General features: G+C 37.0%; 1 protein-coding gene across 1 annotated transcript; it reads left to right on the top strand.

Moving 5' to 3' along the window:
• Nucleotides 1-19,756: 19,756 nt before the first annotated feature.
• TRPA1 (transient receptor potential cation channel subfamily A member 1) lies at nt 19,757-50,862 on the top strand. Its single transcript, XM_058832133.1, has 27 exons — nt 19,757-19,941; nt 22,396-22,558; nt 23,617-23,792; nt 25,513-25,620; nt 26,025-26,133; nt 26,465-26,610; nt 27,684-27,820; nt 30,106-30,154; nt 33,143-33,242; nt 34,198-34,298; nt 35,602-35,771; nt 35,857-36,021; nt 36,677-36,791; nt 37,953-38,119; nt 38,964-39,057; nt 39,673-39,732; nt 40,667-40,765; nt 41,561-41,631; nt 41,960-42,107; nt 42,713-42,802; nt 43,028-43,197; nt 45,275-45,404; nt 45,542-45,724; nt 46,644-46,712; nt 47,278-47,388; nt 47,890-47,987; nt 49,745-50,862. Exons 1-27 carry the CDS (start codon nt 19,822-19,824, stop codon nt 49,971-49,973), a joined length of 3,378 nt encoding a protein of 1,125 aa, XP_058688116.1. The 5' UTR covers nt 19,757-19,821; the 3' UTR covers nt 49,974-50,862.
• Nucleotides 50,863-72,089: the final 21,227 nt, after the last annotated feature.

The raw sequence follows: 72,089 nt of genomic DNA, 5'->3' as shown, positions 1-72,089 counted from the left end.
GATGTATCTCTGCTTTTCTATTTTCACTGACAGCAGTATAAATTGTGTCTCTAGGTCTGACAGTTCTTTTATGGATCATTTGGATGAAAATGTTCCATACATGCACTTCACTGCCTGTACACTTAATATGGACATGGCTTTTGCCAAGCTGGAATGCATACATGGATTTGCAAAAAGATAAGAGTGTTCCAAGTGTGAGCCATGCAAGGAGATTTAACAACTAAACAGAAAGCTAGGAGTGTGGCATTTTCTCACTGTATTCCGTCCTCTACAAATGTAAGCTCTCTCTCATTTCCACTCAAATGTGGATGAAGTAGTAGATCTCCTGAAAATGGGCTGTGTCCAAAGTAAAAGAAGCACAGGAACATTTACTGCCTTTCTTATTCCACCATAACCCATTAGTGCATCACACCTGGCAGTAATGTAAGTATTATAGTCCCACTGTATTTAAATAGACATTTAAAGTACAAATATAAGAGAGAAAATATGTGAAGAGATATTTAGAAAAGTGACATCTTTCTCATTTAGAGGCTGACTATTAAACAACAGGTGTTTCCTTGTTTGGTTTTTTGTTGTGTCTTTTTTTTCTTTTGAGATATGTTGAAAACTCCCCCAAATATATTAGGTTGATAAGAAAATAACTGAGGTGTTCTGCTCACTGGACTGAAAGATAATACTGCAGTGAAACACTGTTTTTCCTTCCATGACCATGTGTAAGTTGTTTGACCTCTCTGCCCAGTCTCACAGGCCATCTGTAAAGCCAGCAGGAAGAAAACAGCTCCCTACCTCAGCATGATATTTGAAAAACTCAATGCTTGTAGATTACTTTGAACTAGAGATCAGTCAAGCATGAATACAACTCCCTATCAGGGGTGCAAGATAGCAGCCTTCCACTGCTGCATTGTCTGGTGGAACATTTGTGCTGCTCCCACTCATGCCTATAGCACAGTGATTATTTTCTCTTTCCATCTGATTGACCATTTTCTCTTTGTTTGATCATGACGGATTTTTTTGGTTAAGAAACAGTGACATATCATAAAATTTTTTTGCGTGTCATCACTAAGGGAATGATGCATTCAGCTACTACAGGTAAGTTTTTTTTCCAGTTCCATAAAGATCCTAGGAGTTTTTTTTCTTTTCAGTTTGAAATAGAGAAAAAAGGTAATAATTTTTGTGAACAGGTAGTTCAAGCCCAAGTTAATTTTACAATAGAAAGCTTTTTTTTTTTTTTTTTATTTTGCCCTCTACATTTCCTGTTTATATTTTAATAATTAGAAATTTGGAAAATATGTTTACAATGCAAAATCTGGAAATTTTTTTTTGGAAAATGAAAATAGGATATTTTCCATTTTGAGGTGGGACTACTCTCCACACTTGAATTGATTATTCCTTGTATTTCAACACTGGCATGATATAGATTGAAGGAACTGAAATTCTGAGGTGTGTTTTATTTGCTGAATGAAAACCACAGCACCAAAGAGTTTTTGTCTCACAGCACCTTGATATTTTTGTCTTTTCTGATTCAAACTTTCCCTGTAAGTATTGGCATGAAGTCTCACAATCGTAGAACAAGCAGTTGTGAGACTGAGGTATATCTTTGGAGGGCAGCTGTTAGAAAAACAGTGACCAGAAGTCCTCTGCAGGCTGCTCAAGTACCTGCAGCTACAACAGTAGTGTCTTTCCCATAGAGGAGAGGAAGGTCAGGGTGTGATGGTCTAGAGCTCCTCATACCTATAGAACTCACTGCCAGTCAGTTACCCGAATGGCAGGGCTTTGGCACTGCTAGCAGAGCTGCAAAGATAGCAAGCCAGAGAAACACTCTGGCCTGTGTTAGACACTGTGGAGTGCAGCAAAGCCAGAAAGCTTATCTGTTAGCTGGGTACATCACACCCTGTAACAACAATGTCTGTATCACCAGATGTTCCAGCCAAAGAGAGGGATCCGTGAGCAATCGGAACCCGACCAATCATCCAGGAAATTCTACTGTCTCTCCAAAGATCCTGTCCCAGTACCAGACTGTTTTGTTTTGCTCAACATCATGAATGTACTTCTATATCGCTAGTGCCATGTGTTGAATACCCATGCATTGTTAGCCCAATACATATTTTTATTAATTTTAACTCCTTTTTTAAGCTCAATTTTTCAAATGGCTTCTAGTTCTTCACTTTGTTTATCCTGGGTCATAATACTGAACATCAAAGCATTATTCAGAAGTTTTGTTACTTTTTGCTTTATGCTAGAAAGTCAAATTGGGAGAAAAAAAAAAAGAAAACCAAAATACTTTTTTAGAATATATGGAGAAAAAAGCAGCATTTACGTGATAGTTCTCGTATGACCCCATAAGAAATGCATGCAGGTATTTTCAGCCCAAATCATAAGAGACCAGATGGTTTTGTGATGGTGGGTAAGGGGACAGTTGGTGACCATGGGGAGCTTCAAGATTTCGTAGCCACTGCCACTACAAACATTTTCAGTTGCATTAATACAGCTGTTCATGACAGTTCCCTAAACACACCAGGAGATAGCATAAATACCTGCTCATCCTGGTTGCAAATTATAGTTGGTGTTTTTCCAACCAAAGTTTACATGAGTTCAGACTCAATAATCAGAGTCACAGGATGAATAAGATTGGAAGGGACCACAGAGGGTCACCTGGTCCAACCTCTCTGCTCTTGGATCATCCTAGAGCACAGGACACAGGATTGTATCCAGATGGTTCTTGAATATCTCCAGTGATAGTGCTGGATGGGGACATTCTGTTCTAAATCATAGAACATGCACAAAAGATGAGAAGACATGGTATCCTAGGTTGTATTCAAATTTTCAATTATACAAGATTTAATGTCTGGAGCTACTTCCAAGTTACTGCAGAAAGTATAATGAATGTTATATTTGCCCACATCAATACCTCAGAATCAAGATTTAAATTGCCAGAATTACTTAGTCTAGCTCATGGGAAAAACATGGTAACATTAAACTAAATTCTCAACTACTTTGAAATGCAGAAAAAAACCTGGAGAAAAAGGCACTAAGAATGTGTTTTGAATATGCATTTCAAATGCTTTTTTCCAGACCATACACAAAAATTATTAAGAAAAGTTAATAGCTAAAGTTCTGTGGTTTATTCTTTATTATGTTGACTGAATAATGTATGAGACAAAGACCTAGCTCTACCAAATATTAAAAACCTAAGTCCATTCCTAACTCCATCTCACTTTGAAGCCAGTGTGATGCTGAGTACGAAGTGTCTTCATGGATTTGGGCTTCAAACTTTATATTGCTTTTAAGTCATGAGCTGAATTTTTCAAGGGATGCAAAAAATAATAAAGGTTCCTACAGGTACATTGGCCAGAAAGTGAAGATTAAAGAAAACAATAAGACAGAAATTGTGACAACCAACATGGAGGAAGCTAAGGAGCCCAACACCTGTTTTCAATGGCAATTTCTCTTTCTACCTTTCAGGACCCTGAACCCTAAGGCAGCAGCAGGGACAATGAAGTCTCTCTTATTTTAGGACAAGACTATGTTCAAGACCACCTGATGAATCAAAGTATATCTCATGCCATGGGACCTGATGAGTTGCACCTTGGAGTCTGATGAGTTGCATCCCGGAGTCCTGAGAGAATCGGTCAATGTTACCAAGCCATTCCCAAGGATATTTGAAAAGTCATGTCTGTCAGGCAAAGTCCTCAGTGACTGGGAAAAGGGAAACAAGCCCATTTTTTAAAAGAGTGGAAAGGATGGCCCTGGAAACTACCCACTAGTTAGTGACACCTCAGTGCCTGGTAAGATCATGGAACAGATTCTCCTGTACATGTGAACAAGCATGTGTGATGGGGAACATACATCAGATGAATAAGCCTCTCCAGAGATGCCATGGACTTTAATGAATACTTATATGGATTACATGAATCCCTACAAGAATCCTTTCTCATGGAGGAAGTGACAATTTCTCTCAGGCCAGCATGGCACAGTTAAAAGAGTGGGGAATGAAAATAATGCTTGCAAAATCTTCTGAAAACACTTATTTCTGGTAAATCTGGCTCTCTGTCTATTTGACAGACTTATGTACTCAAGGGAGATAATATTCCTGATTCTAAGAGCTACCAACCAAAAACATTATGTATCCAAGAGTCACAACATACCCTTGGAAGAAGTATGCAGAAAGATCAGCCAGCTGCGGACTTTAAACACAGATGAAAGACATTTACAACTCCCTCAGGGTTAAAGATTCCAGGTCCAGGTGTCTTGGTGGATCTGGGCATATGCCAATGTCACAGCCAGAGAAAATATGGAACAGTCTTAAAAGCCTTCATGGCTTAGACATGCTAATGGCTTGTGTTTGTCACCCTAGGGAGTCACTGGAAGACCAGATGACTGAACTCAAATCCTGTCAATGGCAGGCAGGTGTTCAAACCCAAAAGATACATTTTGCTATCCTGAGTGTTTTTGTTAAAAGTTCTGATATTTGGAAGAGTTTAGGTTTTAATGCACTGTCCAGGATATCCATGGAAAAGTTGGATACTTTTTGCTGGTTTGGGGAAAAGTTGGAGACACAGGACTTTCAGTTTCACCAACCTAAACCAGCCATGGGTATATAATGCCCTGTGCAAAAATGTATTGTGGTTTTAGCTTGAAAACAAAAAAATAACAATTTTAGATAGAAAAAAAATGTTTAGATAGAAAAAATGTTCTAGATAGAAGAAACAGTTTTAGATAGAATAAGCTAGTAAAACCTTGCCTATTTTCCATTTCTATACTGCACACAGTGCACAAACTAGGTAAGGAATTTTCTGTTACTGCTGAGATCTCTAATTAGTGACCTAAAAAAAAAAAATTTATAAAGAAGCCATTATATTTTAAAAATATGTTTTTAGACTATAAACTGAAAATACTGCTATGGCAGAGGCCAGTAAAAATCACTAACCCACAAAGGTGCAGATTAGCTATATTGTCTCTTTACTCCTACTACCTGTTATATGCTACTTTTGACCTGGATTGTAATGCAGGTGAAGTGAGATCTGTGGGTCTGTGCTGTGCATAGGGCCAGGAAGCCATGATTATAACAGCTGGATTCTACCTTTGATGAACAAAGAGCAATTGCTTGTGGAATCTGCTTGCGCTATAATTGAATATTGCCTACAATGGCTGTACTTGAATTGTCTGGTTCCAGGTTCTCCTGTTCTCAAGCACCTACTCTTCAGGAGCCTAACCCAATCAATTCACAATTCAGCATAAATTACTTCATTTAGTCTTGTTTTTTTGGTTTTTTTTTCCCTCACATACTGTGCTACCATTTTCCCTAATGCACAGCAACACCACTGATGTGAAATTTCTCAGTGGAGTCCTTGGCCACAGGCCTTGGTCAGCTGCTGGGCTGTCAAGTCATAGCAACGTTTTAGCTGCGGTTTTCTACTGCCTTCTTCTTAAAAAATTAAATACTTGTCCATCTGGATTGTATATTTGGCTTGTCTAAGATTTTCTTCTACCTTTCTGAAGAACTTTAAGAATAGCCTTTTTTTTCATGGAAGATTTAATCACACAGTTTGGAGCTGATTACTGTCAGATATATACAGCTGTATAATATACTATACATCTTGACCCCATTTTTTAAAGCAACATATGTAGCTAAATATAAATTTGTAAATGCATATGTATAAATATTTTACTCTTGATGCTAAATATTGGAACATTTTAATCTCTGGTCAAAACACATATGCAAATATTTTATTTATTTTTTTTTTAAATGGTGAATATAGTTCACATTATATGGTGAGAATTTCAGTCACCAACTGTGACAGATCCAGCTTTGTTTCTCTCCTGAACAAGTAGCATCCACAAAATTAATGAATTGATTTAATATTGAACAAAATCAAGATGTTTAAGGTGGATTTTGAATGGAAACACTGAGCCCATTAGCTAGGGCAAATAGTATTGAGAGAATTTATTAATTCCACTTGGTTGTGGACCTATTTGTAAGGAACTCTAAGGGACTGTCATGTTATATTGGTCTTTCTAAGTGGATATCCCACAACAATCAAAGTTTTACTCTTGAAACTGGACTGCCTAACAGGTTATTTTCTTCTATAACTGTTATTACTTTCTAATTACATTGTTCTAGTTCCTCTTTTTCCTTCAGTTTGTTGAATCCTGAATCACACCCTATAATGATTATGCTGCTTTCACTAACTAATAAGACATTCCACTGAACTGAGATTCGTTAGCTTTATTGCTTTAAAGTTGATAATTTTTTGTCATCAGTTCAGTGTACGTGGTATAAGCAGACTGATGGTTTTGTGCAATTCCATATCAGGTTTTCTTTTCTGTCATTAGGGAAGTGCAGAAAGAAACTGAAACACTGAACACTTCATCAGCTGGGATTTGCTTCTTGTTGTATTGTTTCCAACAACACAATTTTTAATTTAGACTGAATAGGGAAGTAAACAAAGTCAGTTTACTGTGTTTGTAAGACTATTATTAATATCCAAGCTAATATTTACAGTCCTGACACAATCCATGTAATAAAGTTTCTACTAACATTATAAACATTAAAACAGACCCAATGCAAATATTTAAATCACAAAGATCCTCATCCAGCTTCAGATAGGGTATATGGAGGTGACAGATGCAGACAGTATTTTAAGTCTGATAGGCAGCTTTTGAGAGAGGCAAGGCATGACATAGGTCTGATGGAGGAGTCCTAGAGCCCATTTTTCCATCATCTGATAACTCAGCTATTATGACCCAGTTGAAAGACATGCAGGATTTTCAGACTTTCAGCTTGTATATCTGAGACGCTTTTAGACACAAACATCTTACAAATCTCTCTAACATGTTCTTATTTTTTCAGCAGCTCTCATTTGTATTTTCATTTTTCACCGCAAGACATTCTCTGCTGGAGTGACCAATTATCTTGGTTTAGTTTTAACAATATCTTTTAGGGAAAAAATTCTCTTTCAAAGGGTTTATGACCTTCACTAAACAGAATGAGTCACACTAACAGATGTGGTAGTGCCTGTAACCAGATGTAAACATATTGGTGTCTTGTGACTTCCTGTGCAACACAACTGACTGGCATATGGCTGTCACCCTATTTGTTGCTCTGTTTAAATAATGCAATCACTATGGCCACTCCAAACACACGCCTGGAAATTCAATGCAGTGGGCAAAGCTGAGAAGTAAAGCATTTCAGAGTGTCTAAGACAGTTATAAAGCCAATTTTAGTGGAGTATTTGTGATGCCTTTAGCAGCCTGGTCTATTGGAAGGTGTGCCTGCCCATGGCAGGGGAGTTGGAACTAGATGATCTTTAAGGCCCCTTCCAATCCAAACCATTCTACCATTTACTCATGTGGGGATCCATGAAATGTACTAATAGGAAATAAAGTAAATTGGCTCCTGCAATGGATACAAAAATACTATAAAAGTCTGGATTGCTGGGCTACTTATAAAAACTGATAAGTATATACAAATTAGTTCATTCATTGCCAAAGAGGAAGAGACAGTGCAGAAGCAGTAGGGGCCAAGAATTCTCCTTTTCTTCCCCCTGACCTGCCTCCCTCTCCTTCTAGCCTTCTGCCAGTCTCACTCTCCCCTGGCCTCTCAGCCCTTCCTCCCTCTCTTTCTTTTCTTCCTGTCTTCCCTGATACAAGGTCTGGACTTTCTCTTCTCATTTTATAAATATCTAGTATTATACATATAACCTGAGATGCTCTGTGTACTTATGAAAGACAGAAATTTAACAGTCTACTAATTTTCTGTAATTTGCATGTCATTCCATGGAGTTTCTGATAAAATGAGAGATTTTACAGTTATTTCAGTACCTAAAAATCCAGTGTCATTTCAGTGAAAATGACTATTAGGATGCTCTGTTAACAGGATCTACTATTTTCCAGCAACTAAAGAGTGACCGTTGGCAGAACCTGAAGTTTTGATACATAATTACTAAATAATTACTTACTGTTAATACACGTTTTTACCTTTATAAATCCTCCCATAAAATCTGCAGGTTTTGATGACAGAAAATATAATAGCTAATAATATTTGAAATAGTTAATTAACCTCCTTCTTGGTCCTGAGACAAAGTATAACTGAAGCTTTTCTGAAAGTCTGTTTTCACATCATATTTCATACAGATTAATGTAAACATATATTTTGACATATAAGTTTCTTATATGAAACTAAGCAAATTTGGAAAGAAGACAAATAAACTATGCTGATTGCTACTTTTAATTCCTGAATAAAAATACAGAATCTCTCTGAGGGTAAATATAATATACTCAGGGAAACCATACAAGCTGATTAGATGTAAAAGGAAAAGAAATTTGTAACAGCTTTTTTAGCAATGAATGTAGACTTTTAGAAAAAACCCCTAATTCATTGTCAAGTACTAATAGCTATAGAATTGAACAATGAGTCCTAGTTGCTTTAATCTCTTTTGTTTTAAAATCAAAGATACAGTTTCCATTTCCATTGAGGGCATTCTTTTATGTTTTTCTGGGTTGGTGAAACTGCAAAAATACAGTGGACATGTTTTTATGTACCCAGTATTTGAGAATCCTGTGCTAGGAAAGGAGTGGCTCGATGCCATCCTGCTTTCCCAGGGCAGTTGCAGAGCATGCTAATGTTCTTGGTGCTGAATCAGTTACTCAAACACTGGAACAGCCATTGTATTACTGGAACAATTTTGATGTTCTAATAAATGCCAGAAATCACACTCAAGAAGAAATTAAGGATTTTGAATTTTTATTAAAAGATATCTTCTGGTTTGGCAATAACAGATGGGGTGATTCATAATCATCTGTATTGAAGGAGTTCGGTAAAAATGTTAGAATTCTTTAAAATACATACTAATGCCTTAAATACACTGGATGACATATTTCACACTGTCATCCCATTGAATTCACTTGCATTCATAGTTATTGGAATTTTCCCTAAGTAAAAATAAATATGTATCCAAGAACCAAGGGTGTAACACACTGTTTGCAATGTGACATAAACTATTAGAGTTTAATTAAATGAAGTGATAATTAAATTCTATATTAAAAACCCCCTGTATTTCCATGTAAATCACACATTCATTGAGAAGATAGCACAGTTCAAAAAATAAGCTTGAACTTAATATGGGTTTTATCTTCATATACATTCTACGTAATTTTAGTAATAATTATCTTGCTTCTTGTTTTGAAATCCAGTGCAGTATCTCCAATCCAGAGAGCAGAAATTAAATCATTAGAAGACGAAAAAATTGAAAATAAATGAGCAAATTAGCTAGGGTGTATTAAACTGGATTTATTTAAACAATTTTTCTGATTAAAATCTAATTGTGAACCTTCCAAATTGTTTCACCTTTTACAGTGCTGAGTACCTGATGTACTTTGTCACTGAGCATGACCTGTGTTTTCTCATCTTCAGTTTATAATTAATCTCATTAAAGCAAAACTTGCCTTCAAGAAAGAAAGCATTTGAATAGGATTTTAATACTTTCTTAAATCCTCTCTGCTCTGCCTCACAGCACCACCATATGAAGATATCCTCCTAGCTCCTTTTATCCTGTTATTCACTTTTTTTAATGTTTATAAAGTGAATCTATGAATCTCAGCTCTGTACTCAGTAGATGGCATGTGTAAGATCTTTCCTTTGACTTTACCACTACTAATCTGCTTTTGATGCTGTAATAGTATCTGATAGTTTTGTCTGATATGGTGTACTTTGCTATGTTTTTCTGCTTTTCTCTGTATACATTATCACTAGCTGACACATGACTCATGGAGAACTGCTGGTTCCATACCAACTTCTCCCTTAACTTGTGTCACTTCTGAGACAAGAAAGTAAACTTTTCATGGGTACTCTTCCTAATCCTTTAGTGTCAGTTTTAAAAACTGAATTCTTAAAAGTGGGTAAAAAATATTTAAGCACCTAATACCATTCATTTGAGCAGGGCTTATTTGTAATGTAGCACTTACTGGCTTTTAAATTTGAAAGCATGCTTTTGATATTCATATGACAAAGTATATATAACATGTTGCAGTATTTATTTCTAGCTGTATGCAGCCTAGGTACTCCTCTAGCTGATCCTGGAGGTTTGTATCCTGGAGGTTTTCCTTCATCATGTTATACTGTCTCTTCCTTGCTTTTTGCTTCAGAGTGGTATCTAGGAATTAGGGGCTTAAATATCCTTGAAGCATGGGTCCCAGTAGTTCTCAGCCCTCATACTTGATTTGTAAATCCCTGTTTCCAGAGGTATATTAGAACAACTAAGAATTAGACCATCAATTTGACCATCAGGAAAACAGAGAGGCAGTCTAGGGAGACAGCTCTGAAACACTCCTAATCTGAGTAGTCAAAAGCATGACTAAACTCTCAGGACAACAGAAATGGTGCAATGAGTTCATTAGTCCCATTAAATGTTCAGAAATTGTCCTAACATTCACTTGGAATTCTTGAACATGCTGCTACTTGCATAACTGCCTGTTTTAAAACTCACAGAAGATAAACCCTGCCAATAACCTGCCAATTTGGAAACTGTAGGAACAAACAGGAGCAGGTCTCAAGAGGCTATTGGAATTTTTGGAAAGAAAATGAATGGTTTGGATTGCTGAGTCGGACAAAATCATGGTTGTAAAGGGCTATTTTGTCCTTTTCCAAGTAAATCAGAATATAGAGAGAGCATGATGGAAGGAATGATAGCTTTAAACAGAAGACGGTGTTGACCAAGAGGAAATTATCATCCCTAAATCACGAATAAATTTAATTTGGGAATTACAGAAACATCCCCAACTATGAAAGCAGTATGATATTAAAGAAAAATAGAGGCAAGAAAATTAACAGGTTTCAAGGTGGAAACTGTTCCCCTGGTGAATGATATGGTGGGAATAATTGGGCTGTCAGATGACTGAATTTAGTGAAAATCCCTTTTTAAAACATTATTAACTTTGAAGTTTGCTCCAAGAAAATTTCATGGTGACATGATTTTTTTATTTTGAGAAAATTAGGTTTTCTAGCTGACAACCCACAAAATTCCAGCCATGTCCACATTAATAAAAAAATTCATTGTAATATCTAGTTATCTGCTGTAACAACAGCCCATGAACACAAAGTATTTCATGCTTCAAGCACTGTACAACAGCACTGGAAAACAACTCAAACTGCACTAGTAAGTTCACAAAGTCTGTCAAGACTATTCTTTCTTGGTTTCATGTTTTTAAAGATAATCATGTGGTGCTGTAAAGCTTCAACTGGCACTTTAGACTATTTTTATGTTCATATCTACTTTCTATTTATTGAAATAGAGACTTCATCTCCAAAGAGACAGATAAATAGAATTACATAGTGATGCTAGACATCTTTTTCAGGGAAAGATGTCCACGTTGCTTGACTGTTGAAAAGTTAGGAAGCTTCATCTGTCTCCTCAAGTCACTAAGCAATCTGGTCAAAGCCAGTACTAGCATGACTGAGTGAGAATGCTTGGTGGGTTTCAGCAGGCTGGGCAAAGATGAGCTGCAGAATGAAAAGCCCCAGTCATCCTTTCCCAATATCAATATAAAAGACTTTTCTAAATTTCTTCATCTAAAAATAAATTTAAATAAATCTTTTTTTAAATTTAGAATAAGTATTTTATTCTAAAGGTTTTGTTACCATCCAGTTTCTATGTTATCAAAATTATAGAAAAGCTTGAAAATGTCACTCTCTGAACCACAAGTCAATCCCTTCTTTGAGAATCAGCAAGGCTTAAGGATTCTGAAAGAATATGAAATTGCACAGAACTTAAATTTGTGATAGAGCTTGAAGTAGATGAGCTGTTTTCCCCAGACTGCATGATTATGTATTCTAGTATATGTGATAAGACAATGTAATTGATAGGTGGTAGTACAAGGAAATTTTGTTCTTTATCAAAATGCTGACCACTGTAACTATTCCAGCTTCAGGGAACTGTGTAATCTTGTTTTCAGTCTAATGCAGATGGGGCCAAGGAGTCTTCTGAGAATTAGTTCAAATGAACTGAGCAATAATGTGGCACTTTAAAAATAAAGTGCAGAAGACAAAGCAAGATTTATATTTCAATGAGAAAGCATATGCAATTCTTACACTGTTCCATATTACATTAGGAATCGATCACAGTCCACTACTTTTATATGGTAATTCTAATTTTTGAAACATTTATTAGTAAAGTGAATTTCATAAGTTGGCAGTTTTCCTCTTCAGTGATGTTTTGATTTTCCATTAAAGGCAATTAGTTCACTGCAAATAGGTAAACAAGTACCCTCCTGTGACTACCTGACAAACTGAAACTAAGATATTGCATTAGAAAAAAAGTCCTTGTATGGAAGGTGCATTTACAGCCAGAATTGAAATGGGGTTGGATTAGAGGTATTAAAAAAGAGAGCTTCAAGGATCCCTTGACGAGTACCGATGCTCCTCCCACACTGAGCACTGCATACCTACCTCTTTTAAATCAGCATCTCCTCACACCAAGTGAGCCGCCAGATGACACAGCTGGTGGCTTCACCTGCCACAAGAACTAACTGATATAAACATCAGACAAGGATTCAAACAGTCATAACTTTGTGTTCTTTATATATGTGTTGCTTCAGAGAGAAACCATCTGCAAACTTCTTGAATGGTAAGCGTAATATAGTTTTCGCTCAAATTCTGTCACTCAAATTTTTGTTGGGCCTATTTTTCTTTTGCTTTTAGGGAGTTTTTTTTTTGTTAAAAACAACATAGATTTTTTTGAATTTGTATTGAAATGTAAATTTGGCATAATTTCAGCTAATTGGAAAAATGTATATACATATTTTAGCTGATTTTCATATAAAATCTACATTTTACAAGCAGGAAAATGCAAGTAAAATACAAATAATATTACATCCTTTTATGTTCAGCATAGACTTTACATTTCTTTTTATTTGTAAAAGTTTTTCACAATCTCTTTTTCTTTTTGGCCATAAGACATAGTTTATTTTCCCCAGTATATTCATATGAAAAATACGTTCTAAGTATTTCACCTACCTTAGTGGTAGATATTAACTGTATTTCCAGGTGATGCTTGTAAAAAATGAAATATTTAATTAAATATGCTTTAAATAGAATAAAACCGACTATTACTGATGAGAGTCTGCTCATAGTTTCATATCTAATAAATATGAAATATAAAATATATTTCAAGCAAATACCCATATCTACTCCATCTAATAAGCCTACATAACTTAATCTTAGGCAGTAAGACACAATCTCTGACTGATTTTGACTTGGGTACCATCCTTCAGTTAGGACAGGAATGGCCAGGGTTTGTGGAATTCGAGACAATTCGTTGAGAATTCAACAAGTCTTAAAGAAGAGATAAAATACTCAGTACTGTACTTATAGTAGTTTCATTATTTTTGCCTATTTCTTCTTTCCTGAATTATATTTGTTTGAACTGACTAATTTAAAACAAGACCACATATTTTCAAATTTTTTTTAAGTTCAGGTATGTGAGCATCATTTTAAAATGTAACCATTTTCAATATAATGTTTTCTTTCATTATAAAATAATAGATATGTATGTATAGCTTATTTGCACTATACAGTGTACCTTTCTAATAAAGTTAATTTTTGAGAAGTCTTTTTTTCTAACCTGATAGAAATATAGTTTAATATACTAAAATTCATCCTTCATGATTTCAGTGCAATTGTACCGGCAATTCATTGAGGAGAAATAAAAGTGGTACAGAAAACTTGCAAAACACATTATTGAATTTGAAAGAAGTGAAGACCTGAGGTATAATCTGACAATGGATATAGAAATTGCATTCTAGTTTGAAGAAAATAAATATATACATATATTTTGTTGCAGTTATAGCAGTCTGAGCTGATCCATGGAAAGCATTTACTGAAGAGTTCCAGTGTTGCTGGTTTCTGTAAAATGGATTAAAATCATTATTCCCAGTTACTTAAACAAGAGAGTCAGGTTAACCATTGGAAAGTTAGGCTCCATATCTCTCTTTAGATACCAGAAACCATGGAATTGTTTTCAGAAAATGTGTGTCCCTAAGAAAGTCAGAGAGTTAAGTGAATCCTCTTCATTTATAAAAGAGAAACTACAGTCAACAGAAGTTAAGAGGAAGACAGAAATTGGATGGATAATATGTACAGAAAGAAAGTAATGTCAGGGGAAGAGAAGAAAGAGGATTAAGCAGACTTTAAATAAAAAGAGAGAAGCCAAAGGAGAACAGAAAAGAGAGATAGCAGGAAGGCTACAGAAATGGTCATAAAAATGAGTTTGAAATGCCAACATGAAGATATTGGAGATCATGTGCACTGTTGCTTTAATAATGCTACTTTTCCATGTTTGAGGTTGTCACTCTTCATTTTCCATTTTTGCAAACTGGTGGCAGTGGAAATGTCCATTATCCAACACCAGTTCCCAACAACTATATGCATAAAAAGGTTTGAGTGCACAGGTTTAGCAGTGAAATGTACACCGCACTCTGAGGAAATATATGACAAAATGGGGGAGTTCCAAGCCAGTGAGCTTAAAATGTATGGCATGTTTTCACTAGAAAATGTATGCTTGAAGAAGAAGTCTGACAGAAGATAAACAATGCAGTTTATATAACTGTGATAAGAAGTTATTCCTACTTATCTTGTCCTTCTGCTACTGCATATGGTAAAGACAAGTACACCCCCATGCAGAGCTATGAATTACTAGGACACATTCTGGCAGGTTGTTCTTCATAGAGTCATTTTTAAGAACTCCCACCTTTAAAGACATTTATCAATAACAGCTCAATATCAGTAACCACCAAAGACTTTATCTTTACAAAAGCAAATGTAATCTAAGGCTCTTTTCAGAGACAAAGAGAGAGAGTAGAAGTTGTATGATTAAGATGTCTTTGTAGAGGACAGATTTGGCTGGATAGGATGTTTACAGGAGAAAAGGATTTCCAAAAGGACAAACGAATGAATGAAGACACCATTACAATGAGGATGCTGTCTTCCTTGACAGGCAGGAAATATACTAAGGAGGAAAGTTCTCCGGATGCATATCAGGACAGCAGTGGTGATGTAGATCACACAGCTACCATGTAGCACTAAGAAATGTTTCTGAGTGTATTACTGGTTATCAAGAAAGTGTTTGAATTAGATTGCAGGTGGGATTTGAGCTTCCGAAATGTAGGGCTGTCTTTCCCCAAACAAACTCTTGTCTAACTCTTACATGTATAAATATCCTGAGGTACCTGTGTCTGATCTAGTTGAAGCATTCTGCTCATTGCAGAAGGGTTGGACTAGATGTCTTTAAAAGTCTCTTCCAACACAAACAAATAGTTCTAAATATTTTATTATCAAGATTCCCCCTTTTTTTTCAGATATGGTACAACTGAAGGTCTATCTTCACAATCTCCAAAACCAAAATAAGTTCAGTCAAAATAAGCAGTGTAAAACATATATTCCATGCCTCAGTCTCATTGGACTGAGCAATCAGAAAGTTTCTGAAGCCTGATCATTCAGCTTTTCCCAAATTTCATGGTTAGGTCATGCCCAGGATGTAGTCCCCCATTCCACAGATGGTTTCTGGGTCTGGTCAGTTGTAACTAAATATAAAAACACAAAACCAGTGCTGAAGACAGGAACAAGAGAGTTTTTCAGTGTGATAGAGAATCAAACATCAGCACTGTGACCCAGACAGCCTCTGTCTGTAAATTGGCACTTTTCCAATCATAGGGGGAGTGAGCATCACTACCAGAAAGCAAGCTGCCATTTGGTGACCGTGATTGTTTTTATTATGAAGTAGAGAGAATGTTTTAATCTCTATAGTTTGAGGGAGGCATATGATGCCTGCCATGTAAGAGGCCCTTCATTTGTTCAAAAGGTAGTTTGCATCTAGTGAACCATCTCCTGATGGCTCAGCTCCCAGCTTCACAGGAATTACTGTCTGAAATGGGTACCTAAGTCACCCCTTACCTATACACACTCCACTCTGCCAACCCCCACCAGGGACAAGGGCTTACATATACTTTTGCTAACCCTAAACTTCTAGACCCAGCATAATGTTTTTGTCTAGGAGCTAATTTGAAGCCAATAGTTGCTTCAATTAATGAGCTGGGCTGCACTGCATACCTTAGGAAGTATCCTTACAAGAATGTTCTCATGGAGAGACACCTGCTTATTACAACAGATATTAACCATAAAATTGATTTATACTTCCTTGGAAATCATAGATTTACTCTGCAGGCATCTACTTAAATTTCTTCTAGTCCAAAACAGTAAGAGTAGGACTCAAAATCTGTAAGATAGTATTTCATATCATATTTTATCATTAGAGAAAAAAAGGCTCTGGAGTGTAATAAATTATTGTAAAGAATTATTTATTGTTTTCCATATAGTCTTTTTTTTTCTTTTTTTTTACAATTAGGCATATAACAAACATGTCAATAACTTAAATCATTCAGCTGAGCATAGCAGCATTTTTCTTACTACAGCAAAACCTTAAGAACAAAGAATGCAATGAAAAATCCATTAGACACAAGTGCAAATTATTAGTCAAATTGACCTTGCTTGTTTGATAATGACTAGCATTTTTTTCTCCATGGTAAGTACATTTCTGAAAATTAGTAGGAGACTGCATTCTTGCTTGTTTAGGCAGTAACTCAGATTAACTTCTGAATGTCCATAATCAAAATCTAAAGTAGCATCATGACTTCATTTGGCTTACTGAATTAAGCTGATTTACAAAATCCTAATGATCATTTTACACATCACAATTTATACAATACTGATGCCAAATAAATCACTTCCAAAGCAAAAAAAAAACATACAGTACCTTCTTTTCATCACTGCCACTTGCTTGAATTCATGGTTCCTGGGTCTGAAAAATTAACAAAATTGCAGTACTGTGTTACTCAGTCTCCAGTATTCTAATGGTACATATTTACTGTATACACAATTTAATTATTAAACAATCATACTTTTAATGAAATGTTGTGGTATGGTTACCCTTAGTGAATTTTGCTTGTACTAATGGATCCACTTCTTCCATTAGCAAGATCATGTTTGAACTAAAATGGTATAAATGTATTTTAATCCACTCTAGGGAAAAGCTGTACAAAAGGTTACTCTTCAACTACTTCTGTGAATTAGTTCCTTATGTCAAATTACTATGCAGAAATAAAAGCTGTGGTCAGCCCACTTAAAATTCCATTTGAATCCTACTGGGAATGGAAAACCTTTGTACTATTTTTCATACTCTGAACATTCTTTTGAACATTTACTAGAAAACTAAAATGTGGCAGTAATTTCAAAAGAAGGGATTCAGATTCAGATTCAAGAAAATTAGTAAAGCTATGGTTGGTTGAGGTTCATGACTTCTACTGCTTCACAGCATTTCTCTGGCAGCAATTTAGGGGATTTTATGAAGAAATGGATGATAGTTTTACTAATTCTTATTGATAATTCAGAGACATTTCTATTTCCAGATAAGTATTACTACAGAAAAAGGGATTTTTTTTCTTTATACAATACCTAGATGTTGAGTTTAATTTCTCAGAAAGAGAACTGTGAGCAACAGAAAAGTCAAGGCCAGACAGGGAATTCAAAGAGATCTCACCACAGGAAGGTGAACATTCTCACCAACTGGGGCTGCTCCTAATCAAGGGACCCTGAAAATGATTGGAAATACAGATATTTCCTCCAGTATCTTAATCCCAGGTCACGTAATTAGAATCTCTGCAGGCACTAATGGCTAACTTTCTTGAGTATAGCTTTTTTGCAATAGTATAAATATCCCTGTTCCTTTTGGTCACCATTAATGATGCTGTAGCAACAAAAACATACCCTAATGCACTGCTGTTGAACATTTGCAATCCCTGTGGCTACAGCAGTATGTGAGGGGACAAAAGTTTCTGTCTCATTTTTTAATGTTGCCTGATAATTGACAGGAATGAGGGTTTATACCACAAGCACTTAAACCTACCCATTTAGTCTCAGAACTATTTAGCTTTATCATCTTAAGACTACTTAGTTAAGGATTTGTAATTTCAGCAATTTACAACAAATAGTCCTGGAGTTACAGGCTCAAAATAATAGGATCAAAATAACAAACACAGCGTTTGTGGAGAGAAGTCTGGTGTAATGCACGCCAGCAAAACTCTCTGAAGGAATCAGCAAGCAAAAAAAGGTACAAATGATGCCAGAGATAAGTAGATTTGGGAAAGTTTTTCAAAAAAGTCCCTCCTTGTAGTCTTAATGAAACTAAGTTGTCACAGCACAGGCAGGAAGAATTTTCTGAATTTGGTTGAACATTCAAAAATATGGAGTAGGAAATGTAAAGCAAGGAGATTCCTTTGGACCCCTTAAAGTTAGTGATGGTATAAAGGTGCAGAAAACATTCTGGTCCAAACACTTGGAAGGCACTACTGAATTTTCAGAATGACCAAAAATACAGATGAGTGTGGCAGATCCCAAAAGATTGGTGATACAGCAATGGAATGTCAGATGAAGTGCAATGTTGATAAATTGTAGGTGAGTACCCATAAGAAACATAACCCTAACTAGCTTAATATGAGTGCATATCTGAAGGCTATTTATTGATACTTTCAGCAATTAGAAAAGGGATTGTTGTGGAGAAAATTTCTATTAGCTCAGTGGCTTTCAAAAAACCCCAAATATATTTGTGAACATTTATGAGAGGAATGAAGAAAAAAAATCAAACAATGAATACTATTGCTTGAATATACCTTGACCATATAAGTCTTCCCATTCCACTTCTAAAGGAACATGGAAAAGATTCAGAGTAGCAGGATATGGCTATTCAGAGCAAAAAGTGGCATCTGTAAGAAGGAAAGCCACATGTACAAGGCCCCATCAATGAGCAAAGTGCTGAAAGAACTTTTTAAAATAATGAGCACTAACAGGGATTAAAAAAAAAAAAAATGGGAAGAACACTCCATTTTTCAAAATAAAAACACTGGGGACCACTGAGTGAAGCCAGTGGTAAAAGAAAACATTTTTTTCACAAATACGTAATGACATTATGGCACTTAGTGCCACAGGATGCTGTGGCACAGACAGTATAAAAATAATTTAAAAAGGAAATGAGCAAAATAATGTAGAATTGCTTGTTGACAGCTATTAAATAGGCTATATGGGGTGTGACACTTGGTTCTGGCAGTCCTTAAGCGGCCGCTTGCCATAAACCATGAAAGCACAGGCAAAAATTCACCTCCTGTGGCTCCTACTGCATTTCCTAATCCTCTGCCCCTTCCACCACCTGGCCTTTGGCACGACCACTCATCTCACGTTAAGTAAAATGTTAGTTGCCCGAATTACACGTATTTCTGTACAGACTGACTCAGTTACAGGCTCTTTAGGATTAACCCTTTGAAACACCTCATACTACTTCTTTCTGTACTCCTCCTACAGCTTTCCTAACTGTATGGTCAAACCAATTCTACAAAAAAAAAAAGTAAAATAAATAAATTTAAAAAGTAAATATTATGGCTACATAGAGAAGCTAACAGTAGAAAATTCGAGCCGCCTTTTTAGGGTTGGGAGGGCAGTGTAGGGGTCGGTAGCGCCAGTTTAGGCGATGGCTCCCGAAGGGCACAGGCGTTCCGCTCCCGCGGGGCCCGCCCGGAGCTGCCCGCCCGCGGTGGGAGCCGCCGCCCGGCCTGATGCCCGCCCCGGCGGGATCGCCCCCGCCTGCTTTCCCTGCTTTCCCTGCCTTCCCCACATTCCCCGCCTCCCCCGCCGCCGCCGGGCCCCGGCCGTCACTCGCTGTGTCGCCTCGCAGGTCGCCGGAGCGGACGGGGCGGGCGCTGCTCGGAGCCGGGCGGGCGGGCGGCATGAAGCGCTCTCTGCTGCGGCTCTGCCGGGCGCGGGAGAAGGCGGCCGCGGCCAGCGCCTACCAGGGCGTCGTGTGCGAGGCGGATGCCGCCTCCGTCGCCTCGCAGGATGTCTTCAAGGTGCGTGCGGAGGGGCGGCGGGCCCGGGAGGGGAGAGAGGGGTGAAGACGGAGGGTGAAGTGGGTGAGGGCGCGGAGGGTCTCTGGAGCTGAGCGGGCTCGGCAGGGTTGATGTCCACTCCCCCAGGAGACCCTGCCCGCTCGCTCAGTGGGCCCGGGAGGGAGGATCGCTGTGGGATGGGAGGCCGGCTGGGAGCTGTCCTGGCCGTGGGTGTGAAGGCACAGGACGCTGTGGGGCCCAGGGTGAGCGGCAAGGTTGGGGAGCAGGCGAAGGAGGAGGTGTGGGGCAGGCTGCCAACACAGAACCCACATTCCCCCTGGGCAAGAGAGACCCCTTCTTAGAGGGAAACAGAAGTCGTGATGGAAATTAGTAGATCATCTTAGCAAAAATGACACGAAAGAGAAGTTTAGAAGCACTGGAACTGTTGCAGAAGGGAAGGAAACCATCAGTGGAACCTACAAAAGTGATTTTGCAGCCAGGAAGGACATAATATCTTCCCATTTTTGATAGAGAATAGGATGAGAAGTCGTGTATTTGTATTGCCACTAGGGAGACCTAGACCAAACTTTAGTGAAGCCTTTTTTAAGCATAATTAAACAAAGGAAGAGTTTGCTTACAGGATGGAGGACTTGGATAACTTTGGAGATTTTCAACAGCAGGCTAAACAAAAAAATTGACAAAGTTTGTAGATGGGTTTAAATACCTCCTGAGGCCATTTCAGTACACACATGTTTTCGGTGTGCTAGCTGTAGACTTGAGCAACGCCTCTTCAGCAAAATATGGTTTGTCACTCTGATGGGTGATCTGTCACTACAGAGCTGTTCAGGCACAGGGCAAAGGAGCTGCTGTTGTTTAAAACAGCTTGCTTTGCTGTTTTTAACTAACCTAAGGACCGAAAACACTTAACTGACTTCTTCCTTATTTTGTTAGTGAAACACTGCAGTATTGGCTGATAAATCTTACTTTTGTCGATAGAAATTATCATCATGCCACATTTTGTCTTATACTGAGCAATCAATCTAGTGTTAAAAGTGGAAAAATGTGGTCTAGATCAATAGAAATAATAAAGGTAGAATGTTAGAAGGAACATAAAATATTTGGCTCTCTCATGAGGTTTTCTTAGATTTTAATGTGTTTAAAATGTATAGATACTGTGTGTGTGATTGAGCTGTTATTTTTGTGACAGTTGATTAATCTTAAATATCCTTTCCACAGTTATATCACATGTTTTCAATTAGCTTTTTCTGACTACTTTTGAAGCAGATACCAGCCCTGTATTTGGCCTTATAAATGTTTAAACATTTGGTCTTATAAATGTTGAAACATGTTTGTAACATTATTGACATGAGTAACCTCACTGAGGTCAGTGGGATTGTTAAGCTGAATGAAGCTAATGCTCAAGCACATGAATGGGCTGCCCTGTAATGTGTATTTGCTTAAGGACAGCAAAAATTTTTGAGTCTTTGTGACTCATGGGATTGTGGAGAACAGAGTTTTCCTTCTGCAGGTGTGAAGGGAGCAGTGACTTTAGGGAATAACCTTCTTTTATTCTTCACTTGCTTACACACCATTTGAAGGTTTGCATTACTTTAGATAAGCATTTTTCTCCATTTTTTGCCGTCCAGTGTAGTTGTAGTTTCTTTTTTATTCTCTCTTAATTTTTAGTATCTGTTTCTTAAATTCCTGCCCATTCTACTGCAGTCATGTTACTCTATCACTTTTCTTTACATAGAAATACCAGGTTTGAATAACTTTAACAAAAATATTTGGAGAATATAATAAACCAACAATCAACAGTTTCCATAGTGGGCTTTGTTTGTAAAGCATAGTACCTGGAATGTATCAAGCTGTCAGTGGGCTCACTGGGAAGATACTGAGTTGGTTCAGGCTGAGATAATAGCCTGATGTTCTAAACATCAATTAAAAGCTGCAATTAAAAAATGTATTGGTTTCTCTGACACAAAGAACATCACAGAAGCCCAATGGCTGAACTTGAAAGCCAAGGACACATTATCTGTGTCTGTAAAAATATCTAAAAAAAGGATTTTATCAAAATTATTAATTTACCTCTCTGTTGGATTCATTTTACGTGGCCACTACAAGAAAGAGTATAAACACATAAGTGATGAATTAGCTTGTTTGAGATTTTCCATGCTGAAGGAAGAATCTTGATCTCTCTACAGAAGGGAAAACAGTGCATCCAAGATGATTTTCAGTTTTGTTAATTTTGCACTGTTTCTCATCTGGATCTAATATTGCAGTCAGTTAAACCAATATCCAATCTGAGTTTTGCTGTTGGCTCAATCGGATCAGGATTTGTGAACTTCTGCATGAGCCCAAACAACTGGGCGGGAGCTATTGGGTGGTAGCATGCCCACAAAATCACATTATAGCATTGCTAACTTCCTGCCTTTTAGGAGAATGAGAAAATGAGAATGATTTTACCCAAAACAGGTTATTTCAGATGGAAGTGCCTGCAGGCTACGGAGCTTCATTAAGAAGAATCGTTCTGGGCTTACCAAAGTGGATGAATTAAATGCCACCCCCCTGCATCACGCTGCAGAAGGAGGACAAATAGAACTAATGCAGTTGATCATTGATGATTCTTCCTGTGAAGGTAACATGCATTTTATTAACTACTTTATTTAGCACAATAGAAAAGTTCAATAACCAAGATGTCCATTACACAACTGAAACAGGACCAATTCAGCTGTGTTATCTCCATTTATAGATTCAAATATAATTCGAACTGTCTGCCACAGTTTGAACTATCTCAGGTGTGGTTTGGGTCGCTCTTGTTATGTAGGACTGTTTTCTCTCTAATGCAGTGAATCAATATGTTTTATTTTGTTTGACACCCAGATATATCAGATGTGAAAAAGAAAACAGCAGTGATTGAGCAGAAGACTTTCTGTCTTCCTTATTCATGTTATGTGTCTCTTATATAATAAGCATTGTGAACTACTTCAGACTCCACTGATAGACTGTATGCTGCTGACTAAACCTATAATGGCCCTGAAAAGTTTTGTTTTTTCACCTATTGATGGCCAATCCAATTTTAGATTATTCTGGCTGAAATACGTATTTTTTTTATTTTCAGTCTGTCATTTTTGTCGTAATTTTTTGTGATATTTGTTGAAGTTTATCTTCAGTTTTCAAGCTCTAAATGTATGTGTAGAACAGACCATTTTTATAACTGGCGTGAATTGATTTACTTTTGTGTTCTAAAGTGAAACAGAGTAGATGTGGTTTTTAATTTTCTTAAGTTTGCAAGCACTTATTTGTTACCTCTTATTTCAGTTATTCACACTCATTTATCCTGTGCAGCCTCTAAAGAAATAGCTGCAAAGCCAAATAAAATAGGAAAAAGAAGAATCAAAGAGAGGGGGAAATCAAGTAATTCCTGGGTGAGGGAAAACATGTATTATAATGGGCAAGAAATAGATGGGCATTTCACCATTCCCATTCCACTCACCAATACTGTGTATTCAGCGCAGTATTTAATCAATTGAACACAATGCCTGCATCATCTCATGAAATCTTTCCCTTTCCAAGGAAATGCAGTAGCACAGACCTAAACCTGACACTGAAGATACCTTTTTTTTGGTGATGTGATGTGATGGTTTTGCTTTGTTTTATGTTTAGTTTTGTTTTATTTTCTCTCCTTTGACCTAGTATTAAATGTGATGGATTCTTCTGGAAATACCCCACTGCACTGGGCCACAAAGAAAAACCAGGTTGAAAGTGTTCGTTTGCTTCTCAGCAGAGGAGCCAATCCAAACATTCTCAACTCCAATATGATGGCACCTTTGCATATGGCTGTTCAGTCCCTGCACAATGAAATTGTGAAGGTAAGTCTAAAGTCCGCGTAAATATACACGCTTGATAAGTAGCTCAGGCAGCAGCCATGTGCAGAGCACCAAGGTCTTATTGATATGTGCCGTATCTCCTCATATGTTTCCTTCAGCAAACAGGATGTGTAACGTGATGCCTATAGAAATGTTGGTGTCCTCTTAGCACTTCCAGTAAAAAGTAACTTATTGGTTTGTAGAAACACTGATGTTTGTGCTTATGTTTCACAGAAAATGCTTTTCAATTTTCCAGACACAAGGAACTTCCTTTAAAAGTGTTCTTTTCAAAATGAAAACTTCATGTGTATTTTGAATTATAATGCTCCGTTTATCTGTTTATTTTTTTTTACAATTTTATAGGGTGTCCTTGAAGTATTAGCACTCTTGAAACTAGTGTATTTTAAAAATAAAAAACTAGTTTAAAACTAGTCAGAAAGCACAGTTCTTAGAACCAATATCCCAATAATTGAATGGTAGCAGAACAAAATCTGCAATTAAAAACCACAAAAATATATTGTGAAGAAATTACTAAGGTGTCCATGTTGAACCTTGAAAACACGAAAAACGTGATTGCTTTTAGATTTTAAGCAGTGTAACTTTTTAACCATTTGTCTAAATGCAATGAGAATGTTTTCACTTCATATGCAGCATAGGGCTAGAATTTTAAATTTTTTAAAGCTCTTTAATTTTTTAGATGAATATAACCTTAAAATTGCAACACTTCCTTTTCTCTTTAAATTTGTCTCCTTTTCTAGTTCGTCCATGCCAAAGAAAGAAACATGTGTTACCTGTATTCAAGACTAAGAGTTCTTTGGAAGAGTTTCAGAGTTCTCAAATCTTTTACAAAATCTTCATTTATTATGAATTAAAAACAGTGAAATCTGGAATTAATGACATTTTTAAAATGGGCTTTTTATAAGTTTCTGTGCTTGGGTTCTTGACTAAATCTGTGCTCTCATTCTCCACTCTGTTGGTTATTCAGTCTAATTCTCCCTTGGGTTTTATTGCCAAAGTACCTGAGAGTGATTAAATGTATCAGTTCCTCTAGTACAGAAAAAATAAATAACTGAAATTACTGAAAGACAGTTAAATAAATATGTAGCTAGGGGAATAAATAATCCAGTATGGTCATTATAATTTCCAGATCCTTTGCTTCTCAAAAAGTGCTGGAAGCAGTTATAGAGATAATTGATGATACTCATAGTTCAGTGTCAGCTGTTTACACAGAGACTGGAGCAGGATTTCAGGACTGCAAGGTCCCAAGTTTTCATCAAGACCCATCTCCCCTCATTTTACTGTTCAGCTGAGCAGATTCCTAATTGAGCAGATTCCAGAACATTGCCACTTGACAGGGAATTTTCTGTTGAAAACTTCAGTTAAAAATCTTTATCTGCAATGTTCTACAGAAAATCCTTTCGCCCATTATTGAGAAATTGTTAAATAAGACTTGAAAGTACTTTTCAGCTACATGCAGAATTTAACTTAGTTATCTGTCTGCCTGCTGGAAAGAATATCTGTTCACATCTGTGTTTTTCACCAGCATATTTTGTCTTTCTCCTGTATTTTTTCCCTCATCTGCCAATGCATTGTGGGCTTTTGGTATGCAAAACTAGTAAATTGCAAGGATGCTATGGGTTGTAAACAACAAAAATAATGGAATAAGCTTTTGTTGTTGTGTTTGGCTTATGATTTCTTAATGAATGTTTTCTTAAACATCTAGATTTTAGTCCAACATAGCAGTACAGATGTTAACTTGGAAGGTGAAGCAGGGAACACACCTATCATGGTAGCATGTTACAAGGACAATCCTGAAGCACTGATGCTCCTGGTAGGTATAATTATCAATTATCCATCATCTTTTGAGGTGATTCTCTCTACCTTGGTGCTGTGTTATGTTCAGTGCAGGAAGGTTAATCATGGACCCATTGTTCAATGGGCTTTGCATGGGTTACTAAGAAACTTTAATCTTTTGAGAGGGTATATTATATCGCTATCTAAGTGGGCAACTTAAGGAAAAAACTGATTTTAGAGGTCATAAGAACACAGAATAAAGCACGTGCATTGTATGTCTGTAACATGCAAAAAAGATAGTTGTACATAAACTTCCTAATACATATGCAACATTTTAAAAATATGACACAGCTACCCAGGAGTCTGTATGTCTGTAGTAGTATATTCATTTATCAGATTTTTCTGTACATCATTAAGCTGTATCGAGACATTATTTTCCAGATTGAAAATGGAGGAAAAATATGTAAACCAAACAAAACAGGATGTATGCCTATCCATGCAGCGGCATTTTCAGGTGCAAAAACATGTCTGGAAATTCTTTTGAAAAAAGGTAAATGTTCTTGAGCAGTGAGTACAAATTTGCTGCTTTAGTTCTCAAGTAACTGTGAAAACAAGCAATTATAACCGCATTTGAACTTATAGAAGTTATTTTAGTTATTCCTATGGGTGATTTATGCTGACAACTTTTGTATGATTACTGCAGCAAACTAAATGCTTTCCTAAATGTATTTTCATCCATTATTAAATGATAGATGTGACAGGTTCATATTTTGAGAAGCAAGAATATTTTTGCACACTTAATATACTTGTTTTGAAGCAATTTATATCTTCTGTTATTTCATTCTTACTTAAAAAAAATTCTATTTATTTTCGTTTTTCAGGTGAAGAACTGGGTCACTCTGCTAAAACCCACATCAATTTTACCAATAATGGGAAGTGCAGTCCACTTCATTTGGCAGTTCAGAGTGGCGACCTCGAAATGATTAAAATGTGCATTGAATTTGGAGCCCAGATTGATCTAAAACAGGTAAAACTCAGATTCGAGTGAAATGTGTTTTTGATAAAGCCTAGTTATCTCTAAATCTGTGAGTGGCATGAAAAAAAGATGAGCAGGTAACGATTATTCATTTTCTTTAAACAAGTTATATAGGGTCATCCCTTCCCAGAAGTGGGATCTTCAGTCTGACCCTTTCTGATCATTCTTGTCTGTCCTCAGCCTTGCCTTGGCCTTTACAGTGTCTTCTTTGTATGCAAACACAAATTTGTGATACTACTGCTGCTTCCAAGGTGTAGTACTGCTGCTGTAAGGGTCTGTGCCTAGATGCACTCATTAATAAACATTTTTAAAGATACCTATCACTAATCAAAATGTTTGCAAGGATGAAATCAACTCACGAGACCAAAACTAAATATAGTTTTGCCTTCTTTTACTGGTTGATTCTTTGAACACACAGCTTTTGAATGAGGTGATTTATGCTGCTGATTTTGTGATGGGTAAAACTCTTCTGAGAATGCTTATGGCATTGTGAAAAAGCCCATTGCAGTGCATTCACCAAAATGGTCCTGCTCTAAAAATGAGAAAGTCAAAACCCTCATCAAAGCCGGTTGGTCCCATCTAGCTAAACAAAATCCCATTTTGGCAAATACTCTTCTATTCTTCTGTATATTGGTTAATTATTTTATGAGTATATTTTATAATAATTTTATAGCCTAATGTCCATATACCGAACAATGTTATTTTTTACCTGCAGAAAAGTTGATTTAAGAATCACTTCTAAGGAGGGTTCCATTTTAGGAAGTAAATGACATTTTAAAATAATGCATTTTCTGCATGATATAGGCCCATTTGTTTGCTTATTGATTTGTACTGGCCCAGATAGGGTTTTCTGTAGCTTTCATTTGCTTCATCTCCTGTATTAAACGGTGCTGCATCTGTCTGGTTTTTAATTAAACTATGAAAGGTTATTAGGAGTATAATTATCTCAAATCTTAGGGACTTTGTATAGACTGATGGGCTGGTTCACTAGTATGTTTAATAGATTGGAAGTTATGTTTCTGAGGTTTAAGTATTTGTATTTTGTCTTGTTTCCCCATTTATAGAATGAAAAATGCACAGCACTTCATTTTGCGGCCACTCAAGGAGCAACAGAGATTGTAAAGCTAATGATGTCATCCTATGCTGGTGAGGAATCCATTATTGATGCTGTAGATGGAAATAAGGAAACACTGCTTCACAGGTAAGAAGCTGCTGTGCCAGATTTCACTATAAATTGTGAGCCACTATATTCTTAGTTCTTTCTTGCATTTGGAACACCCTTCCACATAATTTGGAACTTTGTGGTATGGGAGATGGTTGTAATGCACTCTGAAAGAGTGAAAATTTGGTCAGAATGTTAAAAATCTTGGTGCTGATACCAAAATGAAAACAGTTCCAGTTACCTTGTAAACATGTCAAGGAATGGTCACTAACAGTTTGCATTGAAAATTTACTCCAGTAAAGTTGTAGGGGAGCAGGTTTATGGAATTATTAACATCTGACAATGTTGAAGAAATGTCTTCATATCGCTTGAGGTTCTCCAGAAAATGAGTGAAAAATAATATAAACTTATGCTAAAAGAATTAGTTATTCTATAAGTTACAAATTCTTTAACTTAGTTTAAAAGAATATTTTCTTTTTATTTTCAGAAAACCCTTATATCTGATCAGGTTAAAGGAAATGTTTGTACGCTTCCCTGTGACTTCAAAGTTGCAGATGGTGTTAGTATATGTAACAATTCTCAAGACTTACAGTCTTTCACACTCCATTTGGAACCAGAGCACTAGACTGTGTTTTGGGAAACTGTGGAGAAGTTTCCCAAATCTTTTGTAGCAGAAAGGTACTTAATTAAATGTGCTGGCTCCCAACTCTATGGAATATAATCTATTTCTTCATTAATACATTTTTTGCAAGAAGAATATGTTTCTCTGCATTTAACTGTCATTATTTGGCAGTGTTATTCTGCAAGAAGTTTTACAGTATGAAATAATTAGTAGAAGCAGTGGAGATGATTGTTCTTTGGACACAGTATAAAGTGGAACAATTCAAAAATAATTGAAGACATTAAAAGAATTTGTTGTAAAATTAGGATAATGTTTGGGTACACTTGGAAATGTTACCATGGAAGAACATGACTGAAGACAAAGTGATGACAGAATGCCAAAGCAAATTGTGCAGACACATGTACTACTTAAGAGATAACTGGCTGCCTTATCTGTGATAATTACTGTCCTTGAAAAAAGCTTGGTAAAAAGGACAACACTATTTTAGTCCCTGTGTCTGTGAAACAGTAAAAATTATATTACGAAGAATCATTGGGAAGGTAGAAAATCACCCAAATATCTCAGAATAGAGAATGTAGAAACATTAACTGGTTGAGAAACAAAGCAGCAGTGAAGCATACTTGATACTTTTGCATTCCTACTGTCATGCATACATCTAAATATTTCATAAAATTACTTCCCTTTCTTTTTAGTCACCTCGGAATTTATTTTAGCATTTGTGAAGCATTCAGTAATAATGTGTGGCTGGAAAGGTCTGCTACAGATAAAGGAGGCATTTCTACATATTTGGAACCATGACTTGAGTTTTAAAATATGTCTTTTGAGCAATTGGTTCTAACTATAGTACACCCAATGTTTTATTGTCCCTTATAATGCTAAGGCAACTGTTATCATTTGTGATACAGCACAACCTTGGAACTGTCCTTCTGTGTTGCTTATTGAGTCAAAATATTTCACAGAGGTCTGGCTTGTGAAAACATTTTGCCTGTGTGTATTTACTATGCTATACTTTCATGCTTTGGCCAGTTTTTCATAATACATAATCCAGCACCTTACTGTAGAAAAAAACCTGATTCCAAGTGTACAGAGAACTTTAAAATATTTTTGGTAAATGACAACTTTTTATCAGTATACTTAACTAATGCTACTGACTATGCTCCAAATGCCCAATTTCCATCAATTAGTTTGTTCATATTTTTTCAAGTAGACTTGCCTGCCAGAGTCAGTATACATACTTAGACATTAAAATTTTAACCTCACACTGGTAATATTGCACAAGATACAGCCAAATTATTTTTGAATAGTGAAATGAATTTGGTGTTCCAGGCATGCTTGGAAAAAACTGCATATGAATTTATGGAATTTTGTATTGACCTTGTGTGGCTGAATGATCTAACATATGAAATACTGATTCTCCTAAAAAGCTGTGGTAAAATGCCTGTTTACCTACTAATGAGGTCTTTGTTTCCTGCAGTGAGTTTTGACTGTAATAACTGAACTGAACTTAGTTTGAAAAAACAACTCCATGCAAAAAAATAAAAAACAGTTTATTAAGATGAGTGATGTAATAAGGGTATATTTTAAAGTTATTTTAATTTTTTTTATTTGAAAATATTAGAAAATTAAGAATAATGCTATCCTTTGTCTTGAAACTTCTTTGTCCTTTCTGATATTACTGTGTTTTTGTATTTTTTCCCTACAGAACAGCATTGTTTGATCATTATGAACTGGCGGAGTATTTGATTTCAATGGTAAATATTTAATCAAGCAACATGTTTAGAGAGATTATTTCTATCTATTGTTGCCGGTCTGCATAGAGAAATTCATAAAGTAAAATGTGTTCTCAGGTATAGGCTATTTAGATAGGTAGATATATACATTTCAGAATGTATATTTGAGAGTTACAGTACAACAGTAGTTGTTGATCCATAATACCATCCCACAGTTACGGAGGATGAAATCTTTCATTTTTATTTCCATTTTACTTACTCAGAAAAGTTTAATAAACATCTTTAACTAAATATAGTGAAGTGGCCTGGTCATCCTACACTCTCCTGACAGTAAATGTTAAAAAAAGGCTAAACATGCATTGAATTTCATCTGATTTTTTTCAAGAAATAAATAACTTCTTTAAAGAATGTACATGATTACTATGGGATCACATAGCCATATTTCAAAGTTTTTGCATGATCTAGAAATATCTTCTATTTTGTGTGGTTTAGTTGTATTTCTTCAGTGAATAATTATGAAGAGCAAAGAGAAGAAATGTGATCAGGGATACTACTGGCTATGCTCCCAATGTCCATTTGTGCCAATTAAACTAAGGCTGATAGAATCATTTTGTGCCCCACTCGACTGAGGACATTTTCAGAAATCATGAGATTTTTTTTTATATGTGTGTTTTGGGTTTTTACTTCATTTCATGGCTATTTTGCTGGAAGAAATTCTCTTCTACATACAGTTTTGGTTTTCTCAGAAAGTCTATTATAGGATTTGATTTAATTAGAACTATATGTTGGGCTTACTTTTGATTCAAATATGAAATGGTGAGGTTTGACTACTTAAACTTGTCTGACAAAACCAACTGTCAACAGAGTTAATTACCTGAGAAATACAGGTGAAAGTTTTGCATGCGGAGGTTTGTCTGTACAAAACATTATATCATAAAAATCTTTAACACTGCATTTGCTAAGAGCAAACTTCCATTCCTTGAGTGCCATTTCACTAGTTTGGCCTCTTCCACAGAGGATTTGCTGAGGGTTTCTTTGGCTTTCCATATAAAGTGTGCCAGTTTTGATGCTTTAGGAATGTTTTAGTTTGCCTTCTGGGAATGGATCAAAATGTGTCAGTTGGAGTTAGTGGAGTGTCGCATGTACAACCTGTGCTGCCTCCTCCCTTGGGCTCCTGGCAAGATCACGGAGCTCTGCCTCTGCTGTGGTGTACACAAGGGTGAAAAGGAAAAGGTGCAGAAGCAATGTTACTGCCTGAAAGGACTAGCAAATTCCAGTTCATAAAGGCTTTCCAGTTTTCATAAAGAACAACATCTATTTATTTTCTGCATTAAATATTCACATTTTATTCAAAATAAATAAGCAGTAATTTTGCACATTTTCTTCCAGTTTTTTGGGCTTTTCCCCCTTTGGCTTCTTTCGTCTTCTCTAAAAAGAAAATTAAATATTAAATTGGTTTAAATAATAATTGATACTTACAAAATTGGCATGCTTGTTTTTATATTAATATCTGTTTAATTAATTTATGTTAATGCATTTGGGGCAACAGAAATGGAAAATTAAATGGAGTTCAGAAACGATTTTACAAACTCTTAATTGAGCTGTATCATAAATGAGCTAAATGTATGTGGCAATATAGAAGTTACTTCTTACTGTGATAAGTAATTATGAACACTGCCAAATTAATTTTACTGAAAGCTGAACAGTTATGTTAGCTGGTGGGAACGTGATTAAATATTACATAAGGAACTGGAAATTGCTGCCCTGTATTCATTGAAATAAATGAGACGCTTGGATAAAAAAGGTCTGTTTCTTGATGAAAAAAATAATTTTTAAGATGTTGTCTCACCTTGTAGAAAGGTAAATGGGGAAAGGGTCTTGCATGTATTGCTCCCAAATATTTAATGAACATACGTTGGAAGCTTCCTGTTTTCTGTGGTAAAGTAATCATTGTACATTTATTATGTGCTTCTTATTACTACATTACAGGTGTTACCGTCCTAGAAAGTAAATATTGCTCAGGATTGTGATTAATTTTCTTTCCAATTGAGACTGGACCCAAATATGATTCAAGTTAATGGAAAAACAGCCATTGATTTTTTTTTTTTCAATCTCGTTTGGATATTAGCTGAAATAAAATAGATTTTTTTTTTGTGTACTTTGCTCAACTCGTCAAGTTTGACTTGCAACTCAGTATCTAGAAAAAATTATGTGTAAACCATCATAAAATATTCTCATTGGTTCATTTGCATATGTCTTCCTGCTCCCATGGTGGGATTTTTTTTAGATAAATATATTTATGCTTATAGTAGTGCTTTTCTGATGTGGCCGTAGTGATACTGTGACTATAGTGACCATACTATCCTGGCAATTTGTGTCAGTGCAAAAGTAGACAAAACAGAGTAAAATATGCCCCCTGTTGATACACCTGCTTTGGCATCAAAATGGACTTGGTTCAAATCATGCTGAAGGATAGAAAACTAATGTAGATTGAGCTATGTAGATTAAACTATGCTAATTTCTGGCTGCATTACTTCTTGAATTGTGTTTATATAGTATAGAGGAGTAGAAAGTTCTAATTCTGATAATTGTTTGATAGGTAAGACCACATCATTCAAAGGGCTACAATTTTTGCATTTTTCCATAGTGTCAATCCTGGTATTTTCAATTTAGAATTTTGTATTGAGAATTTAAATAGATGGAAATGTTCTCTAATAAAAGATCATGAGCTGTAAGTTCAGTATACCTAGAAGTAGGCCACTCTTATTTTGCCATCTGAATTTTTATATATAGATGACTGGACTGTGGCCGATGGTTAGAAAACCTAGTAGTTTTATAGAGAGATGTAATGTGTTTGTTTATTTATTTATGTAATGTGAAATTACTCATCTGGACTATCTGAGATTACTAAGAATGCCTGTATTTCTGCTATGCTTATAAAGGGCACAGCACCATTTTAAAGTTTCTTTTACTCATTATTCACCATAAACTTGGAATTCTTTTTCTCAGGGGGCTAATATTGATAGTGTTGACATAGAAGGTCGATCCCCACTTCTGCTGGCCACTTCCTGCGCATCATGGAAAATTGTGAATTTACTGCTTTCAAAAGGTAAAAAGGAATATATATATATATATACTATATATATATATGCCTCCTTTGAGCAGAGTTCATTCATTTTAAAACTCTGTGTCCACCTTCCCTCTCAATTTGAATTCACTCCTTCAGCAGCCAGCCCAGGAGCAGCTGAGATAAACAGCTGCACACTGCTGGTATCCCCTGGGATAAAGGAAGAATTGGTGTGATGATTTCACTCCTTTCACTGCCGTGTGAACAGGCTGTAGAATAATGTGAATAAGAATAGTGTATGCAATGTGTCATGCCTCTCTCAAGGTGGAGGTGGAACTTGCACTCCATCCCTGCACTCCTTAGCAGCTCGCAAAGGAAGCGGAATGCAGAATAAATACACCATTTAAACAGAGCTGTGTTTCATACCAGCAGTCAGTCCTTAAATGTTAAAGCTCACTATTCAATCCTTACCTGTGGTTTTATAAAATCACAGTCACCTTGAAAATGCTTGAGCTATATCTTTTTCATTTTCTGCACTTTGGTGCAAGTTAATGATTATTACTGTATTTCCTCTTGCTGATAGTATAATTGATTTTTTTTTTAAAGCCGCGTAGTAAGTTTTGAAACTGTAAATAGGTTACAGCTTTAAAGATGAGAATGGGTGACTATCTGCATCTTTAAATTTCCTCTTGATTTGTGGTTGATCAGCATCTTGGAATATAAGGGCACCATATAAAACTTAGTGCTGCAATGAAATACAAAATACATACACACAAGAAAACTATGAAAGCCGAGTTTCAGTTGGGGTGAATTTTTTTGGGAAGCAAAATGATACATTACAAGGTTGACTTGGAAGAATGTTTTATAGATTTATAAAAAATACTTTATAGAATTTTGTAGATTAATAAACATTTGTTCCTTTGTCTTAAACATCATTATGTAGTGCCAAGAACCAGCAGTTTTGAAGTTGCTGGTATTTATTTCCATATTTATTTAGGAGCAAATGTATCATTAAAAGATCATCTTGGTCGGAATTTCTTGCATTTGACCGTATTGCAGCCTGGAGGATTACAGCATCTGAATGAAAAATATCTGCAGGTACAGTAAGCATCAATTTATGTCTTTCTGTTACCCTTACTAGGAAAATTTAAAGAAAAAAGCAACTACCATTTTATTTTGGTTTGTTTGTAAAAATTTGGGATACTTGTTAAATAGCCCAGTGTCACAAAAAATGGTTTGAAGAGGTACATATCACAAATCTCTTACGGAAACATTTCAAAGCAAATAATACAATTTTCTTATTGCCAGGCAAAGGAATAACATAATCCCATAAATTATTTTGCTGTTGGGGGATTGAATAGCTCAAGAGGTAGGCAATAAAATATAGAACTTTTCACTTCTATTTTCCCAGTTTGCATGCAGTAAAGCCAGGAGACATGCTCATAATCAGACAGGATCTAGAACTTTATAAATAGTTTGCAGCATATTCTGCAGGAGCTTTCTGTGGACTGGACCATAATGAAGTCTTGGATTTGGTTTTAAAAAATATTTCAAACACAGATTTGTATTTGACTATGTTGAAATGAAGTACTCATATTGATAGAACCCAAGCTTGCCTGAAAAAATTAAATTTCCTGGCCTCCAGAGCTCCAGAAATAGCCTTTTAAATATGAATCAAGTATAACTCATTTTACATGGGCTGAAATCTGTGAACACCATTGATTGTAATTCAGAATGGATTTGACCTCGCTTTTCAGCAGATGTAGTGAATCAGTTTTTAAACAGCGATGATAACTCTCAGTTCTCTGCATTGACTTTCCTGTTATAGATTATATTAATAATTCAGACAAATAAGTAGATTGGACAGTGGGAGGGGTTTTTTAGTTGCTTTAAGAAAGGTTTTAGGAGAGTGTTAGATGAGGAAAATGGGTAAACGAAGATGAAAAAAAGAAACAGGGGGATAAATTTACACTGTAAACCAGTGAACTGCTGGGCTGTGACAGTCAGAGGTTTGGCTGAATATAACTATACTGAATATAGACTATAAGACTGCCTTTTTGTTTGGTACAAGCCTTCTGCTGCCAGCAGTGAGCATTATGTTGGAATGGCAGCAAAGAAAAATTTCCTTTATTGTGCTGTGGATGGGTTGCAGTATGGATGCAGGATGGCAAACTCCTCTGTTCTTTGAAGAGTAGTCATTTGAAAAAATGGTGACCCATAAATCAGCAGATAAAAAAAAGTGCTCTTTGTTCCCAAATTTTACTTAAGTTTATTTTGTATTTTTAGATACTGCTTTAGAGTACTAATGCTATTGTTGAAAGCTATTATAAACTGTGGAGCAGAGGAGATGTAGATGTAATTCTGTGCTTTTGTTTTTGGGTATTTCTTGTGGGGATAACAGATGGAACATATTAAAAATCTTGTCGTGGATGAAGATAATGAAGGATGCACTCCATTGCATTATGCATGCAGGCAAGGTGTGGCCCTCTCTGTAAATAATTTACTCAGCCTCAACGTTTCCATCTACTCTAAGAGCAGGGACAAGAAGTCACCATTGCACTTTGCTGCCAGGTTAGTAGCACAGTCTAGGCAATGGAATCCCTGGTTTTCATCCCTGTATTTTTGACATTAATTTCTGTGTGTGTGTCTTGCAAAGCTATGGGCGCATCAATACTTGTCAACGACTTATAAGAGATATGAAAGACACAAGACTTCTGAATGAAGGTGATAAGAAGGGAATGACTCCCCTTCACTTGGCAGCCCAGAATGGTCATGAGAAGGTAGTTCAGTTTCTTCTGAAGAGGGGGGCCCTCTTCCTCTGGTAAGTATACAGAATTTCATTCAATGAGCCAAAAAAAACCCTATTCCCTTATGTTTTGTGTTCATCTGCTGGGAAGTTAATGCAATATAAATATAAGTACAGTATATTAAAATAAATATTATATTAATATAAGCAAATAAAAACATAAAGTTAAGAACATGGTTATAAAATACTTGTAAATCAGAGAACCATGGGTAGCTGTAAAACCAAGGCTTCTAATGCTGGGAGAACTGAGGTTTCTCTAAATCCAGCTGAGAGAAGAATATTGAAAATTTTCATGGAAAAAACCCTGTTTTTGAAATACTGTAATCATTTCAGCTTCATTTACAGGCTTAAGTAGGGTTTCTTAGGACTGGTAGTTCACAGGCATTCTGCCTTGTACTGTAAGTCCTGCCTTCAGGTCAAAGATCCTCAGATCTCAGAAACAGATGAAAAGGGAGAGATCTAAGTACTATTATTGAGTTGAACGTTTTGCTTCTGAACAGTGCATTGATCATCACATAATAGTTGACAGAATGTATGGACATCTCTGGCAGTAGTCATGCCAAAGAATAAAAAAGAGGTCAGAGTCAAAGGAGCAGGCATTTACATTCCCTTTAAATTTATAAAAAGCTTTTTTATTTATAATTTCTAATTTTATGCCATTACATGTAAGTGATTATAAAGGCTGGACAGCCCTGCACCATGCTGCCTTCGGAGGATACACTCGCACAATGCAGATCATTTTGGATACTAATGTGAAGTGCACTGACAGAGTGGATGAAGAGGGGGTATGTGTTAACATTATTTGTTTCTTGTTTGCTGTTACTTTTAGAGGAAATGTCAGGGCTAGGCTATTAGTAGTCTTCCACTGTGCATTACATGTGTAGTATTTTATTTACTGTGGCAAACTCAGTTATATTTCACCACTGTTAAAAGTTCATTTCTTGGATAAATATATGATTGCTGAAATTGTTATCCAATTCTTTGAAGTGGGAGACAAAAAGTCTAATAGTCTAACAGAAAACATGAAACACTGAATATATTAGACATGTCCCTCTTGTTCCCCTATACAGTGCAAGAGTATTTTAGCAATGTGGTACAAACATCGGTAATGCAAATTTAAAGAACTTACACAGATGTGAAAAAATCTGGTATCAACTACAGCTCATTAACATACTGTTTGAAATCCACTGCACAGTGCTGTCCAACAAAAACAGCACCTGTCTTGCTTTGGAGTTTGGACAAATGCAGTGTGTATCACATCAAGACAGAATCCCTTTCTTGGACAGGCCTCTTGTATGAACATGTCCAGTCAGAAAAATAGGGCAATAATTTTAAAGAGCTGTTCAATTCCCAACACAGAAGCTGTTGCTAATTTCTCTGAGAAGTGGTGTTGAAAACATTTAGAATTACTAGATTAGAAACAAATCTTGACTATAAGTTTATGAGAAGCCTTAATTTCAATTTATGAGAAGTCCTTAGTTTCAATCAGAAAAATCTGTGTGCATTAGAAGACTCTCAGAGGTCAGTTTCAGTGTAACTGGATTCCTAAACCACTGATTCCTTTACTTTTATGAAAACATCAAAGGAAATATAAATGTTCCATGTACAAAATTGCACCCTCATATTTTCTTGCAGATTTTTTTGTATGAGCACATCTGGATATAATTAGAGGCTTCTCTTCTTGATTATCTAAAACTAATAGATATTAATGAATTGGCTTTTCTTACCTACAGCGAGTTTCCTCGTCAGATTTTGCCCTACTGTAGCTGTAGACATCAAGAACATGTCTCTAGTCTCTGTCAGGATCTCTGACAATATTCTAATGTTTTGTGTTGCTAGTAAAAGCATTCGAGACTTGCAGCTGAGAAAAGCATGTGGCTTTTCAATGTGGGAATGCACAGAAATGTACTTTTTTTTAATTACTTGTGTACTGCTTGTCTGCACAGAACACAGCTTTGCACTTGGCTGCACGAGAAGGACATGCAAAAGCAGTGAGGTTACTTCTTGACTATGGTGCGAAAATTCTGTTCAACAAAGCAGTAGCTTCTTTCTTCCATGAAGCAATACACAATAGGAGAAAAGATGTGGTGTCTGCTGTCATTTTGCACAAAAGGTAAAATATACAGAAAATGCTTCTTGAATTTATTTGCCCGTGTGTTTTGTTTTGGTTTTCTTAAATGAGATTAAGTTCTGAGAATCTGTAGTTTAATAAGTAAAACTTAGTACTTCTTTTAAAATTACAAAGCTTGTGACCTGTTATAATGAGCACACATAAAAAATAGCATAATTTTAATGGACATCAGACAATGTGGCAAGTTGTTTTTCATATTATGTTGAGTATTTGGATTCTGAGTGTAAAAAACATGTAGAAGGCATCAGAAATAATTTTGACCTTTCACATAATGCTTAAATGCCTATAGAATTTTAATCAAAATGTGAATGCAACAGAAATAATTAGAGATTTAATTTAAAATCATGATTTTGAATGTTGCAAGTATTCTAAAATGTGGCATTTTAACTGCAGTTTAGAAAATTTTACATTAAGGTACAGTGAAACCCCATTTTTGGAATTAAGCAATACACCATTGCCTAATGATAACATCTTTGGGTAAGAGTTACAGGAATACTGACAGGATTTTACTGTATTTATTATTACTTGCCTAATTTTGTAACCCAAGATTCCAAAATTCTTTCCAGTTTCATATTTTTGAGGAGGCCTTAGCATAGTTGAAACATTTCTGTTTAATTGATAACAGAATTTAACATGAATCATTGTTGCAAAAACGTCCAGAATATTACTCAGTTACTCCCCAGTTTTGTTTCCATTTAATAGTGCTTAAAATTGTTATACATTATGATTTTCAGTATCTTAAATAAAACTCAAATAATCTAAAAGCAGCAAATTTAAAACAGAAGCAACAAATCAATTTTCCATTATCTGAAATAATTTTTTGCAGATGGGAAGAAGCTGTTGTGACATTCTCTCACTATTCCAGTGCCAATAAGTGTCCTTTGCTGGAAATGGTTGAGTATCTTCCTGATTCATTTAAAGTAAGTTTTCTGCACGTGTTAAAGAAGTGACTTCACAAAATAACCTTGGTTTTGTTGCATTCATTTTTCTGCTTGCTCTGCTCACTAATACATGTTATTATAAAACAGAAATAAGGTCACAAAATTATTTAAAAGCATTTTAGTGATAGCCTCAGTTTGTGTAGTTTAAGTTCTAAAGTATTAGAAAAGTTCTTAGCTTCCTGCGATCAATGGAGTTATAAAAGTAATATAAAAATTATATATAAACTTAATGAAAATCATAAGTGATTGGGTTCAAAATTATCTGATATATTTTCACTTTCTTAGCAAACTGCTAAATGACACAGCAGACATGTTTTATAATTAAAATAGCAAGTGATTTGCTTCATATGTATTCATAAACTATTCACACTTCATACTTGTAAACTAGCATGTAGCCTTGTAAACTGTATTTATATTTGACTCCTACATCAAAACTCTGGAATTTTATATCTTCAAAACATACATAATAAAATCTGTCATCACTTCTGTTATCTGATCATTGTATTTACAGTCATTTCCTTCTGGTCTAAACACATTCTTTCTGTTGAACATTGTCTGTATCACCTTAATTCACTTTTCTGTTCATCTGTAAAGCTCGTGTTGGACAACTGCATAATTGAGTCTTCAGAGGAAAAGACAAGTCGAGACTTCTATGTAAGTAGATTAAAAAGTCTGGGAAAGTACACAGCATGTATATTTTAACATACATGTCAAGCTCATATATGTAAGGTGCTGTTGTAGATGAATCTCAGCTCTTAACACAGAACACAGGAGACAGGTCTTATTTTATATTTTGGACTGTATATGGCTTGAAGTTCAGTTTCTCTAATCTTCATGTTTACATATTTTAATAAGTGTGACGTTAAACTTCTACAATCCATAAACTGTATCTTTGCTGTGTTAATTATTGCAATCAATCTGGGTATCAGAGGTGATGAGTATTTCAAAATAGCAGTGAGAGAAGACACATAAAACCTATTTATGCATATCAAAAGTATGATTATAATAAGTAGTGCAATTGTCATCAATAATTAAGAGTTCAGCATGTTTCCTTGTTTTGTAACTACTTGTCCAAAACCTTAAGCAGTAGATTGCTTTTAACACTAGGGAAACATGAGTGTTCTCCAGTTTTGTTGCCTTTGAAACCATATTGAAAACCACCTTATGAATGATTATATTGGATTGTGTCCACATCATTAACAGAAAACTTGCAAATTTTTTGCTACTGCAAATTTTCTTTATATTGTATTATCAAAGCCATATAACTTTTAAAGACAAGCTTTTCCTTAGAGTCAGCATTAAAACAAATCAGTTATGAAAATGACCTTTCTTAATAGTATCAGTTCAGTAAGAAATGTACAATTCTTTTTTACAATTCAAAATGGCTGTTTGTTTGAACATCTTGCAGTCACAAACGTGATGGCATGTGTTCAGCTAACAATGAATACACATCTTGATTCTCACTACCTTGACACAATATGCTTCGTTTTTTCTCTGAAGGATAGCCGTTTTTGTATTAAGAACATTATCTAAGATTGACATAATCATTTGCATTATATTTAAATTCTGGTGTATGTTTGTTATATAGATTGAATACAACTTCAGATATCTTCAGTGTCCCTTGACACTTAACAGGAAAGTAAAGGATGGTGAAGAAATTTTCTATGAACCACTTACCACTCTAAATGTAAGTTCTGGTTTTACTCTGACATCATTGGCTGCTGCCTTGGTTTAGACAAAATCAAGGGGTTTGAATTTTTCATCGTAATATTTCTTCTCCAAAGCCCATACCTCTGTATGTTAAAAGTAAGTAAGGGCCAAAACTCTAAGTCATAAGTAAAATTTCTTTTAGGTTTAGGTAAAACTATGAATGCTCAAGATACTGTGCTGTGTGTACTGGTAGTGCATCAAAGAAAAACACACTCCAGTCATTGTAGTGACCTTGCACTGGAATGTAAGGAGCTGAAAAATCCTGACAAGCCAATTTGTTTCATACGTTAATTGCGAAATACTTATGATGCCTGAAACAAATTTGTGTTTTTTTGCATTGTCAATCTGTTCTCTCATTCTTTGTCAGAAAATGTTTATATAAGAAACTTTCTGGCTTAACATACTTACTTTTTGAGATCCCTGTTGGCAATTAGTTCTTATACTGTCTAATAATAAATAAATAATTTGCTCATTGAATGTAAAAGCATGGCCTTGCAGGTATCGTTGAAAATAGTCTGTATAATTTTTGAAGCTGGAAATAGACTAACAGAGCCCCAGCAGAGAAGCTGAATGCCTTAGGAGGCAGAGAGAAGGCAAGATAGTAATGGTTTTGGGCCAGAGTGCTTAATCAAAAGAACTTTGCAATATCTTACACAGATTTTAATTTTTATTAGGCTAGTAGTCAGGTAAAAAAAGTGGCCTAGCCTGTTTTGTAAGCACTTTGCTTGCCTAGATGGATTAAGTTTGACCCTTCTGTATTTGTGTTTTGTAGGCCATGGTACGCCACAATCGCATGGAGCTACTCAGTCATCCTGTGTGTAAAGAATATTTGCTTATGAAATGGTTGGTCTGTTTACAAATATATATAAAATACAATACTGCATGTCAAGATAAAGACTTTTGGTATTTGCAACAAAGACAACAACTGTCTTTGTTTCGTCTTTATTGCAAAAGTGTGTAATGAGGTTGCCAAGTTAAAAATGAAAGGAACAGTATTTCAGAGTGGCAAATACACTTTTATTCACATAAGTGATGAACACATTCATCACAAAGGGACATTCCTGAAATGTGTATTTCCTTGTCTCATTGAACTCATTACTGATTGTTAAATTTGAATGCATGCTCTTCAGAATTTGAAAAGTGTTGTAACTTTAACATTCTCACTTTCAAGGATGGCCTATGGGTTTCGAGCACATCTAATGAATTTAGGCATATATTCTCTTGGTCTCATCCCACTGACTCTTCTGGTCACTCACATACAACCAGGAAGACCTTTGAATGGAACAGAGCTCTATGAAGCCAGACCATTAGAATATGAGGTACTTTTATTAGTAGCCACAGTATGTTTAGGATTTTTATAGCAAAGAGGTATGATTATTTAAATAATTTCTAGATTAATTTATGATGTAGCAACTCTAAGGAATAAAACTGAAGTGTATATTTCTAAAAAAATTCAGCAGCAACCTCTTTAGGTAATTATCAGTCCTAATTTCTTATTTTTATTTTTTTCTGAGAAATTTATATTTGGTACATAGTTACTTCATTTTTTCCCTGAAGTGAACAATATTTGTTTACTAGTTAAGAAATAATGTTCACATGAGAGAAAAGGCATAGAACTGAAACAGGAACTCAAAAAGGATATCCTAGAAGAAATATGAAATAAAATAAACTCAAGGAATATAAAAGCTCCATTAAGATATCCTGATATATGAAAAAGTCGTGAGAATCATATATACAGCCCAACCCAGTACATGGATTTCACAATAAATATTAGTGAAACAGAATTTAGATAGTAATAAGTATATGACACAAGATAACAGGGTTACTTAACTTGGAAATATAATGTATATATAATAGTTAAGAGATGAAATGAACATTCCTTTAATAATTTCTAATTTCTTTTGTGTTCTGATTTTTGTTTCAGGATTCATACTTCACGAGGGTGTGTATGTGTTTAGTTTTAATTATGAGTTTACTGGGCATCTGCAAAGAAATATTTCAGCTGATTCAGCAGGTAAGTACATAGAGAAATAACATTAATCAGACAGTGTGCTTGCATGGGAGATTGTATGATAATGAAAATAATCTGTTTCCTGATTAGAAGGGAAATTTCAATTTATACTTTTTAATTTATATATATAAAGATTTAAACTGAGAAGACAATTTAAATAGTGTATTGAATTCACTGTTTTAGTGATGGATGACTTGTACATATTAACCTTTCTCTCTTAAATCTTAGAAATTGAAATATTTGTTGGATTACTCCAATCTCCTGGACTGGACCATTTATACTACAAGCATAATTTTTGTGTCTTCTTTATTTATTAATACACCAGCTCATTTGCAGTGGGAATGTGGAGCAATTGCTGTATATTTGTCTTGGATGAACTTCCTGCTTTATCTTCAACGGTAAAATTGTTTTATGGGCTTTACAATAAAATATTTTAATATTTTCAGATCGTTTACATATCCTAACTTGTGGCTGATCAGGTCTGAGAGTCCCATTTGGTATTTTTTTTTTCAAACTATGCAAGTTTCCAAATTAAGACCATAGGAATTTTTATCTCTGATGAACTGTAAAGTTGATTTCAGTGTTTTTCATGTACAGCATAACAACATATGTTATAGCAACTATAGAAATAACAATATTTATGTTAATTTTAATTAAACATAGCCATGCTTTATTTTAGGTTTTTAAAATCATCTTTCATTACACTGTATACACTTTGACTTTAAAAGAACCCAGAAGGATATGAATTATGAAAGGCATAAAGAAGTCAGGTTTTATGAGTAATAGCTGGGAGAAGGTAAATTCTTTTATCATTTCCCATATTAAATGGCACATCTCACTTCTTTATACCATAGTGTCCTATAAATGAATTACAGTGGATGACATTATTTCTTCATCTTCTTTTTATTGCCCTTAATTATCCATAAATCTTGTCACTGGTATAATAGTGCCCAAGAGTTATGAACTGCAGGAGAGCTGGGTGGAGGAAAAAAATAGTGTGGGTGTAGTGCTTAAGACTGATAAATTAAACACATTTGTGCCTGAGCAGGACTGCATGTGATAACACTGCATAAATGTTCTTCCAGTTTTTATTGTATACATGCAGTAATCACCCCTGTGAAGTCTTGCAGACAGACAAACACAACATTTGCTGATTAATTTCAGGGTTGTTTTACTGTAGTAGGGATGTTTAAGGACACGGTTTGTAAACAGAGTTAATATCAAAGAGAGTACCTTTATGGTCTTGCCTCTGCTACAAACCTTGTCCTCTCCGGTCTGATCTTGGACAGCTAATGGATGGGTGTGTCCTGTCTGCTCTGGCAAAATGGGGGTTGAACCTAAACAGTAAAAATAGAACAGATGATTGCACAACCTCTCTTCTGCTTGGATGAAATGCCTTCCTGGCCTGGTTATTTTTTTGTGTGTAGCAGTAGAACTCTACATGTTTTTTCTAACTCATTCAGCTGTCTCTTCCCAAAGCAACCTGTGATTCCATTGACTTGAACTGTAATTTGCATAATAAATGCCTAATAAGTAAGAGAAGATCAGGTTTGCTTTATTTCCAGCTTGACCTTTCCAGTCTTGAACATAGTGTTTCAGAGTGAAAGACATGCATAGGGAATTTCACAGTTGCTACTGTAGTAGCATAAAAAAATCTCCAGTCCCTGGATTTGAGAGAGGACATAAATTCCCAAGTTCAGGTTTGAAAGAAAAAGTAATTTAATATGCTATGTGATAATTCCTGTTCTGAGATTTAGTTTTTGTGTTAAACAAGAATCGGAGAGGCTTGACAACAACAAACTGTTGTTGGAAGCACAGGTGTCTTAAAATTGTGCTATTCTCCTTCTCTTCCTGAGCAGTGTGTTTCTTTTTGTCTGTTTGTTTTCCATTATTTTTATTACACTACAACTACATAACATCGTTTTTCTCACATCTTGTAAAAAGTGAAATCTTCTAAATCAGGCATGTGACTGCTACGTGGATTGTGGTGCCAGTTGTCCTCTGTTCTGGTTGCTACTTTGCTTTGAGAAGCAGAAAAAAGCTGGATAATTTGCTAATGTTTTTATTCTGAATGCAGCAGTGATACAATTCTGTACTGCCTATGCCTATGGAGAGAATAAATGTTATCCATGAAAAGTACTATCTTGAAAATTGTTCTTGTGCATCATAAGATTATGCAGTTTAAATTTCTGTGAGTAGGATCACTTGGACTCTTTTGGATGTGAAAGTAGAACAGGTTTGTTATCATTACCAAATCTCTCAAAGAGGCAGTGTCTCTTTCCACAGATTAAAATCAGCATTTCTTACTGCCTTACATAAATAACTGCAAGGAACTCTAACTTCAGTATTTAATCGTTTAGGGGTAGACTTGTCAGTGCTAGATTCATGGTTGGAATTGATTATCTTAAAAGTCTTTTCCAAGCTAAGTGATTCTGTGACTGATTCTATTATCTTTTTTGTTTGCTTATTGCCTAGATTTGAGAACTATGGAATCTATGTTGTGATGTTCTGGGAAATTTTGAGGACTTTGATTCGGATTGCTGTGGTTTTCTTTTTCCTGATACTGGCTTTTGGGCTGAGTTTCTTTGTCCTTTTGGGTTCACAGGTTAGTTCAATAGTAAAGTTAAGCTTTTACCTAATTTTTTTTATTATAAATATTATCTTTGACTAAAGCATCTCAAGACTTTATTTACAGATTTCATCAGTTGGGTTTTTTCTTTATTTTGATATTTCTTTTTGCAGCAAACATACAGCACACCTCTGCTTTCTGTAATGAAGACATTTGCAATGATGCTGGGAGACATTAATTACCATGATGCATTCCTTGATCCTTTACTAAGCAGTGAATTGCCATATCCATTCCTGAGTTACACAGTCCTCATTATATTCACCTTGCTTATTCCAATCCTGCTTATGAACTTGCTAGTAAGTAATCTATTTATTAATATACAAAAGTGGTTGAACATGGGTATATAGAGTTCTAGTGTATAGAATTACTTCAGTAAACGACAGCCCTTCATTGTTTAACAGACATTTTCAGTAACATAATAAAATGTCCCCATTCTCTGCACCTATTTTTCATCCAGTTTACTGCTCTGAGTATTTTCCCACACCTCACTCCTCCAGAAGTATCTTGTATATTTTTAGGTAATAACTCTGATGGAATTTGAATTGGAGCTGCAATGTATTATATTGAGGTCTTGATAAAGAAAATTGGGGAAGAATGATTTTTGTTCAACCCCTTGTTGTATCATTACCTAACACTAACAAAATTAATTAAAAAAACCAAAATAAAATCCAAAAAGCCCAAACTCAAATCTTCATTGCACATCAAACAGCAATCAGAAATAGTGTTACAACTAACAAACCTGACCTGAATGTCAAGAATCAGAAAACATGATAATGGTGAAAAAGGGGGAAAATATGTAATATATCTTCAGCCATATTCCATTGAATATAATTTTTAATTAGGAAATCACATTTTCACATGAGCTAAGCAATAAAAGTCAAACACCTCGTGTTTTTTTAAGCTTGTTTATTGCAGCCATGATCCTACTTAATCAAGAGATCAACCTATTTCTTAACACTACAGCAGTAATGAAAAATATAAAAGAAGGAATGCTATCCTTGGCAAAAGTAGCACTTCAGTGCCTTGTCAACAGAGTGTTGTCAGTAAAAACAGTTTCTACATTTATTGATACATGTTTTCCAAATATGCAAAAATTTTTTTCAAATTCAAGTGAAAAAATAATTTAAGCCTAGAATATTTTTTTATTTAAGTGTGAATGAGAAATATGATTGAAAATGAAAAAATGGGTAATGAAATATTTCTCTTTATTTCTAGATTGGTTTGGCTGTTGGTGATATCGCTGAAGTACAGAAATATGCTGCACTCAAAAGGATTGCAATGCAGGTGAGTAACACAGCATGAAAGCATCAAATATTTGAAGTACATATTATTGCATCTTAGGATATCTGTAAAGCAAATTGGTGACCATGACATCTTATTCTGATTGTTTTCACTCATATGAGTCATTGCCAAGGAATCATACAAGAAAATGCATTTTTAAGGAACTTTTCAACCATCAGATCAAGCAATTCTGAGTTTTTCTAAAATCAGAATCTCAAAATCAGTCACTGCAATGCTTGAAATCACATTTGTCTTTTAGTTAAAGAATCTGTGCAGTAGAAAGAAAGTACAGAAATCAAAAGGATACCAAATTCATTCTGCTGTACTAAATTCTCATTAGTCAAAACAGTGCACATCTATGTGAAGTAATTAATTCTGCTAAGACTCTCAGTACTAGTATGACTATTTAGTTTTAGTGTCTGGCTGGACTATTCAAATATTATACCACTGTTTGCAGTGTGGACTAGTACTAGTGAATTGAATATAATGGCATAATGGTTATTTTCACATATTATGTGTATTTATCTTAAGACAACATATCTCATTCTAAATGCAAATCTACATTTAGGTTAACCTTCACACCAACTTAGAGAAGAAGCTGCCATTTTGGTTCTTAAGTCGGGTGGACCAGGAATCAATCACTGTATATCCCAACAGGCCAAGATACTGTGGATTTATGGTAAGATGGTGAATATTGCATAGAAGGATTCTTATCAAAAAGGGATATCACTGACTTTGTACACACATTGCTAAGGACACTGTGTTAATAAGATGCAATCATTAACTGGCATAAAGGGAATTGTCATTAGATCTTGACTAAGGTCAGTGAAATTGATAAATCAGTTTCAGTGCAGCTGTATTCAGATAAAGTTATTATGTAAATAGTCAGTGGCCTATAACTTTATGAAGTGAGACAAGCTACAAAAGATGTTCAGATAAAAGGTAGAAATACTCTCTTTGGGCTTATCTTCTTTTGTTTCTTTAGTTTGAATTTCAGCTGTTGTTGATACACTGAATTGTCTTGTAAAACAAATTTTGCAAAGCAAATGTTTTAATGTATAAAAAAATAACATCAGAAAGTCTTGTCAGTGTTAGCACTGTGTGAAGACTTACCATTCACATATTTAATCTATTGTCAAACTATGGGATCCATTTAAGTTTGGTTCCTTATTTTATTTAGAGTGTGTTCCAATATTGCTTTGGGTGCGAAGACTCTACCACGTATGCACAGAGCCCTGATACAACACTGGAACTGGAAGTTCTGAAGCAGAAATACAGGTATTTTTCTTGATATTTTACAGTTGTAAAAATAAGTTGAACCAATATTACAAACATACTCCTATTTTAAAAAGCATTTTAAATCTCCATACTAGAAAGTAAAATTCAGTGTCCCCAGCCCAAACCAATGCAGCCTGTTGCTCAGTAATCTGAAGTAATGGGGAAGATGCATTTTCATTTTAAATAATTACATTTGGAGGTTTTCAAGGGTTATTTGGTACTCCCAAATGATGTAATTCCAGTTAGTTTGCAAGTACACAGAATCTGTTGCTGACTTTCCCCGGGTCTGATGGTAAATCAAATTCAGTTTGTTTCCCCAAAACTGGATTGGTATCTTGATTCTCCCTTGAACAAATCATGTTCCCCAAAGCCTTGGAAGGAATTCTTTGTACTTTCTTGACTTGTCATACCAACACATCCATGAAAATAGTTTCAGAAGAGCTTTCTGTGAATGTATAGCTAGAAAAATGTATTGTTTCTCACTCAGTCTCACTTCCCCCTGAACCTTCTCTCCACTTTTTTCTTTCCCTTTTTTTTTTTATTAAATCAACCAAATTTTTATCTTCCTGCATAGATTCAGATTAAGTATTTTATTTGAGTGAAAGACTCAGCAAGAGTTGAAGGAGGGTGAGACTACACCCTACAGATCTAGGCAAATCATGGACTTCAGCAAATATTTCTTCAAATGTATACTACCTCAATATAGTATAAAACAGCACAACAGATTCTTAGTTGGAATTTTTTTTGCTACAGAGAAGAAAGAAAACGATAATTTTATAAAACTATTCACAATAGAACAACTTGTGACGGTATCATTATGGAAAGTTATTTTTACTACTCTGAAAATATTAACTGAAAACTCTTACTACATTGCCAGTGGTTTTTTATTATCAGAATTCAAAACAAAGCTCAGTTACTATTGGAGCTAGTGTCAGTGCTGGGTGTACATATTTTTGTGTTTTGGTTTGGGGCATTTTAATTCTTGGGATTTTCACATATTTTAAGATGTATTACCATTTCTTGTTAAAAAAAAAAAAAAACTACAGAAAAACCTAACCACACCTAAAGCCCCCCAAGTGTTCTTCACAAAGAACCTTTTCAGTTACGCTAGATTTCATGTTGTAATTTTGTAAGTCAAGACATTCATAAAAGTAGATTTTGAAAATGCCTGTTTGGTAGCTTTCTAAAGACAATTTCTATTCACATTTCCCATATCTTTCACTGTTTCTTTATAGACAACAGATACTGTGTTCTGTATGTGTGATGCTAACTTAGTTTAACTATTTAGTTGCATCAATTGCACTTTGGATAGCACTTTGAAAAAGATCAGTAAGTGCCTCTTCAGTATTTCTCATATTCTGTAAATGCAGTTGTGAATTTCACTGAATGTTTTTGATTGCTTTATTGCCCTTGCAACTCTGGCCTTTCTCTTGCCACACAAGAAAATAGGTCAATAGGAAAAACTTTTGGTAGAGCAGTCAACAACTTTATTTTGAGAGTGAAGTTGCTTCTACCTTAACTATATATTAAGTTACTTTTCACAAGAACCACAGATTTGTTCTTTAATGCTATTTCCTGTAACATGGAGAAGTACTTCAGCTTGAAGAATTAAATGTATTCTAGATAATAGTCTTTGTTAGCAGAAGGGTTTCATTAAGTACTGTCAGTTTTTGCATCTGTAATTTCAATGACTTAAATGTCCTCTAAAATCAAATGACAAAGCCTGATGCGTATTTGTTTGTTTGCTTGCTTTTTAGGCTCAAAGATATATCAACATTGTTGGAAAAGCAACATGACCTCATTAAACTGATTATCCAAAAAATGGAGATCGTGTCAGAGGCTGAGGATGAAGACAGCAATGATTTATTTCAGCACAAATTTAGGAAAAGGCAGCTAGAGCACAAAAACAGTAAATGGGATACAGTGTTAAAAGCTGTTAAAACAAATGTGCCTAACCCAAGCACAGAAAAGAACAGCTTCTTCTAGCCGTGGCTATGATATCATGTTGTATTATAATTCTGTTCTACTTTAAGGTCACTTCTTTTATTGTCTTTGCATAATGTTAATGTGATACATCATGTACTCAAGTATAAAAAAAAGCCAGATCCAAAACCAGGATGCAGGTGCTCAAAACAGTATTTAAGGAGACTGGAGATGTCTACATCCAAAACTGTGATCCTAAAAGTGACTGGCTAATCAGGAAAGTGCCTAATTCAACAGAGGCCAGCCTTGCTGTCCTGGCAGTTCCCAAGGCTTCTGTCTAGATCTGTTCCTGGATTTGGCCCTAGGACACTTAGGTCTATATGTAATTACATTATTTTCTGTTACGAATATTTTTAGAATTTCTAAATTTTTAGAAATTAGATTCTAGTCATTTACTATTAAGATGTTTGGAGAGAGCCAATGGGCTTTATGTAGCTTCAAGAAAAAGTATGAAACTAATCTGACAGAATGCACTGGAAGTTTTGCTGAGTAGGGACTGCAGGATCAGGCCTGAAAGGTAGGAAATAAAGGATCGTGAAGTTGTAATGTAAGGGAAGAGCTACTTTCTTTTTTTGATAAGTGGAAGCAATTCACAGAGGGATCATTTATACTGGCATGCATATAGCAGTGATAGAATGACATGTTTAATATTAGTCATTTACAACTTGCTGTCCTTATCCTGCTAATGTGATTTTGGCCTTCCTGATAACCTAAAACTTACCTTGCTACTTTAATCTGCACTTTGGTTTTGTTATTCATTTACTGAATATTCAGTGCATTATGTAATATATGGTAATATATTAAATTTAGAAATAAACATGAATGAAAGTGTGCTTAAGTACCCCAATATATTTGTTTCAAAACCAGTGCTAATAAACTAATTATGACTATATGTGGTGGTAAAGGCTCTGTGGTCTGCCTCTGAATTTAGACATTTTCTTTAAGAAATTAGTATACTTTAATTCTTCTCATAAAAACCAATTATGGTTCCTGTTTATTTAAAAGGTAGTCACCAGAAGGTAATTCACACTGTACAGGACTTGTCCAGTCTTTAGAAAACACTGGAAGATACACCATAAATTAGGGCAACTTGTGCCTTAAAATTGCCACAGATGTTCAGTGGGCAAAATTCTTTCTTACCCAACTACTCTACCCCGGCTTTGAGACTTTAAATCCTTGACAGGTAAAATAGAGAAAGGAGGAGGCTGCTGGAGAAGCAGCTCTGCTCCAGGGCTAAGCCTGGTGTGACACACTGAAACCGGGAGAGAACATGTAAGCAGTCACAGCAGGAAAAGTAAAAATACTACCGTAGTCTCTGAAATTGTTGTGTTCACTGAAGTCAAATCTATTCCTGTGAATAAACTGTTCAGGTTTTCTGATCTGCTGTTCATCTACAACTCCCTCTGTCAGTAGAAATGTTCTCAGTTTAGGGCCAAGCTTGAAAAATGTAGTAACAAAAGTAATTTTAAATTCCTGGCAAGTCTGTGCCATTAACACTAGATGGCAGTGAGTGATAGCATTTTTGGGTAAGTAAATGGGCCCTAAATACATAGTTTTGAGTGAAGAGGAACAGTAGTATGGTTACAACAGAAACAAAGCAGTCAGGAGTCATAGTTTTAAAGGTTGAGCTTTTCAAGCCTCTTTAAACAGAGCTCTGAGATCTTAATATACAGCTGCCTCTCAACTTCTCCGAATGTTCACAATTTGAGAAAAGTTTTCCTTTCCAATTTTATATAGAAAGACAACTATTTTATAGTAGCTAATATTACAACATTTAGTTAATTAATTAGCTTTCTATGGAAATCATCAGACTAAGATTATTTAATTTTCATGTGATAGAACTATCTAATAGAGCCTAAGTACAAAAGGTGTAGAGTTTAAGGAGAATTACAAGTGGAATATAAATCACAGTTTAAAAATTGTGTAGACTGAGCTGAAGATACTGGGCCATTTCAGCAATCTCTGGAAGCAATCCTGTTAGAATCATTTATGGTTGGAAAAGACGTCTAAGTAAGGTAAAGTAAAAAACTATTAAGTACAACCATTAACACTGCCAGGTCCACCACTAAACCATGTCTCTAAACACCATAGCTACATGGTTTTTTAACTCTTCCACAGACAGTGATTTCATTTTCCTGGGAAGCCTGTTGCAATGCTTGACCACCTTTTCAGTGAAAGAGTTTTTCCTAATATCTAAACCTTTGGTGGCTCAACTTGAGTCAATTCCTCTTGTCCAATTGCTTGCTGCATGGGAAAAGAGACCAACCTTCACCTGTCTAGATATGTTACATGTTAGGTACAGCCAAAAGTGTGATAATTTAAACTCACAGTTAGGAATTAATATGGGTAAATTCAACTGAAATGTGTCCTCTGGGTGTGAATATAGTATCTGTAAACTGTGATGGGTGTACACCTGTACCCAGTACTCACCCACTTCCCTTTAGTCTGTATGGAAGTAACACCTGTTCAGCTGGGGTACTGACAGTTCTGTAGGCACACCTTTTGTCTCTTTCAGGATTGTATATCAAATATTGCTCATAGTGAGGGTGAATATTCCATTTCATTTCCTACTTCTCAGCAGTGCTGTCACTGTTTTCTCCTCAAGATGAATGCAGTATGGTTCAGCCAATGACATCATCTCCCACCAAAACCAGATCATTCCCATGAGTTCCTGTTGAGAAGACTGGTTTGTGCTTCATTTGTGTGACACAAAACTTGGGACAAGAAATGACATGTCTGTGTGAGCTGGTAGTCTGAAACAAGATGGCAATACTTGCTGAAACCAAAGATCCAGTTGCCTGCCTTTCTAGCATCAGACTCTTGCTGATAAGGACGAGCTAGCAAAAATACTGTGCCCACGTAAATTACAATTAGCTAGAACAATAAAATACATCCTTAGGAAAAAATCTGAAGTGCCCAGGTTTGAGTGAGGTTCTTTCCAGTATATAGGAAATAACTTGCTTCAAGCTGTCTAGTGTGCATATTGGTGTTCTCCATGATATGCTGCTGGAACAAAGATAAAGACTCTACAAGTCTCTATCACTTTTTGACTTAGACTTTTTCTTCAAATAAATAGCCTTGCATTCTCCTTGTTCTGCTGCATAAAACCATTTTGTTTTCTGCAATACACTGAAAATGTGGCTTTGTGAAGCATTTCTCAACAAAATGCTGTATGAAAAATTGTGTTACAGAGGATTGGTAGGGGAGGATGTCCCCAAAATCAGCTGGGAATTATTTCAAACCCTTGAGGGCTATACAAATTAAGAAAAAAGAGGAATCTATGTGAACAAAATGGTGGTCCTTCTCACTGGTTAGATTTTTGTTTCGTAAGATGAAATGCCCATAAGCAGAGCACGTAGCAAGAGAAAGGAAAGATGAGAAAATAACTTTAATCGAAGAAACCAGAGGTAGATTTTCCCTTAGGTTAATGCCCTTTTACCCTGCCCTGTAGGTGTCAGGAATCACTTAGGCTACAACATGGTATGCATCAGCTGTAAACTGCCTTTCCACTGACTGTCTGACAAGGGGTCTCACTGTGAGCAGGAATTAAGCCCATGTACAAAGTACAAGCCAATGAACAAAGTATAGCAGTGTAGGAAACCTCACCCTGGAGTTACAATCAGGAGAGATTTTGAGCTTTCTCTTTTTTAAGTGATTGGGAAGTTTAAAGGAATGACACAGGACCTGAGAAAATCTCTAATAATAAAAGTAAGAGAACTGCTTAAAGGCAGAATTTTCTGAGCAGTGAAAAGATACTGGGTGGTGCCAAGGTGTAAATCCGTATTGACACAGGCACTGCAAGAGAGATTTGTGAGCCAGGGCAGGGGTTGGTCCATGCAGTGGCCACTCAGGCACACCTGAACCTCTGAGGTAAAGATATTCACATCCTCATAGAAATGCATCAAGACACAGTAATCAAGCATCAAGTCACATTAATCATGAGAAAATCTGTTTCAAATGCTTGAATGCATCAGTGTTGTAGAGGTTACCCAGCTGAAACCAGGACACTCAGGCAGTGAAAAATCTCAGCAGTGGTTGGATTTGGTTTAGAAGTCAACACAGGAAGTAGTGAAAGTGATGAGAAGTGATGCATTTTATGTCGTTTCATAATTGGGAATAACAGCTTAAAAAGCAGGGTGAAGTTTAAAGCTATTCATTTCAGAGATTTTTAGTACTGTTGTTAGTATTTATTTATCCAGAGAGGTGTCTGCAGTCCAAAAACTGACCAGCAGCAGGGAACAGGACTGTGAAAACCAGAAGGTTCAAACAGGCCAGTAACTTGGAGTAAGAAATAAAAGGAAAGGAACTGGGACTAACATTAGTGTGATCACATTAAAAAGGACAGAAGGCCCCAAGGTACCACTGGCCCATCTGAGTACAACAGTGCTGCTCACAGCAATGTCAAATTCAGCTGCATTCAGCCACATGGGATCAAGGAGAAGGAGAGATAAGAACATTTAAACTTTTAAAAGCAGAAAGTGTGCTTCTCAACTCAGTCCTGATGATAATCCCTGGAGCTGGCAATGTCCATGGGAATGATTCAGCAAGGCAGCATGGAAGTGATGCCGTGAGAGATAGCCATAATGTACCTCAGAGTCACTTCTCATCGCCTCAGCTGACTCACTTCCTGCCGATCCAGATTTTAACATTTCTTGGTATATCTGCCTGGTCTGTGAGGTAATTACAATTGCCTTAAGTGGCTGCAAGTAATCATGGTTAAAAGCTGCCACTGGCAATGTGACTGCCACCCCAGGCAGAGCAGTCCATGGGCAGAGGGGCACCTCTCCCCTGAGCTGCGTGGAGCAGGCTGGAGTCTGGCACTCCAAACACCACCTGAGAGAGATGTCTCCTCTTGTTGGATTTTAGTTGTGGTGGTGTCAATATGTAACAGAAGGAAAGGTGGCAGCTTGCATCTCAGATGGCTCCAGGGAGTCTGTAGGGTGCTCTGAATGCGCTTACCTCATTTAATTTTGAGGAGAAGTAGGATTAGTTTCAAATCTGTATCTGGTCCAAGTTTGGGCGCTGACTATTTCTCCCTCAAGAAATCTGGCTGATAGTCCTGCAAAATGTTTTGTGGACAAGTTTCACACACAAAGGAAAAGTTAAGGAGTCTGCATCACTTCAGCCTTTAACCTTAACCCAAAAACTTCAATAATTAATGGCGCTGGACTGATTTAATTTCATTAGATTTTATTCCCTTGTTATTTACAGTAAAACTTTCTCTTCGAGTATGTAAAAAAGAAACTCCTCTTATTTCATATTTCTTCATAAATATATAAAACTAGCCAAAAGATTTCTCTATTCTCTTCATTCTGTCATCTGATTCAAATAAATTATATTTTGCTTTGAAAAGTTCTTGAACATTTTGCAATATAAGCAAATGAGTACTGGGGATATAAAAATATACATGCTCTGGGGATAAAAAAAAATACATGCTACAATTATATCAGATAAAGCAGAGACAGACAACCACAATCAGAAGTGTGCATATTTACCCTCCCACCCACCAAAGAAGTAAGGTCTTGTAGCAGGACAGAGAGACAAAACTGAGGCTGGTACAACCACAAAAAACATTTGGAGAAGTGAAATAAAGTGTTTCCCACATAAACTTCTTACAGGAAGGTAGGGCAGAAATATGCATTTCTAAATACTGTAAAAGGAGCTTAGAAAGTGAATGTGACAGCTGAAATCTACCTCTGCTGCCTCCAAGACACAACATCAGCTGTGGCCTGAAGCTGGGAAGTCTCCCATGACGTGAGGGATTATCCTAATTGTTGCTTCACAGCAGCTGAGGTGGATCTGTGAAGTCTCCTCAGCCTGAGATCATTTGTGGTAGATGTTGTCACACAGAGAGGTCAGGCACAGGTGGCACAGAGGGTGCCACGTCTGAGTCCCTCTTCCTGGCCATGGCACACCCTGAGGTGCACAATCTCACTTTCTCCAGAAAGCATGAGCAAATAAGCATACACTGTTAAAATAGCTGTTTTCTTACTTGTGAAATCTATAGATATGAACAGAGAGCCTAAGTAAAAACAGCGTGGAGTAGTGAGTGTCAGATGAGCAGGAGGAGCTGCAAATAAAAAGCATATCTGACCCAACCAGGGGGCTGCAGGCAATTATGGCAGATCTTAAAGGAGGGAAGAAAACGTGGGAGGTGCTCTATTGACACTAGCTCAGAGGTCACCTGGGACCTCTGGGTTTGGGACAGCAAAGTTATCAGTACTATAAAGCTTCTTAAATTTCACTGGTGAAAGAAAAGGCAGGGGGTACTGGGGGAATTAAGGATGGAGACAAGAGTCCGCAACAAGGGCTGTGGGTCGCAAGGGAGTTTTGTTTGTTTTCCAGAAGAGATAAAAGCATCATCTACTTATCTGCACAAACACAACAATGCACCAATTATTCCTGCAGAACTCATAAAACATGTATTAATGACTCTAAATTAAACAATGGAATCCGGGTTTCGGCATGGATATTTTCTGATGTAAAAGCCTGCTTTTTAATGTCTAAAATCCTAACTTACACAATAGCCTTTAAATAAAGACTGAATAATAGGCAAAGAGCTTACTGTTGAATTCTGAAATAAAGCAATAATATACATCCAGGCCTGTGGACTCTTTTTTCCTAGACTTTAAGAAAAGTTAGAACCTCTAATAAGAGAGGCTGAAGAAAATAAAAACGAACATCACAGAACACAGAATGGCTGGTGTAGGAAGGTACCTCTGGAGATCATCCAGCCCAACACCCCTGCCAAAATAGATTCACCTGGAGCAGGTTGTACACAATCTCATCCAGACAACTTTTGAATCTCTCCAGAAAAGGAGACCCCACAATGTCTAGACAGTCTGTTCCAGTGCTCTGTCACCCTCAGAGATTCTAAGGTTTTCCTTATACTGAGTTAGAGCTTCCTACGTTTTAGTCTGAGCCTGTCACCCCTTGTCCTGGCCCTGGGCACCACTGAAGAGTCTGGCTATTAAGATAAATATTTGTAACATTGGTAAGATCCCCTCTCAGTCTTCTTTCTCCAGGCTAAGCAGGATGAGTTTCCTCAGCCTGTCCTCATGAGAGAGATGCTGCAGCTCCCTAATCATTTTTGTAACTCTCTGCTAAACCTGCTCTGGTAGTTTTCTTTCTTGTACTAGGGAGCCCAGAGTTGGACATAGGACCCCAGATGCAGCCTGAATGCCACATTGTGTGATGTGATTGATTGAGTGTTCAATCATCACATCAATTGTGATGTTATTGATTGAGGACTTGAGCCTCACCCAGCACAGGCAACCTGCTCTGAGCCCCGTCCCATGCCTTCCATCTGTTTACCTGCACCCCAGGAGTGGAACATGTAGCTGCTCTGCTGTTTTACTCAAATGGAACTGAGAGCCTTAAGGGTTTACTTCAGATCCCCTTGGTTTTTAGTTATAAGAGGTGCTTTTTGCAGTGAGTCTTCCCTACTTTGCTGCCACATGTAAGCTTCATGTCGCCTAGGAATTTAGGAAGTACTTGAGGGTCCTTCTGATGACAGGTGACAATCCCAGTCCCTTCCAGGGGACACACAGGTACTTGCACCTTAGTTAAGGTATTGCCTTCTCAGCCTGAAAAGCTTTAGAAATGCTGGAGAAGTTCATGCAAACTTTCCAGCAAATTATGCCAGATTTCAGAGTATGTGTGGTATGTCTGAATACATCCAGAGGAGAGCTACCACTGACATTTTACTCTGTGCTACACAATCCCCAACGGGACCGTTCTAATATGAAGAAGTAGCAAACCTGCACTTCAGTCAAAGCATGAGTAGAGCATATAAGGGACAGCAGTCCCTTGCTGCTCAGAATACTTCAGGTTACTGTTCACTGTCACCACCTCCATGCTAGCACAGAATTTGCCTATCAAATTCTGATATGATTGAGCTTCTATCAGCAAGATCAGGTGAGCCAGTGCAAGCAGAAGTCACAAGGATGTGAAGCACAAGGACTGCTGCACCAGGCACCCCTCAGACCCCCCACCTCCATTTGTGGGGTGAACTTAACAATCAGCAGCCAGGAAAACCAAACAACAGGTGCTGCAGCGTGAATTATATATTCCAGGACAAAAATAACCTCCCAAAGCGGCGGTGGCCTGGGTGGCCACCCTAATCAGTTAGACTCTTCTAATCTTCTGTAGAAACTGAGCTTTTCCCACCTGGCTTTCACTGGTTCAGTAGCCTGCACTCTTTCTTTAATAGAACCTCAGAATGTTTATAAGAATATCTAATACTGTGGTAACCTTGTAAAAATAAGAAGATATTTTTTAAGGTCACCTTCTGTACCAGAACCAGCAAGGCCAGGCAAGGCAGTGACTGGCAAGACGTGTGTAGCAGGTGTCACAAGTACTGTAATGTGTGTGGACTTTCCCAAACTGAAGCCATATGATGTTTTCTGAGAGGCTTTCAGGGTTGCAGAGCCTTGTGGATGCCCTTTCTATAAAGCCACAACTTGGATTTTTAACACAGCTTGCAACCATGGAAGTGGAGGGGTGGTGTAGCTGCCTCAGATGGTGGGTTTGAGTGATTCTTCATTCCCACATTCAAATTTTGCTGTTAGGCAAACTAACAACTGCACAGAAGTGACAGTATAATAATGACCATGGGAGCAAGTCCCACAGACCATTGAAACCAAAGTTCCATTTTTACTTCCGAGAGCTTGAAGTCAGCTTCCAGAGGAGGCTCAATGCAGGCAGCAACCTGAAGACGATTCAAGCATAGTCAATAAAATGGGTTGATTAAAGGAAAGCAAGTCCCAGTGGAGAAGGAGAGAAAAATATAAAACACTAGCTTGCTCCTCATAATTCCTAAATTAATTCAGTTGTCATTGCAGACCTTGATTTCTTTGCTATTCTGGCCCTGGACAAAGTTCTAGGTTGTCCAAAGGTTCCCTTGTCCCTGCACAGAGCAGTGACACCCATAACAGAGCCTTCCTCTGCTCACAGGGAGCCTCAGCACTAATGTTCAGTGACAGAAGGATAAAGCAGGCTCCATGGCATCCAATTTACCCTTTGTGCAGGTGCAGCAGGGCTGGGTAAGCAATCAGCTGATTGTGTACTGAGCTGGTGATTGGGCTGTCAGGCCTCTTCCCACCCCTGCTGCATCAGACCATTGCAGTCCTTGCTAACTGTAGAAACTGACCCTTAATAAATTGTCCTCTCTCTTGTAAATGTATCCTGATCACAGATCTGCCTGCTGGGGTTGTGCATGACCTGGCCAAACATAAGCTGTCTGTAGCCAGATCCCCCCCACACCAGTTAGGTGTGGCAATCTCTGGGAGCAGCTAAAACAAATTTAATTGTTCCTCTGTTTCTGGGGCTGAAAACCATAGCCATTTTTTATTTCCTAGAAGTGACAGAATTTATGTTTGCTATTTTGTTTTCCTTTTTCCCATTAAAAAAACATTGGTCTCTTTATATAAAATTTCACCAAATGCAATAAAAGATCCCCTTATTGTAACCCACAAGACAATACTACTAACCCTGGGATATTCTTCTCCCCATCTCAATATTCAGTAGAAATATAAATTGGATATCTGATAGACAAGACAGTAGGATTAGACTTACTTCCTGTGCAAAATGAAGAATTAACTCTGGGTTTTGCTTAATCAGGATACACAGACTGTATGGTTGGCTATAACAAGTGACAATTTAGCAGCCTGAAAGATGCTTCCCTGTACAGCCTGAGGAAGGTGGCATTGCTCAGTTTGTGCTCTCCTCCCCAAAACAATGAGTAGAGATCCAAAGGTAGGGCACAAGGCCAGATCTCTGAAGTGCTGTCTTAAGCCTTTGCTGCTCCAGCCAATGTTTTAGCATGATTGTATCAGGGAAACCAGATAGAGAAAACTCTTTTGTTCTTCCTTCCAGCTTTCAGTTAACCTCTGAGGCCTTTGGATTAGCAATATAGTAAGGTTGTGTGCCTTGTATATTTTTTGCTGACTTCCAAGTTGCTCTGTAATGCTTTTTTCTGGGAAAATGGTCAGTGAGGACTGACTTTAGGGGAATTGCGGTTTGATGGATGTGGGAGGTTCACATGTTTGGAAAGAAATGTCCTATTTTTCTTCTGATTACTCTTTGTATACACACCCAGAGATGTGGCTATGGGCCCACTTAGAGCTAATGAATGAATACATTTAGGGCTTTGGGTGTTTGTAAGGGAAATTTAACCTGCTCAAACACTCACTACAGAGTTGTAGCACCAAGAGGTTTGCTAGACACACTTTTTTGTAGCAAAAGCAACATGGAAGAGCTGGAGTTTTCCCTCTTCATTACCAGCTCCAAGTCCTGTCTCTGGCATTCATGTTAGACTCAGAAGAGTGTCAGCATCAGCAGACCAGCTGCCAGGAGCCATCAGTGGCTCTGCCAGGCATCCTTCTTTCCTTCTTTCCTCCTGGGCCTCTCCAGCTGCCCTCTGATGCTCACTCACCGCTGGACATTAGCCCTGCTCTCCCCTCTGCCCTTCCCTGAAGGACACTGTCCCAAGGTGTGTCACCCTGCCCTCCTATGTCTTCAGCAGAGAGCCCAGGGAGCAATTAAAATGCTGTTATAAATCATAGTTATTAGCCAAGTGACTCACTGTACAGCACTGAGAAGGAATCTCCGATCTCATGAGTGCTGGGTGTCTCTTACAGAGAGGGTTGGGGTGTTGATGAGCCTTTTTGGTATCCTTATCTTGCATTTCCAACAGCAAAATACAACCTGTGTTTTAGTTGTGCTGTTTATATATCTAATCAAAGTGGGCCAGGAAATGGGGAAGACAGCACCAGGGCTGCCAGAGAAACATAATATTTGTCAGAGAGCATTAACTCTGCCTCCCTCTTTCAGGGAATGATAGATGAAGTGTGCCTGAAACTCTGTTTAGATTATGTGAAGTAATGCACTGGTGGTTACATTCATCCCAAGCAAATCATTTTCACTCACTTGAGCTGCCTCACAGAATTTTCCAATAACACTTTAAGCAGCCTTAAACAAAATGAAGTCCTCACGGGTCACTCACGTGGGAGTTCCTCCTGGAGCCCACTTGCACACAAACAGGTTCAGAGGGCTCTACACCGAAAATAGAAGTGGGTCCCAGGCTAAAGCCTGCATCAGCATTGGGACCAAAGTTTGAGAGGTGCCAGGGCTGGTGTCCATGTCCACTGAGCAGTATTTAATCTGGTTCAAGCAACAGAAAGCCTGACATTAAAGAAACAACAGCAGCTCTTTATGAAGGATAGGGTGACCTTCATGAAGGCTCTGAAAACTTTCTGGATGCCTGTGGCCACCTGTGTCAGGGCAGTCACCCTCTCTCTGCTGGGAGCTGTTCCTCCCCTGAGTGGCATTGTCCTCAGGTAATGTTCAGTGCATTTCCTGGGCCCCTCTGTTCAGGGGCCATGCTTTCATGTGGCCCTGCCAGCCCTGCAGCTCCTGAGCGCTTGGGAAAGAGGAACAAGCCAACATGATAGCACAGGGAGCCCGTGCCAGCACCAGCACCAGCAAAATGGGCTCTGGAAGGACCAGAGCCAGCCTCGAGAACCATTCCTGCTTCTCCACAAGAGGAAGTAAAGGGGTTGCTCTAAAACACAGCACGACTCTTCCCAAAGCCCAGGGAATCTTACTAGAGATAATTATGGCTTGCTCAATTTAATAATTACACAGGGATATATTTCATTTGCACTCAGTGCCAGTTTTAAGATGAAGTAAATATACTTGCTTAAGTTTAATATTTTTTAGGGAGGAGTGCTATAATTTCCAGGGGAGGAATGCAATTAGACGAAGCCTAACAGTGTTTCTTCTAACTTGCATATTTTTAAAGTGTTTTGCCTTCATCTTTTTTTAAAAGGAGCTTTTGTAATATCAGCTCCTGCTTTCATATGTGCTGTGGCCCCTGCAATTAAGAGTTCTGGGGATTAACTAAAAAGTCCCATTTAAGACTTTTTAGAAAATACTTTGAACGAGAGGGGGAAACCACTTAAGTCAGCTGCTTCTGTGCATGTCTTTTTATGCTATGAAATATGACTTCAAAGAAAATCCTTCTGTTTCCATTTCAAGGTCTTTTTGTAAGGCAAGGAAGATAGGCAACCAGCACTGGAATGCTGCCACTGGGAGATTTATTGGAGGTCTTGAAGGGCTCAGTAGACTGGGAAGGTAATTTTTGTATCCTACTGCACTCAAGACCGATTTAATTTTGTGTCAGTTCTGGAACTGCAACCAGAATATGAGCTGTGAGTTTATAAATTGCTCCTCCGAGTGCCTGACCTTGCAGGGGAGGAGAATCTAGAAGGAGTTAGAAGATAAAGAGATCTTGCACAGCCAATCAAGCACATTTCAGTGGGTTGGTGGACCTCTTGCTTGTGCCTCATTTCACTCTCAAGCACTCTGGCTTTGACAGGATGCCAATCTCCTTGACAGCACCCAGGCTGCAAGGGTTCCACTGTCCATCAGGGTACACCTGACATACAGATCAGACTTTTCTGAACAGAAGGCACTACTGCTGTAACCAACCACACATATAACAATCACTATTAGGAGTTTGATGTTTGTTTTTTTTTTTTAATCTTAGTATTATAATATGTATAAATCTTTACCTGGAGAGTTAAAGATTCAAAGAAAATATTTAAGGGCAGCAAATTTAATTCAAATAGGAGGAAAAAAAGAGATGTTAATTGGTTGATTAGATTTGGGAATATTGTCTAAAGAAGAATATCAGAAGTTCCATCTTATGAGTGATTTGAAAATACATCAGACAAAGATTTGGGGAATGCATTTCAAAAAGCAGTGTTCTTTTAGGCAAAATAAAGAGAAAATTACTTAATAACACTGTAGGATTTTTCATTGTTCAGTTCCAGCTCAAAAATCTGTGATTCAAGTTATGAAAAGTGTAAAATCTATGAAGTCCCATTGGAAGCTAAGTTTCATTTCCCAAAAAAATATTATTAGAATAGATTGTGGTTTTTTTACATTAAATCATTGTCGTTCAAAAAATACGAAGCACAGGGTGACTGCCTTTGAATATAACTTCAATAACCTGGGATTCATATAAATTCTACACTGTAGTTGCCACAACTTTTGATTTGTCTACAACTGATCTTCTCTGAAACAAGCAGAGTGGGGTTTAAATAACACTCCACGTATCAAAATAACACAGTCCTATTGTGGAGGGTATTAGCACCATGACATGGCAGATCCTCCATGTGGAGGATGAATGGCACAGGACAGGGACCATCAGATGAGAGCTACTGAGCTATGACTGGCTGACTGGTCACATACTTCTGAATCCTATCATGATTTCCCTCTGATATTTTTGCCAAAAGAAAGCAAAATTATGCTGCAAACGTTGCCTGAATATCAACTTACTGTGTAAGCACTCATTGCTGCACCAGGAGTGCTGTGAAATCAGTAAGGGAAAACCAAGTGGTCCATAAACTATGTCGGTGAGATAGAGAAAAAACAAAATCCCCCTGCTACATATCAAATCAACAAAGCCTTTCTGTACTGTATACAGTTCATTTATAAATGTCACGTGCGATTAGCAACGGTGGAGCTGTTAGGGAAATACATTTTCTGCCTTTATATTTGCTGCCTTGTCCATTTCAGCGGTCACTTCACAGTTTTATCTTTTGAAGGAGTTATCTCAAGACCTGGTGGGAGGGAGACCATGTATCACCTTCTGATTCCCCCATATCTTCATTTACCACTGTGAACCAGAGGCAAAGAACAATTGGCACAAAGTTTTCCAGGGAGAAGTGTCTCCAGCATTGAGATATGTCACTGAAGTGGGAAATTCCTTGGAGAAGTGACAAAAAATGCAGTACACTCTGCATATTCTTCATCTTTATAGGATCATCAGACACTGTACATCTGTGACTATAGAAATGTGCTAGTCTTCCATACTCTCCTTCCTCTTTCCGTTCTCCATTTTTTTGATTTTTGTCATCTCTTATTGTTCCATCACTTTGGGTATTTTTGGGTGTAGGGAGGGATGGGTTATTCTTTGTAACTGATCTATTGCAGCACTAGTGCAAGAGTCTGGTGCTGTCCAGAGCACTGTGAAAAGTTTCTCAGTGTGCAAATCTCATGTGAGATAGCCTATCTAAAGTCATCTTGGAATCCTTTGAATTAATTTACTTTATTCCCACTGGTACTGGGGACTCCAGGTCACACAACATGCTGTAGGAAATGTCTGACACAGTGATTGGTTGACTTCAGTTGTATCTAGCAATGGAAATATCAAATGGAAATTATGGGGGTTTTTTTGCCTCAGATGGGGCTGAGTGCCATGCTTCTCACAGCCACGATGTGATGATCATACCCTCTGCACTTGATTGTGGTGACATTTTCTATTTCATATTCAAAAGACTGTGGAAGATAGTAAAACTCAAAAGACCACTATTTATTCCCCTTTAAATTGGAAACTGGCATTTTAAGTGTTCAGTAGGACTAATTGAAACCCTAACTGAAAAAACTCCACTCAAAAAAAAAACTTGAAACAGCAAATATTGTCAACAAGAATCCATAAATAAAGTTTTTGTTATGTGCATGCCTGTGTTTGCTAGACATACCTGTTTTGGTTGAGAAGTGCAAAGACAGAGGCAACTGAAAACTCTGTAAGGACAATGTTAAAGGAGATGACACAAAGCCTAAAGCTTTATTGTTACAGTTGAGATATTGAAGCCATTTTGCTTGGCTGGAGAAATGGTCACATCTCCACTGAGGACTGAGATCCAGTCCCATTTAGGCTTCAGGCTCCTGTTTCCATGACAAGTACTTAATTCCAGGTGCTGACTTTGCAGCTGTCTTCTCATTTGAGAGTGTTATGTGGTCATGTTATAAACCAAGAAAATATAATTACAAAATAAATATCAGAGAAAGAAGCATGACATCACCTGGCGCATGTTTAGTATTTCCCCCCATACTCCATCCCCTTTTGCATCATCTGTAAGAGATCAAGGGATGCAATGCAGCTCTGAAAGGCCATGTCTGTCCAGGCAGAGCTCACCTTCATTAGGACCCTTCAAGAGACAGCTGTAAGTCCCCTTCAGAGGACACCAGAGGGTCAAACTATAAGCGTACATGATTCTGGTGAGATGGAGCTACATCTCCATGGCTTCAAGTGTTGATTGTCCTCACTGAGAACAATCCCCCTTCCCCCCCACCCCACCCCCCAAAAAATAAATAAATAAAACCACTGCCATATTCCTTTGAGAGAAGGGAGAGGGGCAGAGAGGAAAAACAGTACTGTCAAGCTCAGTCTCCCCTTAATGGGGTTTATCAATACATGAGAAAATCACCAAAGCTGCATTGCAACAGCAGCTTTAGGGATATTTTGTGGATGCTCGGTGTTCAGATACTTCCTTTTGGTGAGATTATTGATTACATGTTCTGAATGAAAGTGTCAGGCATAAATTTAGCTTGGAAAAATGTTGTCTTTGCTAGGTTTGTAGAGCACTGAACCATTGCAGAAAATTGTCTAGAGTTAGCAGCCAAATGAAATCTCCAGGCTGTGTCTGCACTAGCTGTCTGTGCATGACTCTGATGTCTACTTTCTGCCTGCCCATACTCAGGCTTATTCCACAAAAGTGAAATATTTTTCCACTGTCTACCTACAGCATCTGCTACTGGCACATTGTCAAAGTAGTAGCTGCTGCATACTCAGCTCTGCAAACATGTGTCTCTTTTGAAAAAGGCTGTTGCAATTGCAACATTAGCTGCACTGTCGACGTGAAAGCCGAATTAACAAATAACACTTCCATCAATATTTAGAACTGTCATGCTCAAGAGAACATTGAGATAATGTTTTTGCATGCAGAAAAACTAAAACCCATGATGCTTAAACTGAGATATAACTTGATGTTAAGTAATGTTTTTTTGTCTGAATGGAAGCTCAGCAAACAGAAAACCTTTGTAGAAGTGGCTCTGATCTTATAATTAAAAACTGGTTAGCACTGATTTTACTCACCTTGCATATGTGCACTTTATTTTCAGATGTGTTCTTAGGAGAAATATGCCTCTTGGGATATTGTGTATTTATAATAGTAGCAGAATTGAGAAATGCTCTATTCACTGACAGCTCACCAAGGCTTATGCAGAGATAAACATATTGAAATAAAGCTACTTCTGTGGCCACAGGTTGGAAGATCTTTTCCATTTTTATTCTTTGCTTTTCACAGTATGATTCATGTGCTGCGTCTCTTGTGTGAGCAATTTGCAATGTGGAGTTACACGTGCAAAGAAGAAGAAAACTGTCTTATGGGATTTTATGGAAGGACAAAACAACTTGTCATTTTGCTATTACAGGTCTCCCAATTCACCAACTACTTAACGTTTCTCTTTTTCCCCCCCAGTCCAATTTCTCAGGTGTAACCTAGGATGTTTGACAAAAAGTGTGTTCTGGAAAAAAAGAAGACCCATGTTATTAAGTCCTTGAAAAATCTTTTGGCTCTGTGGCATTACTGTTTCAGTTTCACGTATATATTTTTCTTCCCAAAATCAGCAAAAATGTTACATGATATTCTGGTTGGTTTTCCCTCTTGGCAGTTGCAAGGAACTTTCACAAGTGGTTCTGATAAGTATTAAGTATTTTTGTTAAAATGAATCATGTCAACTATCTAAAGAACTAAAAAGCAGACTTAAATAAATATTTTGGGCAAATGAGGGAAAACATTTTGAAAGTCCTCCTTGTATTTTCCTGGTATCTGATATTTTATGATTTGTCCATGAGCAAGCTGAAAATATTTTAGTTGTTCCTAGCTGAATCCTATTTTGCTTTACCACTTTTCCCAGTTGTTTATTCAAAACTATAAGTGGTCCTTGGATATTTTGCTAAACTGTTATTCAGTCAGAGGATGAAAAGTCTGAGGAATACCATGGGATTATTATAACAGTATAATTAGCTGCGGACAGCTCTCTTCTCAGCAGCTTTGAAAAGCTCTTCTATCCATCTCACTTACCCAAGTAATTAATTAAACACAGCTGCAGACTAGAACAACTGTTGCAAACAAAAAAAAAGAAGTATTTTCCATTTTCTTTTCCTGCTCACTTCTAGGCAGTAGTAGAAGAGGAAGCCATGTAGGGGCAGTTAGGACAATTAGGGACCGTCTGCTTTGCTCCATCGCCTGAAATCCTGTTACGGGGGAGAGAGGGGCAAAAGCATCTGTGGAGCACAGCTGTTGCTGTGGCCAATTCATCCCTGAAACAGGGGCAAATCTTTTAAAATCACATGACTTTGTCCTGGAAATGACCCAAGGAGGAAAAGTCCTGAGCTTCTTTGCCAAAACTCCCATGTCATGTCTTTTTTACACAGTGTTAGAAATAAAGTACATAAGTGAGAAAAATGGGATAACTGAAGCAGTCTAAGTTTGGAAGGGAACTGGCAGAAAGCTGGAGCAGGTGATTTTAATACTTTCAAATGTTCCTGGAAGCCAGTAGTGCTAAAAAAAAGTAATACTGGAAATGGTGCTGTCTTCTCTACTGCTATATGTGGCAGGCTTGAAGATGCAGGGGTCTTATAAGGAACACTTTTGGGATAACTAAAATAATCCATGGAAGAAAGTGACTTTAGAAAGGTTCATTTTCTGTCCAAGAAGTGATCTATCAGACCAAATGACTGAACATTGTATGTCAGAGTTACACAATAAAGGTATCATGGAATGTGAACAGTAAAGCTGAGCTAACAGGCAATAGTGGGCAGCCCTGTTATTCTTTCCTTTTAATGGCATCTACCAGCCAAACACAGCAAAGACCACAAAGGGACAGTAGCCAGTGCTACCTGGTTCCTGGAACAAGAAGAAGCCATGGATGTAAAAGCTTGAAGAGTAAATGATGTAGCAACTTTGTGGTTTTTTTCATGCATTAGGTGCTTTCCCAATAGAAAATTTAGAGAAGCACAAGACGAAAAGGTTTGTTTTTCCAATGGCGTTTGTGGATGCCCATGTGGTGTCACAGCCTTCGCTGTTTCACAGTTACAAATGGCCTGCTACAGCACAATGTATTTTATGACCTGTTTGATTGCTTTCCCAAAAAATGCCAACACTCTCAAAGACTAAGGAAGCCCTATATCTAGGCTTTAGCTTTTTATTTTTATTTGCAGTGTTCAATGGCAGTGATTCTAGTTTAAACTGAAAAAGGAATTTGTCCTGGAAGAGGAAACCATTTATCCTGACAAGGCACGGGTTTTGTGATGTGTGGAATTTCACCATCCAAGTACCATCCGGCTTTCATCACCCTCTCCATGATGGTGGAAGTCCTGCCTGCTTGCCCTGAATGAGTCAGGGACTATAATGAGATTTCCAGAGGCATGGCTAGAGCCTAAAGCTCTTTCCAGACACTTCTGAAGATATTTTAAGGGCGTTCTAGACACAAATATACTTGTCATGAGTTCCTGTGCAGACGTGAGGATGAGAGATGCAGTTTAAAACATCAGTATTTGAACGCAGATGTGTAGACTCTAAATAAGTACTTGAGAGGCTTTTGTAAATTTTTATTAATGAATCATAGAATGGGTTGGGTTGGAAGGGACCTTGATGATCATCAGTTCCAACCTTCCTGCCATGGGTGCATTTCATTAAACCAGGTTGGTGAAAGCCTCACACCAAAGCCCAGTGGCCTGGCCTTGGCCACTTCCAGGAATTGAATACCCACAACTACTCAGTTTTCTGTGTGAGGTTGTATGCATAAAAAACTTGCCTCTTTCCTCCTAACTGGCAAACAGGACTTTGAGAAACCACAGCATTTTTCACTGGTGAACTAAAGATAGTGTAAATGAGATATTTGAGAGATAATGCTGGAAACAAAGGGTAGGACTGGCTGCCCAATATTGCATATTACTAGTGGTACTGAGCAGCACTGCCTTACAGGAGAGGCTCAGAAAATACAAAATCAACTAATAAAGAGGTTAAAATGCAAAAACAGGCCAAAACCCAAGTGATAGCCCTTAGCATGCTTCTTCGGGGGAGGAGGAATTCTTCAAATAATATATTGTCAATAGGTAGTTGTTATTAAAAAAAACCAGTTCTGGATTTCGCACAGGCAGTAGGAGGGAAGAATGTCCACTGCAGGAAACAATCACCCTTCCCAAGGTCTTGCTGTGATGTAGCTAGAGGGATCCCAAATCTCTGCTCTTTCCAGCCCTTGAGCTCTGACAAAAATGGGGGTAGAATAGTTTCCATACTCCTCAGAACACACATACTGCAATTTTTGGGACCTTTCTTTAGTCAATGTTGATGGCTTGTGCTATTCCGCCTTGCTCTAAGTTAAAAAGCAGGCTATATCTGATCTTCAGTGATTTCCACTGTTACAATGTCGTTTATGGGCTCTCTCAACATTTAATGTGCACAGTGACTTCCTTACAGGATGTGGTAATAGAGACTCAGCTATCTTCTTTCAGTGTTTCTCTTCAGGCTAGTTGATAAAGTCATGCCCTGGAGGCTTAGGATAGGAACTCCGCTTCTCTTTGTCCACCATCCCTCATGTTCCTCCTTCATTGGTATTTACCTGCACCATGTTTTAAATGAAGGGCCATATTCCATTTATTTCCTCAAAGTCTGCACATTTGATTAGTAGACAGTATTTATTTTCCAGTGTCCCACGCATGCTGCAGGCTGGCAGTGCCTCATTGCACCTTTGCAGCGCACCAGCATGTTGCTGATGGCATCCCTCGTTATGATTCTCACAATTTCCTTCCCACTGCAGTCTGGCCTACCTTGGTCTCCTGCCCCCGTGTTGTGTCCTGGGTCAGGCTGAGTACAATGACAGGCAATTGTCAGTAGTCACAGTGCACAGCCATGGCACAACTCCTCAGGAAAACTGCTGTGTCATCTGCATCCTGCAGGGAGAGAGCAAAAGGAAGGTAAATAATCTGTGTGTCACACATTTACAGGTAAAGTGGTGATAAATGTGTCACTGCCAGTGCTCTTCCACTTCTTTCCATAGAAATCAGGTAATCTGATCTGAAACTCTCAAAAGAGAGGAGCCCCAAGGACTGAAATCCGAGTGTTTACTTGGCAAATGGATATGCAAGGCTCTGTTGGTGCTGATATTACTCTGTTTTCCTGAGTAGACCTTTGAAGATCTCTGATTCTGCAGCAGTGACAGTGGGCACACGCTGGCCTTGAGCATCCTGCTGTTGCTGGCAGATAGAACAGAGGCTACTGCAGGTTTTCTAACCTGAAGGGTGTCTCAGATCATCCACCTTACCCATACAGGCTGTAAAATGTGAGTTGCGAACAGCTCTCTCAATATAGCTTGATCCTAAACTCAAAGAAAGGAAAGAGCTTAAACCTGGAATCAACACTGCATGGTGACTGCTTTCATTATGAACACATTCAGAAACATTCAGAATTTACTGAATTCGGAAAACATTACCCATTAATCAGCTGCAGGAAATTCAGCTCATATTTGCCTCTAAACAACTTTATCTGGCTTAATTCAAATATCTTGAAAAAATAAATAAAGCTAAGTATAAATGTATCTCAATTTCTAGCACAAAAACTCTTTGTACCAGTTTTTATTTGCAATGAAGAGGAAGAGATAAAATCTTGGGGTGGGTCCTCAGTGCCTTAGTCACCACATTCTGCATGAATCCATTTTCTACTATCTACCTGCTTAGCTGCATGTATTTCTTAGATTTTCACTTTTGCTCTCTACCAGATTATGGAGAGGCATATTAAAAATAGGGAGCACATGTTGTTTTTAGAAAGTTTTGATACAAAGTTTTCAGCCTGTGTTGCATTCTTTTAAACATTCCCCCTAACAAGTTTTTCCTGTATTCACCTACTTAAAATTTTATTTGGTCTTCAAGAGCATCTTGAGATCTCAAGAGTTTGCATTAAATATGATACATTGTTTGGCAGACAGACTGTGGCACAAGTTTTTAACAAGACAGAAAAAGGAAAGGTAAGAAATGAAAAAAGAAGATGTACTTTCCCAGAATTTAAAAATGTGGAACAGATACACAGGGAAGTCAGACCCTGTCCAAAACCACCCAGGAAGTGTGGCAGAATCAGAAATTAAATCCAGGTCTTCCCCATTCAGATCCAGAAACATGTGAGCAGGCTGACTACCATAGCGTATACCATAGAATATGAGATTTTATTGGGGACAACCTCTGCCAACACTGAATATTGCACAAGTCCCAGCTGACATTTTCTGGGAGGTGTGCTCACATGAAAGTGAATTTTGCATCCTTTCTCCACATATTCTAAATTAAATAATTAAGCAGGCTGTATTTCAATCGTGAGCTTGCTGCTGTTCACGAAGCAGCTTAGGCTGTCCTCTCATAGTTTATGATGTCAACAGGCCCCTTGATTGAAATACAGCCTTGAAATCCACCTCTTTCTTCCAGACTCCAGTATATATTATTCTTGTAGTTTTTAAAGACAGCTGTGTGAATTAATGAACTGATCTGAGAATCAATGTTGGCCAAGAGCACCATTTAAAAGTCATGTAGATGACCTCATAAAAACTGCAAAGAATGCTTACAGCTTGCTTGTAAAACAAATCTATTCCTTAATAACTCAAAATGCCCACATAATTCAGTACACATTTTGACCCAAGTGAGTGCTTCATAAGAGAAGACGAAAATTTCCCATGAAAAAGACATTTAACCAGTACAGGCAACTATAAACTTTAATTGATATTTCACAGTATGTACAAGTTTGCTCTCCAGGGAGTGTAGAATATCATTTTTGCACCTGCACTCTAACTGCAGTCTTATAGTATTTCAGCCATTAAGCATTTTTCATTAAAGCACTTCATATAGAATTAGTATAATCTGATTTTAACAAAAGCATTCTATATATAGGTTTTTCACACCATATTAATGCATAACTGTTAGAACTGGAGAAGCAGTGCAGGAAAACCCCAGGTTTCTATACACGGTCATTATTTAGGGTGGTCTTTATACTTGGAGCACTATTTATAAAACATATTTATTTGTACATATATATATATATGTATTAGAATATATCTGGGAAGAATTTATTTCTAATAAATTAAGGGGGCTTCTTTTTTCTTTTTTCTTTTTTTTTTTTGGTGCTAGATTTCCCTCCCAAAATTACAGAACCTAGTGGAATAGCAGTTTATGTTATAGCACAATGATATCATATTCTTTACAACTTCCATCCTTGGTAGTCA

This window comes from Poecile atricapillus, chromosome 2, assembly GCF_030490865.1.
Source record: "Poecile atricapillus isolate bPoeAtr1 chromosome 2, bPoeAtr1.hap1, whole genome shotgun sequence".
NCBI lineage: Eukaryota > Metazoa > Chordata > Aves > Passeriformes > Paridae > Poecile > Poecile atricapillus.
Note: the sequence above shows the minus strand (reverse complement) of the source record. Positions and strands in the feature narration are given on the sequence as shown.

What these genes read in the sequence shown, in the direction of transcription:
- TRPA1 (XM_058832133.1), top strand. Translation starts at nt 19,822, where the DNA reads ATGAAGCGCTCTCTGCTGCGGCTCTGCCGGGCGCGGGAGAAGGCGGCC. An exon ending in CCCAGATTGATCTAAAACAG is followed by an intron (nt 26,611 to 27,683) that starts GTAAAACTCAGA and finishes CCCCATTTATAG; the next exon opens with AATGAAAAATGCACAGCACT. An exon ending in AGGGGGGCCCTCTTCCTCTG is followed by an intron (nt 36,022 to 36,676) that starts GTAAGTATACAG and finishes ATTACATGTAAG; the next exon opens with TGATTATAAAGGCTGGACAG.